The sequence below is a fragment of the Capra hircus genome, chromosome 11 (assembly GCF_001704415.2).
Source record: "Capra hircus breed San Clemente chromosome 11, ASM170441v1, whole genome shotgun sequence".
NCBI classification, from domain to species: Eukaryota; Metazoa; Chordata; class Mammalia; order Artiodactyla; family Bovidae; genus Capra; species Capra hircus.
The window spans coordinates 77518499-77579446 of NC_030818.1; the positions used below are offsets into that span (position 1 = coordinate 77518499).

Sequence of the window (60948 nt, forward strand, 5' to 3'; positions counted from 1 at the left end):
CCTGCATATAGCTTTCTCAAGAGGCAGGTCAGGTGGTCTGGTATTCCCATCTCTTTCAGAATTTTCTACAGTTTATTGTGATCCACACAGTTGAACGGTTCTATGAAGACCTACAAGACCTTTTAGAACTAACACCCAAAAAAGATGTCCTTTTCATTACAGGAGACTGGAATGCAAAGGTAGGAAGTCAAGAAACACCTGGAGTAACAGGCAAATTTGGCCTTGGAATGCAGAATGAAGCAGGGCAAAGACTAATAGAGTTTTGCCAAGAGAACTCACTGGTCATAGCAAACACCCTCTTCCAACAACACAAGAGAAGACTCTACACATGGACATCACCAGATGGTCAACACCAAAATCAGATTGATTCTATTCTTTGCAGCCAAAGATGGAGAAGCTCTAGACAGTCAGCAAAAACAAGACTGGGAGATGCCTATGGCTCAGATCATGAGCTCCTTATGCCAAATTCAGACTTAAATTGAAGACACTAGGGAAAACCACTAGACCATTCAGGTATGACCTAAATCAAATCCCTTATGATTATACAGCGGAAGTGAGAAACAGATTTAAGGGACTAGATCTGAAAGAATGCCTGATGAATTATGGACGGAGGTTCATGACACTGTACAGGAGACAGGGATCAAGACCATCCCCATGAAAAACAGGTTCTCACTAGATAGTAAATCAGTAAGAACCTTGATCTTGGACTTCTCAGCCTGCAAAACTATGAGAAATAGATTTCCATTGTTTATAGGCCATTCAGTTTAAGGTATTTTGTTATAGCAGTCCAAGCTAAGACAGACCCCAAAGAACATATACATGACTGTCAACATTTACCATATTATAAATAGTAAATTTTAAAATATTTAGTAATTCACTTTCAAATAACAATAAACCCATTAAATTTTGGTACTTTCATGAAAATTATTTTTCAGAACCAAAAAATTACAATGTTTGAAAACCTCAATGTCTGCTTAATGAAAATTGTTGTATTTTCACAGCTGCTTCTGCATTCAGTATGCAATAGGTTGTTCTGGGTAAAGTATATGAATAAAAACTGACCACATAGAGATAATGTAGTTAGAGAAGGGAGGAGCACTTTAACAGCTTTTGCATATAACTGAGGATTTATTTATATTCACAAAAGCTCTGTGAGAAGTCATTTCTTAGAAATTATTTACAAAATGGAATATCATATTAACAAATTTTTGTACTCTGTTACCTTAAACTTCCTTGGTCTATCATGCATCTTGAATGAGATTTTCAAACATGAATGATTTCAAAGATACACTGATTTGAAAATATTGATTCAGTTATACAAAACTTTCATACGTAGCACATTAACCAACATCAAGTTAAATTAATATCACCATCAACTTTATTAGAAAACCCAAATACTGAGAAAGCATCAAGCTTGCATTGACAGTCCACATATTTTTCAACTTTTCAATTGTGGCTTTAAATCTTAAATTTTATCATTGACAAATACCATCAGGTGTTTTCCTTAAAGCGTCAAGCTCACTTTACTCACTATCAGGAAAATGTGTGCAAAATACCCAAACCTGAATGATCAGTTTGTTCTTGAAGTAAAAATGGAATCATACAATGACTGTATGCCACACAATTAAAACTAAACAGCAATATAAAGGCGCAAAGTATTGGTACACACCACAACATAGATAGATCTCAAAAATAATTACCCTGAGTGAAAGAAACCTGAGACAATATACACTGTATTCTATTGTTTACATAAAATTTCTAGAATATGTAAACTATAGTGACAGAAAGTTGATCAGTGTTGAGGGGGGCAGAAGAAATTTCTGGGGGTGTCTGATGTATTTATTATCTTGATTATAATCATTTCATGGTCACACACATTCTGTCAAGTGTCACACTACACACTTTACATGCAAGTTTGTTGTACCTGAATTATACTTCAGCAAAGCTGTCAAACACACACACACCCTACAAACACACAACCTGAGAAGAGTAAAATTATGGCGTCTCTATTATTTTCGTTACTACTAAAAAACTAGTAAGTTCAATCTATTTTTATTGACTGGAACAGGTGTTAGGAATACTAAGTTGGGGGAGCTCAGAGTAACTTACAAAAAACAAAAATAATATCCTAAATATGTACAGGAATGTGTCTCTCTGCAAACAATAAAGGGAAGAAGGATAAATTAGGAGATGGGACTGGCAAAATGGGGTGGGGGTGGACGGAGGGCTGAACTTCTGTTTAGCTGCTATACTGCAAAAGGCTTGCACTTCTTTTTCTAAATTCCAAAAGGTGACACGTTATTTTTGAATGTATATTAAACTGTTACAATGAGGTGACTCAGCAAAGCTCAATCTCTTCAAAAGAGCAACGTCACACTCCGACTTGGTATCTTTTGACTTCCGCAGAAAAAAGCGCCTCAGCAATACTATCAACGATTCCTGAACCAAACCTGGAGGGTACACCTTCTCTGAAAATAGCATTTTTAAGGTCAAGGACACCAGCGTCCAAGCAGAGGCCTAGCAGCGAACACCTTTAGGAGGCCGGGAGGTCACAGAGCTGAGGGGATCCCGACCCGGATTGAAGGCTGTGAGCCAAAACCACAACAGTCAAGGAACAAAGGGGTAAGGGGGCTGCAGAGGCGTCACCTTCAAAAACAATACCGCCTACCACGAGCTGATCATTCTGTAGATAGCGACTTACGACTTACGGAGCCCTCAGAGGGGGTCCGTTTCTTTCTGACGCGGACCAGTTTCTTCCCGATGCTCTAGCCACAGCCCAAGATGGCGGTAAATTTGAAGCCGGTTCTCGCCCCTCGTGCGCCGCGGAGCGCAGGCGCAGGGCGTAGAGGCCGGGGCGGGGCGGGCTGGGGGGGTGCGCCACGGGAGGCTCGCAGGTGCAAGCTGTTCCCCCAGCCTGAGAACGCCAGCCACCGCTGTCCTGGGAAGCTCGCTGCTCAATTTGAGCTACCTACTCCAGGTGGGTACCCTCACAGCCTGGTCTTTTAGGGCCTGACTAACACCTGGGTTAGAGCCTTGTGGGAGGCCTCTGGGGAAGGGGGCAGGGCTAGGGTGCTGTAAAGGATGTTGCTTGCCTGGTGGATGTGGCACAGGGGGTGCAATCATCCCTCGTATCTGATTGTGTGAAGACTGCAGAGCACGCAGACAATCCCCGTTGTGATTGCCCAGGAAAGAAACCCGGGTGCCCCCGATCTGTAGACTTAACAGACCAGTGAAAATAACACCCACTTATTGAGCCCCAATGAATCAGGTATTTCTGTATGTCATTGCGTTTTCTTCTGTTTCTCTGAGTTGCAGAAACTTGAATCGGATCCCTGCAACAGATAGTGGTCATTTCTAAAATGTTATTAAAGATCTCATTGCTACCAGTGTCTTTATGTTAAAAAGCCATTGACCTGTACGCTTGAGTATGGTTTATGTTATACCTCAATGAAAAAAAGAAAAGCACAAACTTTGAAAAAGGAATGTAGGAATTAACAATATTTGTCTTGAGTTTATCTGTTAAGTGAGTCACATCTAAGAAAAAGAATAACACATATAATTTGGCAATTTTTGGTAAGGCCTTTTTATGGAACCTCCCAGACATTAAGAAAGATGATTCAGGTCAAGTGGTCTCTAATTGTAGCACTAAAAAAAAAGAGAAAAAAGTGAAGATTGAAGAATTTAGTCAATTCCTCAATCATTCAGTCATTAGAGATACAGGTGCATTAACAGCATGATAGCAAACAGGTTTAGGAACCACTGAACTATTTTATTTTCTCATAGCAAGCTGGACTTGTCCCCTTAATAATTATAGTGTGTAAATACATAGTTCAGTTCAGTTCAGTCGCTCAGCTGTGTCCAACTCTTTGCGAACCCATGAACCGCAGCACACCAGGCCTCTGTGTCCATCACCAACTCCAAGGATCTACCCAAACCCATATCCATTGAGTCAGTGATGCCATCCAGCCATCTCATCCTCTGTTGTCCCCTTCTCCTCCTGCCCCCAATCCCTCCCAGCATCAGGGTCTTTTCCAATGAGTCAGCTCTTCGCATGAGGTGGCCAAAGTATTGGAGTTTCAGCTTCAGCCTCAGTCCTTCCAATGAACACCCACCCAGGCCTGATCTTCTTTAGGATGAACTGGTTGGATCTCCTTGCAGTCCAAGGAACTCTCAAGAGTCTTCTCCAATACTATAGTTCAAAAGCATCAATTCTTCAGTGCTCAGCTTTCTTTATAGTCCAACTCTCACATCCACACATGACTACTGGAAAAACCATAGCCTTGACTAGATGGACCTTTGTTGACAAAGTAATGTCTCTGCTTTTTAATATGCTATCTAGGTTGGTCATAACTTTCCTTCCAAGGAGCAACTGTCTTTTAATTTCATGGCTGCAGTCACCATCTGCAGTGATTTTGGAGCCCAAAATATAAAGTCAGCCGCTGTTTCCCCATCTATTTGCCATGAGGTGATGGGACCAAATGCCATGATCTTAGTTTTCTGAATGTTGAGCTTTAAGCCAACTTCTTCACTCTCCTCTTTCACTTTCATCAAAAAGCTCTTTAGTTCTTCTTTACTTTCTGCCATAAAGGTGGTGTCATCTGCATAATTATATGATTATTAGTGTCTGTTTCTCCTGCAACATCAAGTCTTATAGAAATAATTCTGAACATATTATTTTTCCTCAGTGAATCTTTAAGTGAAAAGTTGAATGAACAAATACATTACTGTCTAGGTGGTATCTGCAGTCTGGGAGTTAGATGAGATTATCTGGAACATGTGAGCGAAGCAGAGGATGGAACCCTTGAAAAGAGCAGTGTATTAACAATTCCGATTAGGACCACAACTGTGTCATTTGTTTTTGCACCTCTTTTCCTTTGCTCTTTTGTCCTGAGTAAGGAGCACAGTGTCTTGCACACAGGAAATATACAAGAATAAAAATAACCCTGCTACACCAAACCAGTCTAAAATCTGAAATACCCAGCTGCTATTATGCTTGCATGCTAAGTTGTGTCCAACTCTATCCAACCCTATGAATTGCAGCCTGTCAGACTCCTTTGTCCATGGGATTCTCTGGGCAATTATACTTGAGTAGGTTGCTGTGCCCTCCTCCAAGGGATCTTCCTGACCCAGGGATTGAACCCACGTCTGTTACATCTCCTGTGTTGGCAGGCAGGTTCATTACCACTAGTGCCACCTGGGAAGCCAGGGTGTTCTTTTCAGTGAAACGTTTAACTCCAGAAGACTATAAACTGGGCACGTCTCTTAAATTTTTGTGCCTCGTGGCCTTTACCATCTTGTAGGAAAACAAATATAACATAAAGTCCTTTCCATCACCACTTTTCATGGAAGCTGCACATGATCCATCCTCAGAACGTGCCATATTTTTAATCATTCAGGAATCATTTATGAGTTTAGCATGCCATGTGTGATACTTGTGGGTAAGAATATTTTTCCTCTAGTTCCCATATCCTCCAATATCCTAAAGTTAGCTCCATTTTTTTTCTATACTTCTATTGCCCGTTTTCTAGAACTTTAGCATTAAATAAATTAACTTTGATGACATTGGGATAGTCTCCTTCCTGGTTAACTGCATTTTCTGTCTTGTTGGTTTCTTAGGTGCCACCAGGAGGCAGCACAAACTTGGTTTGTGATCTCACTCTGCTGCTGCTAAGTCGCTTCAGTCGTGTCCGACTCTGTGTGACCCCATAGACGGCAGCCCACTAGGCTTCCCTGTCCCTGGGATTCTCCAGGCAAGAACACTGGAGTGAGTTGCCATTTCCTTCTCCAATGCATGAAAGTGAAAAGTGAAAGTGAAGTCACTCAGTCGTGTCCGACCCTCAGCGACCCCATGCACTGCAGCCTTCCAGGCTCTTCCATCCATGGGATTTTCCGGGCAAGAGTACTGGAGTGAGGGATCTCACTCTATCACACCCTTGATGCCTATACATCTGTGGTAATTCTGTCACTTCCTTAAGGTGAGAAGTCTTTTCTACTTAAGATACAATTAAAACTGACCACTTTTTTCCCCAAAATATACAGTGTTAATGAGGATGTGGTGTAATAAGTACTATCATATACTTGTGGTAGAAGTGTTAATTGAAGCAATTTGAAAACTATCCATCCAAAGCCTTCAAAGGGTGTACACCTTTTCATAGTATTTCCTGAAACCCTCAATTCTGTTTCTTCTTCTAAATTCCAAGAGGTGACACTGAATTAAGCCTTTAAGGATGAGGAGGATTCGGCAAGGCAAAGACCAAGAACATAATGGCTTGTCAGAATAGTATAGACCAACACAGAGAGGAGAAAAATAGCATGAAATGCACAGAGCCTAAATTCAGGGCGGTGATACACGGGGATAAATTAAGAAGCTTGTTCAGAGACATAGCCTAAGGGTAGCAGAAACCCAACTACAGAGGACAGAGCATGATATTTTATAGACAGTGAACCTCATCCTAGAATTGATGGATGAGCCAATTAAGTTTAAGACATGATGAAATCAAATCACAGAGTGTTATGGAAAAATGAATTTGTGGGGAGAGGGGTTTTTTCAGTAACAGATATGAGACGTGATAAGGACTTGAGCCAGAGCAAAGGTAGGAAACAGAGATGATGGATCAGATTCAAGATTACTTAGAATGTCAAATTAACAGGACCTTGTGACTATGGACTCTAGACCTAAGGTGAGTTAGATAAGGACCAGAATCACATCTATCTTACTCACTGCTAATATCTCTTACACCTAGTACAGTGTATTGAACACAGATACTCAGTACTGTTTCTAATGAAGGATTAATGTGTGAGTGAGCTAAACTGGCATTACTGTATATGTAGCAAACCCCCTTCTAAGAAGCCATCAATTTTAAGGCACACCATTGATTTCATAGTAGTCTTTTCTGAGGGTGGGTAGATACCAGAAAGGTTAAAATGCAGAATGACTTTGCAGATCTTACAAACGAATAGATGAGTTTATTTTCCTTCCCTTGATGGGCTGGCCTTGTGGTTTGATTTGCTTTAGACACTAGAGTTTGTGATCAGAAGAGTTAAAATGAGAAGGAAATCTCTTCTAATTAAGCAGTTAGCAAAAATTTAAATAATTGTTGATGCTACATCTGTGAAGTAATTTAAGATTCCTCAAAATAAAAGTAGAAACTATTAAACAAATTTAATGATTATATAGAATTAAAACTCTTAGTGATGTAAACATAACTGAAAAGGAGAGGGGCATAGGTAAAAATAAAGTTGATATCCACTAAAAGAATTATTGCTTTTTCCATTTAAAAAAATTTTTTATCCATTTTTAAAGATTACTTCCCATTTACATAATTTACATAATATTAGACATATTCCCCATGCTGTACATCACTGAGCCCATCTTACCCCAATAGTTTGCGCTTCCCACTCTCTCACTCCTGTATTAATCCCCCTCCAAACTGATAACCACTAGTTTGTTCTATATATCAGTAAGTCTGCTCCTTTTTTGTAATATTCACTAGTTTGTTACATTTTTTAGAATCCACATATAGGTGATATCATTCAGTATTTGTCTTTTTGTCTGACATTTCATTTAGCATAATGACCTCTGAGTCCATCCATGTTACTGCAAATGGCAGAATTTTATTCTTTTTTATGACCAAGTTGTATTCCATTTTACAAATATGTATCTTCTTTACCCATTAATCTGTTGGTAGACACTTGGTTTGCTTCCATACCTTGGCAGTTTAAAATAATACTACTATGAACAAGAGAAGACTCTACACATGGACATCACCAGATGGTCAACACCGAAATCAGATTTCAGCCAAAGATGGAGAAGCTCTATACAATCAGCAAAACAAGACTGGGAGCAGACTGTGGCTCAGATCATGAACTCCTTATTGCCAAATTCAGACTGAAATTGAAGAAAGTAGGGAAAACCACTAGACCCTTCAGGACCTAAATCAAATCCCTTATGATTATACAGTGGAAGTGAGAAATTTATTTCAGGGACTAGATCTGATAGACAGAGTGCCTGATGAACTATGGACAGAGGTTCATGACACTGTACAGGAGACAGGGATCAAGACCATCTCCATGGAAAAGAAATGCAAAAAGCAAAATGGCTGTCTGAGGAGGCCTTACAAATAGCTGTGAAAAGAAGAGAAGCGAAAAGCAAAGGAGAAAAGGAAAGATGTAAGCATCTGAATGCAGAGTTTCAAAGAATAGCAAGGAGAGATAAGAAAGCCTTCTTCAGTGATCAATGCAAGGAAATAGAGGAAAACAATAGAATGGGAAAGAATAGAGATCTCTTCAATAAAATTAGAGATACCAAGGGAACATTTCATGCAAAGATGGGCTCGATAAAGGACAGAAATGGTATGGACCTAACAGAAGTAGAAGACATTAAGAAGAGGTGGCAAGAATACACAGAAGAACTATACAAAAAAGATCTCCATTACCCAGATAATCATGATGGTGTGATCACTCACCTAGCGCCAGACATGCTGGAATTTGAAGTCAAGGGACCCTTAGAAAGCATCACTACGAACAAAGCTAGTGGAGGTGATGGAATTCCAGTTGAGCTATTTCAAAACCTGAAAGATGATGCTGTGAAAGTGCTGCACTCAATATGCCAGCAAATTTGGAAAACTCAGGAGTGACCACAGGACTGGAAAACGTCAATTTTCATTCCAATCCCAAAGAAAGGCAATGCCAAAGAATGCTCACACACTAGTAAAGTAATGCTTAAAATTCTCCAAGCCAGGCTTCAGCAATACATGAACTGTGAACTTCCAGATGTTCAAGCTGGTTTTAGAAAAGGCAGAGGAGCCAGAGATCAAATTGCCAACATCCGCTGGATCATTCAAAAAGCAAGAGAGTTCCAGGAAAACATCTAGTTCTGCTTTATTGACTATGCCAAAGCCTTTGACTGTGTGGATCACAATAAACTGTGGAAAATTCTGAAAGAGATGGGAATACCAGACCACCTGACCTGCCTCTTGAGAAATCTATATGCAGGTCAGGAAGCAACAGTTAGAAATGGACATGGAACAGACTGGTTCCAAATGTGAAAAGGAGTACATCAAGGCTGCATATTGTCACCCTGCTTGTTTAACTTATGTGCAAAGTATATCATGAGAAACGCTGGGCTGGAAGAAGCACAAACTGGAATCAAGATTGCCAAGAGAAATATCAATAACCTCAGATATTCAGATGACACCATCCTTGGCAGAAAGTGAAGAAGAACTAAAAGCCTCTTGAAAGTGAAAGAGGAGAGTGGAAAAGTTGACGTAAAGCTCAACATTCAGAAAACAAAGATCATGGCATCTGGTCCCATCATTTCATGGCAAATAGATGGGGAAACAGTAGAAACAGTATCAGACTTTATTTTGGGGGGCTCCAAAATCACTGCAGATGGTGACTGCAGCCATGAAATTAAAAGATGCTTACTCCTTGGAAGAAAAGTTATGACCAACATAGATAGCATATTGAAAAGCAGAGACATTATTTTGCCAACAAACGTCCATCTAGTCAAGGCTATGGTTTTTCCTGTGGTCATGTATGGATGTGAGAATTGGCCTGTGAAGAAAGCTGAAGAATTGATGCTTTTGAACTGTGATGTTGGAGAAGACTCTTAAGAGTCCCTTGGACTGCAAGGAGATCCAACCATTCCATCCTAAAGGAAATCAGTCCTGGGTGTTCATTGGAAGGACTGATGCTGAAGCTGAAACTCCAATACTTTGGCCACCTCATGCGAAGAGTTGACTCACTGGAAAAGACCCTGATGCTGGGAGGGATTAGGGGCAGGAGGAGAAGGGGACAACAGAGGATGAGATGGCTGGATGGTGTCACTGACTCGATGGACATGAGTTTGGGTAAACTCCAGGAGTTGGTGATGGACAGGGAGGCCTGGCGTGCTGCAATTCATGGGGTTGCAAAGAGTCAGACATGACTGAGCGACTGAACTGGACTATGAACATCAGGGTGCATATATCTTTTGAATCAGCGTTTGTGTTTTTTTTTTTTTCAAATATATACCTTGGAGTGGAATTGCTAGGTCATGATAGTTCTACTTTTAGTTTTTTGAAACCTCAATTCTGTTTTTTACAATGGCTGCACTAATTTACATTCCCACCAATAGTGTAAGAGAGTTCCCTTTTCTCCATTTCATCACCAGCGTTCATTACTGGTGTGTTTTTTGTTGTTGTTGTTTGTTTGTTTGTTTGTTTTTATGATAGCCATTCTGATAGGTGTGAGGTGATATCTCCTTGTGGTTTTGATTGGCATTTCTTGATGGTTAGTGATGTTGAGCATTTCATGTGTTGTTGGCCATCTTCATTCCCTCTTTGGAAAAGATGTCTATTCAGTTTTTCTGCTCATTTTTTGATTGGGTTGTTTGGTTTTATTTCAATGTTGAATTGTATGAGCTGTTTACATATGTTAGATATGGTGGACCTAGCATGAGGTAAGGCCAGCAAACACTTATTGAATGAATGAAAATGCTTCTACTTTCTTGAAAATATTCCCAGATCTCTCCAGTCAGAATGATTTCTTCCTCTCAAATTTATATCCTCTCAAAATATTTAACATCTTTTTTCTTTCAGATACTTGTATTTATGTCTCATTTTCCACTACCACCTTTTAAGTTTTTTAAGAGCAAGAACTATTGCCTTTTTGTAATTTATTACAGAGTGATAGAAAATGGAAAAGGAAAAAATGTCTTAAAGCTAAAATTAATTCATATATACACTTTTTTAAGTTTAGAAGAATTGTATTGACCTTAAACTATGCAACTTCAAACCACTTAAAATGAATTCTGCTTCTATGTATTAAGTTAGTTGGTAGCAAAGGAATGGATATTAATATGTCATGCCATACTACCTACAGGGATGGTATGCTTGTTTGCTCAGCTATATCTCATCAAACACCAGTGAACAGAAGACAGCTGCCAGACTTTTTCTAGGTCATTTGTTCTGTTTGTAAACAGAAAGTATACAATAATTAATGAGATGTAATCATTTGCAAACTGGATTTACACAGAATAAAAAAATTTTTTTAAAGAGGAGAGACATTAATGCAACTCTTAAGTGCTTAATGACCCCATTAATTGAGAAATAAGTAATTGGAGCAATTAAACAGAAGAGGTAATGGCCTTGGAGCCATTAATCTATTCTGGGAGTACTGCTCATGTTTACCAGGTGATATTCCTCTGAATTAAGAGCTGAAAGTCAATTGCTTTCACATAATAGTTCTTGAATCTTCTCAGTCATTAGAATCTCTTGGAAAGTTTTTGAACAACACAGATTCCTGGATTATCTTCAGACTTCCTTAATCAGAATCTTAGGGATGGGACTCGGGTATATGAATTGTTATAAGAGGACTAGGTGATTCTTTTGATTTTTTGATAAAAAGCTACCCAGTTTTGGACATCCTTGCTTCAGGACAGAGTTTCTCAGTCCTGCAGCTATTGACATTTGGGGATGGCTAGTTGTTGTGGAGGCTGCCCTGTGCATTATAGGATGTTTGGCAGCATCCCTGGCCTCTACCCGCTAGGTACAGAAGCACCCTTCCTTCCCCAAGTTGAAAAAATCAAAACGTCTTCACACATTGCCAGATTTCTCTGCTGCTGCTAAGTTGCTTCAGTCGTGTCCGACTCTGTGCGACCCCATAGACGGCAGCCCACCATCCCTGGGATTCTCCAGGCAAGAACACCAGAGTGGGTTGCTATTTCCATCTCCAATGCATGAAAGTGAAAAGTGAAAGTTAAGTCGCTCAGTCGTATCCGACTCTTAGCGACTCCGTGGACTGCAGCCCACCAGGCTCCTCCATCCATGGGATTTTCCAGGCAAGAGTACTGGAGTGGGGTGCCATTGCCTTAATCACCACCATTTTAGGACCTCTGCTTCACAACAACCCTGTCTGCAACTTTATGCAATGAGGGAAATGCCCATCGTAGTAACCACAAGTCACTTGTGGGTATTGAGCACTTGCAGAGTGGCTAGTCCAACTGAGGACATGACTGTTAAATATTGTTTTATTTTTATTAACTTAATTGCCAAAGCCACATAGAACCAGTGGCCGTTATATTTCTCACACAACTTTATAGGAATCAGATATGACTCTAGGTCTACAGAGCTTCTCCTGAAGTACTTCTAAGACATGCCATGTAGAAATAATTTACAGGAATTGAAAATCTATCTACCTTCCTGTTTGAATCAAAAAAAAAAAAATCTTGGGATGTTAGGAATACTGGAAAGTTTATTTGCAGTTTTGCTTTCTGTGTTGCCCATGAAGTATTTTTTGTTACTGCCCTTGATATCCAGATGATATCAGACTTACAGCAGTCTGGCTTGAGGATAGCCTCTTTCAGTCCCAACCTTGATCTCCTTTTATGGCCAGTCTTTCACATTTTCTTAGGAAAAAAAGCCCATTGTTTTCTGGTTTTCTCAATTCCTAACAGGTTAAACATAGAATTACAATAGAGTCCCAGCAATTCTACTCATAGATGTATAACCAAGAGAGTTGAAAACATACATCCATGCAAATACTTGAGCATGAATGTTCATAGTGTTGGAGAAGACTCTTGAGAGTCCCTTGGACTGCAAGGAGATCCATCAGGTCAATCCTAAAGGAAATCAGTCCTGAATATTCATTGGAAGGACTGATGCTGAAGCTGAAACCCCAATACTTCGGCCACCTGATATAAGAAACTGACTCACTGGAAAAGACCCTAATGCTGCAAGGTTTGAATGCAGAAGGAGAAAGGGACGACAGAAGATGAGATGGTTGGATGGCATTACCAACTCGATGGACATGAATTTGAGCAAGCTCTGGGAGTTGGTGATTGACAGGGAAGCCTGGCGTGCTGCAGTCCATGGAGTCACAAAGAGTTGGACACAACTGAGCAACTAACCTGAACTGAGCTGAATTTTTTCCATTTTTATTGAGGTGTAATTAACGTGTATGTGTGTGTGTGTGTGTGTTAGTCACTCAGTCATGTCCAACTTTTTGTGCCCCCGTGGACTGTAGCCCACCAAACTCCTCTGTCCATGGAATTCTCCAGGCAAGAATACTGGAGTGGGTAGCCATTCCCTTCTCCAGGGGATATTCCTGACCCAGGGATTGAACCCAGGTCTGCTGTATTGCAGGCAGATTCTTTACCATCTGAACCACCAGGGAAGCCCATAATTAACATACTGCATTGTATACGTTTAAGGTACACAGCATAATGATCTGACTTACATGCATTGTGGAGTGATTACCACAATAGTTTAGTTAACATCCATTATCTCATACAGATACCAAAGACAAGAAAAAGAGGAAGAAAAAGTTTTTCCTTATGATGAGAACTCTTAGGAGTCATTCTCTTAACTTTCATACATATCATGTAGCAATGTAACTATCATCATCATGTTTTAAATCACATCCCTAATGAAAGTTTGTACCTTTTGACCACCTTCATCCAATCTCCCCCAACCCCACCTCTGGAAACCACAAATCTGACGTCTTTTTCTGTGAGTTTGTTTGTTTTTTAGGTCTACATGTAAGTTAGATCTTATGGTATTTGTCTTTTTCTGCCTTATTTCACTTAGCATAATGTTCTCAAAGTCCATTTACATTGTTACTATTGGTAGGATTTCCTCTTTTTTAAGGTTGAATGATATTCCACTGTGTATGTGTGTGTGTATATATATATAATCACATCTTCTTTATCTGTTGATAGATAGTCATCTGTTGATAGATACTTACATTGTCCCCATGTCTTAGCTATAGTGCTGCATAGCCACATTATTCATAGTAGCCAAACAGTGGAAATAATCCAAATGTCCAACCAATGATAACTCAATAAAACAAAGAGTATTATATTCATACAAAGGAAATTTTTTTGGCAATAATGAAGAATGAGCCCTTGTTAGATGCCACAACAGGATGAACCTTGAAAACACTGTGATATATTAAAGAAGCCAGTCACAAAATATCATAATATTATACAATTCTATTTATATGAAATGTCTGTAATAGGCAGATCAATCAAGACACAAAGTAGATTAGTGGTTTCTTAGGGCTGGGCATCAAATAGGGACATTGGATGGTGATGGCTAACAGATACAGGGTTTCCTTCTGGTGTGATGAAAATATTCTAAAATTAAATTGTGATGGCTATACAATTATGTGATTATGCTAAAAATCATTGAATCATATGCTTTAATTGAGTGAATTGTATAGTACGTGAATTACATCTCAACAGAGCTGTTAAAAACTGTTTAATTTACTACATTAGCAGGTCTGATGAGAGAATCTTCATGGTCCTATCAGTTGGTGCATATTTATTTATCTACAAACTGGAAGTGGCTTTAGATAATGTTTCTGTCTTATCTCCAAAAGAGTCTCTCCACTGGCTACCACCACTCTCATTTCCAAGATAATTGAAGTGATCCTGCATTGTATCCAAATCCAGGGTAAAATCCTAGAGTGTGGCCCTTACTGAACAACAAATCATGCCTCTCTTTAGAAACCCGCTATAAGATATCCAGAGGATATGCTTGGCATAACCTCAGCCTGCAGTTTGTCTTTCTGAGCTTATTTTCCCTCTTGAGTCCAGAGCAGTAATGGACCCATGAATATTTCCAATGAGAAAAGAAAGAAGGATAAGAAGTTTCTAATACACAACTGAGTTTTTTCATGATTAGGCTAGTCATATCCTGTCCTGGATATAAACTAACTAACCCATGAAAGATAAACAGCTTTACCAGGCAGTTAGAAGATGACATTCAAGAACTTCCCTGGTGGTCCAGTGGTTAAGACTCCATGCTCCCAATGCCAGGGGCCTGGGTTCAATCCCCGGTTAGGGAACCAGATCCCATGTGCCACAACTAACAGTTTACACGTGACAACTAAAGACTGAAAGATCCCATTAGCCACAACTAAGACTCAGCAAAGCCAAATAAATAAATAAATATATATTTTTAAAAATGACAGCACACACTTTTATGGCCTTGAGCTCTCCAAGCAGCCAGATAGAGTCCATTCTCCAACTTTCAGCTCACCCAACTCAGATCACTTTACAGGAAATGTAAACGTTTCTCTGTGCATGCATGCTTTCTTTCAGTCATGTCCAACTCTTTGAGACCCCATGGACTGTAGCTTGCCAGACTCCTCTACCATGGGATTCTCTAGGCAGGAGTACTGGAGTGGGTTGCCATGCCATGAAAAGAAATAGAGGAAAACAAAAGAACTGGAAAAACTAGAGATCTCTTTAGGAAAATTAGAGAGACCAAGGGAACACTTCATGCAAAGATGGGTACAACAAAGGTCAGAAAGGTATGGACCTAACAGAAGCAGAAGATACCAAGAAGAGGTGGCAAGAATACACAGAAGAACTATACAAAAAATATCTTAATGACTCAGATAACCACGATGGTGTGGTCACTCACCTAGAGCCAGACATCTTGGAGTGTGAGGTCAAGTGGGCCTTAGGAAGCATCACTACAAACAAAGCTAGTGGAGGTGATGGAATTCCAGTTGAGCTATTTCAAATCCTATAAGATGATGCTGTGAAAGTGCTGCCCTCAATAGGCCAGCAAATTTGGAAAACTCAGCAGTGGCCACAGGACTAGAAAGGTCAGCTTTCATTCCAATATCAAAGAAAGTGAATGCCAAAGAATGCTCCAACTATGGCACAATTGCACTCATCTCACACACTAGCAAAGTAATGTTCAAAATCCTCTGAGGTAGGCTTCAACAGTACGTGAACTGAGAACTTTCAAATGTTCAAGCTGCATTTAAAAAGGCAGAGGAACTAGAGATCAAATTATGAACATCCATTAGATCATAGAAAAAGCAAGAGGATTCCAGAAAAATATTTACTTCTGCTTCATTGACTACGCTAAAGCTTTTAACTGTGTGAATCACAACAGACGGTGAGAAATTCTTCAAGAGATGGAAATACCAGACTACGTTACCTGCCTCCTGAGAAATCTGTATGCCGGTCAAGAAGCAACAGTTAGAACCATACATGGAACAACAGACTGGTTCCAGATTGGGAAAGGAGTATGTCAAGGCTGTATATTGTCACCCTGCTTATTTAATTTATATGCAGAGTACATCATGTGAAATACTGGGCTGAATGAAACACAGGCTGGACTCAAGATTGCAAGGGAGAAATATCAACAACCTCAGATATGTAGATGACACCACCGTTACGGCAGAAAGTAAAGAGGAACTAAAGAGTTCCTCTCTTGATGAGGAGAGTGAAAAAGCTAGCTTAAAACTCAACATTCAAAAAACAAAGATCATGGCATCTGGTTCCATCATTTGATGGCAAATAGATGGAGAACCAGTGGAAACAGTGACAGACTTTGTACTCTTGGGCTCCAAAATCACTGCAGATGGTGACTGCATCCATGGAATTAAAAGATGCTTGCTCCTTGGAAGAAAAGCTATGACAAAGCTAGACAGTGTATTAAAGAACAGAGACATCACCTTGCCGACAAAGTTCTGTATAGTGAAAGCTGTGGTTTTTCCAGTAGTCATGTGTGGATGTGAGAGTTGAACCATAAAAAAAAGCTGAGCACTGAAGAACTGATGCTTTCAAACTGTGGTATTGGAGACAACTCTTGGGAGTCCCTTGGACAGCAAGGAGATCAAAGGAGATCAATCCTGAGTATTCATTGAAAGGACTGATGCTGAAGCTGAAGCTCCAGTACTTTGGCCACCTGATGCGAAAAGCCCACTAATTGGAAAAGATCCTGATGCTGGGAAAGATTGAAGGCAGGAGGAGAAGGGAGTGTCAGAGTACAAGATGGTTGGATGGTATTACAAACTCAATGCACGTGAGTTTGAGCAAGCGCTGGGAGTTGGTGAAGGACAGGGAAGCCCTACGTACTACAGTCCATCAGGTTGCAGAGTCAGACGCTACTGAACAACAACATTAAAAAAAAGTTGTGTTTTTTTTTTTTTTATTTGGCTGCACTGGGTCTGCCTTGCTATACACAGGCTTTTTCTACTTCGGATTCCTGGGCTTCTCCTTGCAGTAGCCTCTCTTGTTATGTAGCACAGGCTCTAGAAACACAGAGTTTAGTAGTTGTAACAGATGAGCTTAGTTCTCTTAAGACATGCGGAATCTTCCCAGAATATGGATTGAACCCATGTCCCCTGCATTGGCTGGCAGATTCTAGCAGGGAAGTCCCAAGCTTTTTATATTTTATCTCCTTTCCCCACTAGACAAGGAACTTCTCAAGAGCTATAGTATTGTTGCCGTTTTTGTGGTTTTCTGTTTTCGAGGGCCTCTTATCAGAGTTACTTAAGCAGACGTACTTTCCCACCTATGATGGGTAGTGTTTCATTTTCAGGAGTTCTATAGGCCAGTTGGCTCCTTCCCAAGATTGGGTAATCCAGAGGTTAACAGCATACCAGGACTCTGCCGTAAGACCTTGTGGTAGTCAGATTGTCATACTTATTTTTGAGTTTCACTCATATCTGGCCTGGGTTCCAAAATGGATGCCTTTTACAGGACTGCTCATTAGAGTGAGTTTAGTATCATTGCATTGGGTTCATGTCAGATGTTTTTCAGATAACATTGTCACATGGACTTTGGACGTTAGAAGTACATTCCTCCAGTTGGGCACCCGAGTGAGTTTTACTTGTTATTTCAGCCATATTCATGGGAGATGCTTAAGAAACAAACTGCTCAGTGACACCCATAGGACATGAAAAAATTTAAGTACCTCCCTATTGCCTGTCTTCATGGAAGAGGTGGATGGGAAAGTGTAATATAGCCTTTGAAGATTCTGATTTACATCCCACATCATGTACCCAGGTCACTGATATGGAATCAGAAGTTTTGTCTTCATCCTTGTGTGTTTAAGACCATCAAACCTAATCCCCTTATCTTGTCGTCTTTTGTTTGTTTGTTTGAACCCATTCTCTTTCTCTGAGTGAAACTCTTCAATTGAAACATTACCGTGGACTCTCTGGATAAGGAGCGTGTTTTCACCAATCATAGGGTTATGATCTTTTCATTTATAATAGACAAATTTTAGATCTTTCATTTACAATAGTTTCTTTTTTCTGGGCTATGTCGGTGTAGACACTATGTCAGTTTGAAAAAAGAACAATAGATTCCATGAACGCCCTTACACAGCATCAGCCTGTGTGAGCCATCTCTGTCTCCAGAGTTATAGGAACTCGTCCTGCCTCTGCTGCCGAGGCTCCTGGGATTAGAGACCAGCAGACAATCACGCACCGCTCTGTATTTCAGGCAATACACATAGATGGACTTTGGAGTGAAGAAATTGTATTTGTTGAAACCTTTGCCCAGAGTTATAAATCTGTGTGCTGCGTGGCAGGGATGTCTCTGAGTCTGGAACAAAGAACAAAGAGCATTTTAGTTAGTCACACTGAGGAAAACACAGAAGAACCAGAAATCACAGGAGTGTTATTAACAGTAAGGTACCCCAGCCTCCTCTCCTCCTAAAGGACCACCTGCCTTTTATTCAACTCCTCAAGTGGATTTCTGAAGTATTCCGGTTCCAGACCTGGACTTTCAAAACAAAACTAATGTTGGAATCATGCCCCAGGCCTTGGCAATCCATTTTTAATTATGAGCTTAGAGCTTTCAAGGAACCATAAAACATCAGGGTGGCCCCAAACCTTGAAGTCAGTGTTTCCTGTCATCGTTGGGTTCAGGGGGTGCCCTACAATCCAGTGTCACAAAGCCTCTCAGAGGCCCAGTAAGCCCCACAACATTCGGTGGGATCCTTTAAACACATGATTCAGAAATATAATTATTTTTTCTTTGTAGAAACATTCTAAATCATATAAAAATATTAAACCATTTTCATAATTCCATAACAGCACATTTTGTTCACCATCCTCTTTTGTGATTAAGCTTATAATTGATGTGTTAAATCTTATAGAATAAAAAAGAAAAATGTGTATTTCTACTTTTGATGCTTAAAGCCTGAATGCTGCCACTTATTCCAGTAAAACATCAAAGCATGCTTGGACAGGGACCTTGTTGGAGATAGCAGTATTTTACAATAGGGTGTAAAAAATTGCGAAATCAAGCCAGCTCCATGAGAATGTGCACAGCATGATGTTCTCTGTGAAGATCCTGACAGGGCCAGAAAATCCTGCACTCGTAATTGCCTAAATCCTACTGTCATCACTTGCCAGGCACAGTCCATAATCAGTGGAAGGATTCCGGAGGTGTGTGATATGACCCCTGAGTTCTTATCACAGACACTAAAATTCAGACAATTAAATGTGAAAGAAAGCAATCTAGAGTAAGTGAAAACAGAGTGATTGACATGTGTGGATTTGTGTTGATCGTGCGCCGATTAGAGCTGCCAATGGAAGCCTCCTGCTGCCCTGAAGAGGTAGACAGGCAGATCTTGGAGGGAAGATTCTAATGTTATGTGATGTTATCTGGGCTTAGCAGAGAGTTCTGCCAAGAACGGGGATCTATTAAGCGTGAAGCTAACTCTGTTGGCCTTAACCCTGTGTACTTACTGAGACAATACTTGGTATGGAGTGATCTTTCATTTTTCTGTAGACTCTGCAGACCTGGTGGGCTATCTGAAGGTACATCTGCTTGCAAGCAGTCACACCCTGAATGTGAGATACATGGGTACACCTTTGCCTTTTTCACCTTACTTTTCATTGCATTCTTCAATGAAGAATTTAACTCTGAAATTTAAAAGAGAAAAAAAAATGGATTATGTCTTGGCTTCAGTTTTGTTATCTGCACAGTAACAGGGTTGATGGAACAGCATCATCACTGAATACCCTCCCCAGCTCTGCATTCTCTTCTGTGGACTTCCAGAAGCTAAATGTCCCACATTAGGCAGGAGCAGTGTGATCACTACTCCAGGTTCACAGTGCGGGCCTGTTGGAAAAGCTGGGCTCTTTGCTAAAACAATCTTTTGGTGACTGCCCCTCTAAACCCAGTTCTTCACTTGTCAGATACAGTGTTGGAAGTCAGGGCCCCCCAATGAGGGGAGTTCAAAGACACAGGAAAGAAAGGATATGTGGGTGAGAAGCAGTAATTTTTTTAAAAAAATTATCTTCTTTTTTATCTTTTTGAGTTTCAGATGCACATTACTTATGAATTGATTACCATTTTTCTTTGCATATAATGCATTACCTTGATTTTTAGGAAGTATTTTGTTAGATGAGTTTTACAATAGTTTTTCCTTAATTTCAATATTCTCTTGAAAGGGTCTTTAAAGTGAAATGCATGATACCTTTCAGAAAGCTCCATTACTTAGCTTTCCAACACTGTGAGGTGGGAAGTTTTAATTCTTTCTTTTGAAGAAAGAAGAAACTAAAACACATAGATTTAAACACATCAGGGAAACAGAATTAGTTTCCTGGTGGCTCAGACAGTAACAAATATGCCTGCAATGCAGGAGACCTGGGTTTGAAGCCTGGGTCAGAAAAATCCACTGGAGAACAGAATGGCTACTCACTCCAGTGTTCTTGCCTAGAGAATTCCATAGACAGAGGAGCCTGATAGGCTACAGTCCATGGGGTCACAGAGATTCAGGCATGATTGAACAACTAACACTCATGCTACAGGGTCATCTGAGCACTAATGGTAAAGAGAATTCCAGAAAAAATATCTATTTCTGCTTTATTGACTATGCCAAAGCCTTTGACTATGTGGATCACAATAAACTGTGGAAAATTCGGAAATAGATGGGAATACCAGACCACCTGACCTGCCTCTTGAGAAATCGGTATGCAGGTCAGGAAGCAACAGTTAGAACTGGACATGGAACAACAGACTGGTTCCGAATACGAAAAGGAGTATGTCAAGGCTGTATATTGTCACCCTGCTTATTTAACTTATATGCAGAGTACATCATGAGAAATGCTGGGCTGGAAGAAGCACAAGCTGGACTCAAGATTGCCGGGAGAAATATCAATAACCTCAGATATGCAGATGACACCACCCTTATGGCAGAAAGTGAAGAACTAAAGAGCCTCTTGATGAAAGTGAAAGAGAAGAGTGAAAAAGTTGGCTTAAAGCTCAACATTCAGAAAACTAAGATCATGGCATCCAGTCCCATCACTTCATGGGAAATAGATGGGGAAACATTGGAAACAGTGGCTGACTTTATTTGGGGGACTCCAAAATCACTGCAGGTGGTGACTGCAGCCATGAAATTAAAAGAAGCTTCTTATTCCTTGGAGGAAAGTTATGACCAACCTAGACAGCATATTAAAAAGCAGAGACATTACTTGGCCAACAAACGTCCATCTAGTCAGGCTATGGTTTTTCCAGTGGTCATGTATGGATGTGAGAGTTGGACTATAAAGAAAGCTGAGCTCTGAGGAATTGATGCTTTTGAACTGTGGTGTTGGAGAAGACTCTTGAGAGTCCCTTGGACTGCAAGGAGATCCAACCAGTCCATCCTAAAGGAGATCAGTCCTGAGTGTTTATTGGAAGGACTAATGTTGAAGCTGAATACTTTGGCCACCTGATGCGAAGAGCTGACTCATTTCAAAAGACCCTGATGCTGGGAAAGATTGAAGGCAGGAGGAGAAGGCAACGACAGAGGATGATTTGGTTGGATGGCATTACTGACTCAATGGACATGAGTTTGAGTAAACTCTGGGAGTTGGTGGTGGACAGGGAGGCCTGACATGCACAGTCCATGGGGTCGCAAAGAGTTGGACGTGACTGAACTGAACTGAACTGAAATGAATGGTAAGGAAGCTCACCTGGCAATGCAGGAGGCATAAAAGGTGTGGCTTTGATCCTCAGGTTGGGAATATCCCCTGGAGGAGGGCATGGAAACCCATTCGAGTATTCTTGCCTGGAGAGTCCCGTGGACAGAGGAGTCTGGCGGGCTACAGTCCATGGGGTCACAAAGAGTCAAACATGACTGAAGCAACTTAACATGCACAGGATCAATTTAAGATATACAGATGACACTTCTGTTGAGGAGAGAAGGGACTTTCCAGCATGAGTGAAATCACATGGGTTTAATACCCTACAGATGCTGCTCTAAGGCAGGTATCTGATTGTGACAGCATCTGGATAAATACCCAGATAATTTTATTTTCCCCACTAGGTGTCTTTCTTTTAGGTTTACTGTCTTAAGCCAGCTACCTGTCCTTTCTTTATGCTTCAGCACTGACATCCCATCTCTTCAGTTCAGTTCAGTTCAGTCTCTCAGTCGTGTCCAACTCTTTGCAACCCCATGAATCACAGCACACCAGGCCTCCCTGTCCATCACCAACTCCCGGAGCCTACCCAAACTCATGTCCATTGAGTCGGTGATGCCATCCAACCATCTCATCCTCTGTCCTCCTCTTCTCCTCCTGCCCTCAACCTTTCCCAGCATCAGGGTCTTTTCAAGTGAGTCAGCTCTTCACATCAGGTGGCCAAAGTACTGGAGTTTCAGCTTCAGCATCAGTCCTTCCAATGAACACCCAGGACTGATCTCCTTTAGGATGGACTGGTTGGATCTCCTTGCAGGCCAAGGGACTCTCAAGGGTCTTCTCCAACACCACAGTTCAAAAACATCAATTCTTCAGCACTCAGCTTTCTTCACAGTCCAACTCTCACATCCATACATGACCACTGGAAAAACCATAACCTTGTCTAGACAGATCTTTGTTGACAAAGTAATGTCTCTGCTTTTTAATATGCTGTCTAGATTGGTCATAACTTTCCTTCCAAGGAGTAAGCGTCTTTTAATTTCATGGCTGCAATCACCATCCGCAGTGATTTTGGAGCCCCAAAATATAAAGTCTCTCACTGTTTCCACTGTTTCCCCATGTATTTGCCATGAAGTGGTGGGACCAGATGCCATGATCCTACATGATCTGACATCCCATAAAGGTTGGAAATTGAACGACACTCAGACCAAAATTGTATATCCTTAAAATTTCCCTGGGGTGCAGAGTGAAATCAAATCAACAGTGGATGGAAAGCTAACTGCCCAGGAAGCAGCTCAGGACCCCAGGTAAGTTAGATCATCTCTGACCTCTTCCCTGAGGCCTTAACCCTGAGGGTATGAAATGAAATTGAATAGGAGATCTGCATTTTCCAGAGATCACAGATGAAGGGGTCAAGAAAACAAGACCCATCCCCATACACCAGAGAGCAACTTTCAGTAGTATAAATCCATTCGGTAGAATATTTGTTACAGAATCAGAGAACTCGAAAAAACTCCATTAAATCATCCAATTTATAAACTGCTTTCAATTAATTCACAAGGATTCATTGAATTACTTCTTGCACCCCCAGGCATGTACTGGAATGGAATCCAACCCATACTGTTTTTTCAAGACAGATTATCTCAAAGTATCCTTCGGTCATCTTTTCCAGTCTCATCAGCATCAGCCACCCAGTTAATATCTAACCTAAATCACTCTTGCTTCTTAATTTAAGCCTTTATTTTCTTTGACACCTATGAGATATGGGAAAACAGCAAATATCCTTTCCTGGAAACTTCTCAATGCTGTGATTCAGAGTGAATAGAGCATATAGGGAAGAATCTCAAAGAACATAGATTGTTTAATTCTCCCGTTAAGAATTGGGAGTAAAGTAATGTATTTTACTTTCCCATTGATTAGCTTTGTGGTCTTGGACAAGTGATATACCACCCTTAAGCTTCAATTTTTTCTCTCATAATAAAAATATAACTTTTAAGCTGAAGATTATTATAATGGATTAAAGGGGTAATTTATGCAAAAAAATGTATCAACTGTGAAGTGTAATCCAGATGCCAGATAGAGTAAAAATTGTTCATTTGTCTTCTTTGGAGAAATGTCTATTTAGGTCTTATGATAATTTTTTGATTAAGTTGTGTTTTTTGTTGGTTTTTTTTTTTTTTTGATGCTGAGTTTTATGAACTTTGTGTGTTTTGGAAATTAAACCTTTGTTTGTTGCATCATTTAAAAGCATTTTCTCCCATTTCATAGAATGTACTTTCATTTTGTTGATGGTTTCCTTTGCTGTGCAAAACCTTCTAAGTTTGATTAGGTCCCATTTGTTTATTTTTGCTTTTATTTATTTCACCTTAAGAGACTGATCTAAGAAAATGTTGGTATGATTTATGTCCAGGAATGTTTTGCCTCTCTTCTCTTCCAGATACTTATGGTAATGTCTTATATTTAGGTCTTTAAACCATTTTGAGTTTATTCTTATATGTGGTATATAGGAGTGTTCTAATCTCATTGATTTACATGTAGCTGTCCAGCTTTCCCAGCACCATTTATTGAAGAGACTGTCTTTTCTCTCGTGTATTTTTGCTGCCTTTGTTGAAGATTAATTGACCTTAGGTGTGTGGGTTTATTTCTGGACTCTATTCTGTTCCACTCATCTGTATGTCTGTGTTTATGTCAGAACTGTGCTGTTTTGATTACAGTAGCCTTTTAGTGTTGTCTCAGTAGACAGCATCCTTAACCACCTATTTGAAACTGGAAGCTGAGAGGCATGGCATAGAGAAAACTAAAAGACTGAGTATTGATTGGCACATTATCTGGGGTAAGCTAAAAGAAGCAGAAATAAATCATTAATGTCATCAGATACCAAGAGTTTAATGTCAGTACAGAGGTGTACACTGCTGGATAATTATTTTCAGTATTCCAAAAGAAATACTAACTGCTCTGCTCTGGTGATGGCAGAAAGAGGTGACTGTGGTGGGTTTTACAGAGAGACGTAGCAGCAGGCTGAGTAATGTAATGAAAAGAGCATGACTTTGGTGTCAGACAGACCTGGGTTCAATTCCCAATTCTGCCTTTTACTGCTTTGTGAATTTGAACAGTTATTTCATGTTTCTTAGTTTTTCTTACAGAGTGTAATGATACCTATATCACGAGGTTTAGAATAAGATTATGATAATTTGTAGAATGTTCCTTAACATAAAGGACACTCTCGTAATGAGAAGAAAATCAGCAAAAGATTTTCAGAGAGGTGCCTGTGATTTCTCCTAGACTATAATAAAAATCAGTTCAATTCAGTTGCTCAGTCATGTCCAACTATTTGAGACCCTATGGACTACAGCATTCCAGGCCTCCCTGTCCATGACAAACTCCCAGAGTTTACCCAGACTCATCTCCATTGAGTCAGTGATGCCATCCAAACATCACATCCTCTGTCGTCCCCTTCTCCTCCCACCTTCAACCTTTCTCAGCATTTTTTTTTTTTATTTACTCTTCACAGTAGTCATATTTTCCCCAGGAATGTTCTAGTAACTTTCATTTTTAATTCCTAACCCTTGGAAAAATCGTATCAGGCAGGTAGCATATTTATCCTCACTTTACATTTGAGGGAGCTGAAATACAGAGAGGTTAAGATGCTTGCCAAATGTCACAGAGCTAGGCCAAAGTCCATATTCTGAACTGTATTGAGATAGACCAGAGATGATATTAGATAGCCTCCTAATGAATGAATTCACTTTACACATAAAATACACAATACACATAAAAATATGTAACTTCGGTTTTAATAATGAGATGATTAGGGAAAAAAAAAGAAAATGCATCTTTAAATACCTAAAGCAAGTCATATAAAGGTTACTCTAAGGTCATATCAAGTTTCAATTTGGCAGCTAATTCCAAAAATACAGATAATCAAGAAGTGTAAACCACCATGTCATTTTAATAAGACACTTCATTTTCACATATAGCTACAAAGGATGAGATGTTGAATAGCACCAGTGACTCAATGGACATGAGTTTCAGCAAACTTCAGGAGATAGTGAAGGACAGGGAAGCCTGACGCGCTACTGTCCAGTCTGATAGAGTCAGACTTAGTGACTAAACAATAACAAAATTAAAATATTTAAAGCCAGAAGTTTTCCAGTTTCTATTAGTTAAGCTCTCATATTTGTGATAATTTTAGAATCCAGAAGTTTTAACATGGATAAGTTCAATATGTACATTTTTCCAATTAGTTAAAAAAAAAAAATGTAGATTATCTATAAGAACCCAAGTTCCTTTTTATCCACAGTAAGACTTAAGTTCTAAAACACTTAAATAGGTAAAATTGTACATCAAGAACACCAAACATATTGTGCAGGAATACAGGTATGCTTTCAGTTGCTTGCTCATTAACTCGATATAAGTTGGAAAAACTATGGCCCAGAAAACTCCAAAGTAGAAAGGTGTTTCACTTGTAAGTAACTGAGTCGACCAATAACCATAGAAAAAATTAGAACTATAGTTTAAAAAAAATGTATTTCCCAAAAAGACAGTCCCCAGTGACTCATGACCTCAGTTGTTCAAGACCAAAGAAAAATCTGAAAAGTGTCTCAGTTTGTATCTGGCATAAACTCAATGTGGAAAGTGGACAAAGATAGAATAAAACAAGAAAACCATAAACCAGTGAAGTATTTGGAGAGTTTTAACAAATTATAAGCTAAGTTATTTCCAGAACTGCTCTTTAAAGAATACTATGCCATGAAATTTTTAAATATAATTCTGTTTTAAGGACTATTGGGGCTTCCCCCATAACTGAATGGGTAAAGAATCTGTCTTCAGTGTAGAAGACACAGGAGATGTGAGTTTGATCCCTGGCTTGGGAAGTCCCTTGGAGGAGGAAATGGCAACCCACTCCAGTATTTTTGCCTGAAAAATCCCAGGGACAGAGAAGCCTGGTGGACTACAATCCAAACGGTTGCAGAGAGTTGGCCATGACTAAGCACAGTACTCTCACTGTGGTACAGTCCAATTCATCAAATACTTCAGATTAAGTATGTGGTTCTTTATGGTTTGGTGACCAATGAACTAAAAATATTAACAAATGTTTACAACTCCTGCATACCCACCCACCAATACAAGGTAGCAGAGTGGAAGGGGACAACAGCAATAAAAGGCTCTATTTGGAAAAGGGATACACACGAAATCTCAGACAAAGTTAAAATCCTGATGGATATGTATCAACATGAAATATCTAATCACAAAAGACTGAACTATTGAATATTAAAAGTCACTGTATAGTAAAATAGGTTTCAGTTTGGATTAGGAAGGCCTCTTGAGCGTGACACAACACCCAGAAATCTTGAAGTAAAACAATGGACAGATTTGTCCTCAAAAAAATGTAAAATTGCAGTATCTCAGGCAGTACCTTAGACATATGTAATAAGTATTTACAGCATAACTAACAATTGGTTAATATCACTGAAATAAGAAAAAGACAACCCACCCAAAATACAATTGGGGGTTTTTGCCTTTCTGTTGGGAAACTAACTGTACGCAGGAATGTTTTCTCCTTCCCCAACCTTCTCTGTCCTTCTGTTCTAAGCCTTGGCTTTCTTTTTGTGAGTGTGGGAATATATACCCCATTCTGTAAATTCAAAGGGAAAATTTTGGCTAATGAAAATTATGAGAATTTATGAGAGTCTAAGAAAACAAAGGATAAGTTTGAAGAGGGTAATTGTAGTCTGGAATTTGTGCTGGACCATTTTGGAAAGTACTGCGGCCGCGCATGGGGGCTTCATCAGGAATTCCCCCTGCCTGCAGGGAGAAGAGCTGCCCAGGTGGCTCAGTGGTAAAGAATCCAGCCACCAATGCAGAGATGCAGGAGACGCAGTATTGATCCCTGGGTCTGGAAGGTCCCCTGGAGAGGGAAATGGCAACCCACTCCAGGGCCCTTGCCTGGAAACTTCTGTGGACAGAGGAACCTGGTGGGCTAGAGTCCATAGGGTGGCAAAGAGTGGGACAGGACTGAGCACACATGCCTGCAGGTAGAAGCCAGGAGCAGAGAAGAGGGATTCAATGCAAAGGACAGGAAATGCGTTGGGATCCCCACAGTGGCTGTGCCATGCATGCATCCTACTCTCCTCTCCACTCGTTCAGATTTGTCTTTGAGCAGGAGCCATGCTGAAGGAGAGGCAGAACCTGACAGTACCCAGAGAGAATGACTCAGCCCAGAATACCAGCCTCTAAGGAATCCCATCCAGCATGCATCCCACCTTTTCCCCATTTCAACTGAAAACAGTGGGGAGCACGAACCTCAATAGCTGTTTCTCCAGCTTCCACAAGGAAGGCTGAGGACCTGGCAGTGTAAAGGATCTGGCAAAGGCTCCAAAGCACAGAGATGAGCTACAATTAGAAATCACCAACATCTGGCATGCAGCCACTGTGAAAAAATAGATAACAACACAACAGAGATACAACTATGCGAAAGTTAATAGAATGATAAGAAAAGGACTTTAATACAAGTTTAATCAGTGTCTTCAGATATAGGATGGAGTCACAATAATGAATCAGGAACTGTCTGTCATAAAACAAACCAAAGACAGACCTTGGAAGTAAAAAATTATTGAAATTGAAAATTCAGTAGATATAAATAGAAGCTATAAAAGAAATTGGATATCTGGAAGACAGTCTGGGAATGAAGGACAAGGTGAGAAAAAGATGAAAACTTAAGACATGGAAGAGAGTTCTCAAGCCATAGTATCTACCCAATAGAAAATAATTAAAACACAGGAAAGGTAAAATATGAAGAAATAATAGGATTAAATTTCTTATACTTGAAGAAACATATAAATCCTCAGATTCAAATGGTGCCTACTGTAGAGGAGGATTAAAAATAAACACACAACAAAGATAAAAGGCAATGTACAAAAGTAATGAAAGTTAAGAGCATGAGGTATATAGTCAATGTGCTAAAAACTACAAGAGAAAAGACAAACTGCTGAAGCCTCCAGAGAGGGTTAGAAAAAGTTTTTAATCTCTTCCATCTCCAGGTTGTTCAAAATAAGTGGCATTACATGTGTCATCAACAGTATTGGATGAAAGAAGATACGGAATGACGTCTTTAGTTTGCTGAAAGAAAGGAACTTGAAATTAAAATGATTAAGATGGAGTCAAAAATCTGAATAAATAAATCTCTGTTTAAATACATTTTAAAAAGTTTCTCAGCTGTGCTATGGAGAGTCAAGAAAGTGATCTGTATACCTGCTTAAGTGAAAAGAAAGTGAAGTCGCTTAGTCATGTTCGACTCTTTGCGACCCCGTGGTCTGTAGCCTACCAGGCCCCTCTGTCCATGGGATTCCCCAGGCAAGAATACTGGAGTGGGTTGCCATTTCCTTCTCCAGGGGATCTTGCTGACCCAGGGATCAAACCCAGGTCTCCCGCATTGTGGACAGACGCTTTTCCCTCTGAGCCACCAGGGAAGCTTATGCTAAGTTGCTTCAGTCGTGTCCGACTCTGTGTGACCCCATAGATGGCAGCCCACCAGGCTCCACCATCCCTGGGATTCTCCAGGCATGAACGCTGGAATGGGGTGCCATTTCCTTCTCCAATGCATGAAAGTGAAAAGTGAAAATGAAGTCACTCAGTCATGTCTGACTCTTCACGACCACATGGACTGCAGCCTACCAGTCTCCTCCCTCCATGGGATTTTCCAGGCAAGAGTACTGCTTGGGCCAGCGTAAAAAACCACTTAGGAGGCAAGTGGCTCCCAAGGATGAAAGTGAGAGTTCTGTGATCCAGCTTCCCAACCTGCGTAGAGACCTGCCATTTTATTTTTTGAAGGAAGCTGACGAGTTTCATTATAGATGTATTCCTTTTTACCATATTTCCATTCCTATTCACAACTACTAATTCTTCTCCTATTTTGTACAAAGATTAGGCAAAATAATCAGAGAAACCAAGGAGTCAGGCTATGAGTTGGAAGACAAATGTATCCTCACTCCAACCAGCTCCATATTGCAGGATCCAGGCAAGTGCTTAGCCTTAGGGCCTGCATTTCTTTTTCACCCACCAGATGGGAAGGATACCATTTACCCATCTATCTTGTAGATTTGTATTTGAGGATTAAAAGAGGGTGAACATCTGGTAATGGATAAAAAAGAGGTATACATGGGAGATTTAGTGTTAGTTTGAAGGGTATGTGTGGAACGAAAATGAAAAAATATGAAGACACACCAGTTATGATACATTTTTAACCTTTTCCATCTCCAGGCCAGCAATCACTTGTGTCCTACTGCCCCAAATATGCCCTGAGCATATCTCCTTGTACTTAGGCCCTGCACGGATTTAGTGTAGTAGCTTCTCTAGCAATTTGTTCAATGTATGCTTAATAAATGATTCTGAAGTAAAAGGTTAAGGTTAAGGATAATCTTCAATCATAAAAAAAATACTGAGCTCTGTTCATTATTCTCTGAGGAGGATGCTCTGATTATGGAAAATTTTTCTTTAAAATGACAAAATGAATAAAAATGTTGGTGTTAAAAAGAATAGCTATAGAGAAACAGCTATCTAGGGTAACACCATTTATATGGGGCTAGGAGAGTTTAGAATTTGATATAATTTTCATTAAGTCTGGCAATAACTGACTTTATTCCAATATTTCAAATGGTTACAAAAAAAGAAAAAATGAAGTAATTAAGATTGTAAAAAAGTTAAATTAAGTGATAAACTCCCATCATAAGTGTAGTGTGCTATATGAAAGATCTTTGAAATAAAAGAAAATGGAGATAAGGTGATTCTAATGCAATTTTAAATCTCTAGAGACATATATCATCAAACTCCTCCAGTAGAAATGCTTTTTATTATACTCGCATGTCTTACTCATTTGTATGTATTCAGAGTATTTTATTCTAAGATTACATATATGGCTGAATAAATTTCTTAGTGTCCACAGACTATTTATTTTAGTGGAATATTTGTATATAAATGTTTTCAGCAAATTACCAGATCAGTGACAATTTATGGAACATAAACTGAATTAATAAATTCATTTGAAAAGAAGAAAAATGTTTCATTGCTCCTGAACTCTTAAGTATTGAATTTTACTTTTTATGAAGTGATATAATAAAAATGTATTTCTAATGGTAAAAATATATGAATATATGAAAAAATTAGGTTTATATTGAGTTAGAGAAGATGAGGCTTAGAAGATTATTTAAAACCAAACAGTGTAAGAGTCTGTTGAAGCTGAAACTCCAATACTTTGGCCACCTGATGTGAAGAGCTGACTCATTTGAAAAGACCCTGATGCTGGGAAAGATTGAAAGCAGGAGGAGAAGGGGATGACAGAGGATGAGATGGTTGCATGGCATCACCAACTCAATGGACATGAGTTTGGGTAAACTTCAGGAGTTGGTGATGGACAGGGAGGCCTGGTGTGCTGTGGACCTCACTGGTGTGCTGCAGTGCATGGGGTTACAAAGAGTCAGACATGACTGAGTGACTGAACTGAACTGAGTGTAAAAGTCTTGAAACGTTTGGCTTGGGTGGGATATCAGAGATCATCCAGTATTTAATTAACCTGTTAACTTTATGTTCAGAAAAATTAGGTCCCAAGAGTCCCTCCAATTTCTTTTTTATTGAAGTACAGTTGATTTACAGTACTGTGTTATATTAGTTTCATGTATACAGCAAAGAGATATATATATTCTTTTTCAGATTCTTTTCTATTATAGATTTTTGCATTATCCTTGAATATAGTTCACTGTGCTATGCAGTAGTCTTTGTTGTTTATCTGTTTTATAAATTGTGGTTTTCATTCTGTCTACCCTTTGATGGATAAGGATAAGAAGCTTGTGGAAGCTTCCTGATGGAAGGGACTGGCTGTGGGGAAATCTGGGTCTTGTTCTGATGGATGGGATATATTTTTTTAAGCTGAAGATGGAGAAGCTCTATACAGTCAGCAAAAGCAAGATCAGGAGCTCACTGTGGCTCAGATCATGAATTCCTTATTGCAAAAATTCAGACTTAAATTGAAGAGAGTAGGGAAAAGCACTATACCATTCAGAAAGTGTGTGAAAGAAAGTATGAAGTCACTCAGTCATATCCAACTCTTGCAACCCCATGGACTGCAGCCTACCAGGCTCTTCCCTCCATGGGATTTTCCAGGCAAGAGTACTGGAGTGGGTTGGCATTTCCTTCTCCAGGGGATCTTCCTGACCCAGGGATTGAACCTGGGTCTCCAGCATCGCAGGCAGATGCTTTACCATCTGAGCAACCAGGGAATAGACCATTCAGGTATGACCTAAATCAAATCCCTTGATTATACAGTTCAGTTCAGTTCAGTCTCTCAGTCATGTCTGACTCTTTGCAACCCCATGAATCACAGCACACCAGGCCTCCTTGTCTATCACCAACTCCCAGAGTTTACTCAAACTCATGTCCATTGAGTCGATGATGCCATCCAGCCATCTCATCTTCTGTTGTCCCCTTCTCCTCCTGTCCCCAATCCCTCCCAGCATCAGGGTCTTTTCCAGTGAGTCAACTCTTTGCATGAAGTGGCCAAAGTATTGGAGTTTCAGCTTTAGCATCAGTCCTTCCAATGAACACCCAGGACTGATCTCCTTTAGGATGGACTGGTTGGATCTCCTTGCAATCCAAGGGACTCTCAAGAGTCTTCTCCAACACCACAGTTCAAAAGCATCAATTCTTCAGCACTCAGCTTTCTTCACAGTCCAACTCTCACATCCATACATGACCACTAGAAAAACCATAGCCTTGACTAGATGGACCGTTGTTGGCAAAGTAATGTCTCTGCTTTTGAATATGCTATCTAGGTTGGTCATAACTTTCCTTCTGAGGAGTAAGCATCTTTTAATTTAATGGCTGCAATCATCATCTGCAGTGATTTTGGAGCCCCAAAAAATAAAGTCTGACACTGTTTACACTGTTTCCCCATCTATTTCCCATGAAGTGATGGGACCAGATGCCATGATCTTAGTTTTCTGAATGTTGAGCTTTAAGCCAACTTTTTCACTCTCCTCTTTCACTTTCATCGAGGGGCTTTTTAGTTCCTCTTCACTTACAGTAGAAGTGACAAATAGATTCAAGGGATTATATATGATAGACAGAATGCCTGAAGAACTATGGACAGAAGTTCATAACATTGTCCAGGAGGCAGTGATCAAAACCATCCCCAAGAAGAAGGAATGCAAAAAGGCAAAATGGTTGTCTGAGGAGGACTTACAAATAGCTGAGAAAAGAAGGGAAGGGAAAGCCAAAGGAGAAAAGGAAAGATATATCTATCTGAATGCAGAGTTCCAAAGAATAGCAAGGAGAGATAAGAAAGCCTTCCTTGGTGATCAGTGCAAAGAAATAGAGGAAAACAATAGAATGGGAAAGACTAGAGATCTCGTCAAGAAAATTAGAGATACCAAGGGAATATTTCATGCAAAGATGGGCACAATAAAGGACAGAAACTGTATGGACCTCACAGAAGCAGAAGATATTAAGAAGATGTGGCAAGAATACATAGAAGAACTATCCAAAAAATATCGTAATGACCCAGATGACCACAATGGTATGATCACTCACCTAGAGCCATATATCCTGGAGTGCAAAGACAAGTGGGCCTTAGAAAGTATCACTATGAACAAAGCTAGTGGAGATGATGGAATTCCAGTTGAGCTATTTCAAATCCTAAAAGATGATGCTGTGAAAGTGCTGCACTCAATATGCCAATAAATTTGGAAAACTCAGCCATGACCATAGGACTGGAAAAGGTCAGTTTTCATTCCAATCACAAAGACAGCTGATGCCAAAGAATGCTCAAACTACCACACAATTGTGCTCATCTCATGCACTAGCAAAGTAAGGTTCAAAATTCTCCAAGCTAGGCTTCAACAGTACATGAACTGAGAACTTCCAGATGTTCAAGCTGGATATAGAAAAGGCAGAGAAACCAGAGATCAAATTGCAAACATATGTTGGATCATAGAAAAAGCAAGAGAATCCAGAAAAACATCTGTTTCATTGACTACACTAAAGCCTTAAACTGTGTTGATCAAAACAAACTGTGGGAAATTCTTAATGACATGGGGATACCAGACCACCTCACCTGCCTCCCAAGAAACCTACACGCAGGTCAAGAAGCAACAGTTTGAACTGGACATGAAACAACAGACTGGTTCAAAATTGGGAAAGGAGTATGTCAAGACTGTATATTGTCACCTTGCTTATTTAACTTATATGCAGAGTACATCACGCAAAATGCCAGGCTGGATGAAGCACAAGCTGGACTCAAGATTGCTGGGAGAAATATCAGTAACCTCAGATACGCAGATGACTTCACCATTATGGTAGAGAATGAAGAGGAACTAAAGAGCCTCTTGATGAAAGTGAAAGAGGAGAGTGGAAAACATGGATTAAAACTCAACTTTCAAAAAACTAAGATCATGGCATCCGGTCCCATCATTTCATGGCCAATAGATGGGGAAACAATGGAAACAGTGACAGAATTTATTTTCTTAGGCTCCAAAATCACTGCAGGTGGTGACTGCAGCTATGAAATTAAAAGATTCTTGGTCTTTGGAAGAAAAGCTATGGCAAACCTAGGCAGCATATTAAAAAGCAGAAACATTACCAACAAAGGTCTGTATAGTCAAAGCTATGGTTTATCCTGTGGTCCTGTATGCATGTGAGAGTTGGACTATAAAGAAAGTTGAGCGCTGAAGATCTGATGCTTTTGAACTGTGGTGTTGGAGAAGACCCTTGAAAGATAAGCAGGGCAATCAAACCAGTCCATCCTACAGTAAATCAGCCATGAATATTCATTGGAGGGACTGATGCTGAAGCTGAAGCTCCAATACTTTGGCCACCTGATGCCAAGAACTGAGTCACTGAAAAAGACCCTGATGCTGGAAAAGAGTGAAGGCAGGAGGAGAAGGGGATGACAGAAGATGAGATGGTTGTATGGCATCACCAACTCAATGGACATGAGTTTGAGTAAGCTCCAAGAGTTGTTGATGGACAGGGAAACCTGGAGTGCTGCAGTCCATGGAGTCGCAGAGTCAGACAAGACTGAGCAACTGAACTGATGTTTTCAATTAAAAGATTTTAACTAAACAATGCTTGATATACTAGACAATATTGTTTTCTGGCCATCTTGGAGGAGCATGTGCTATCAGAGAAATGTTGCCCACTGGTTGTGTCTCTTTCTCTCTGTTGCATGCATACACACACTTCCAACAGTCTGTAATCAGATTGCTGAACTTTTCTCTCACTTGTCAGCAAAGCACATTTATCCAGAAGAGTGAAAATATCAAGCAATAAGGCAACAAAAGCAAAACTTAAAAAGTGGGATTACTGAAAAGCTTTGGCACAGCAAAGGAAACAGTCCATGAAATGAAAAGGCAACATATGAAATGGGAGGAAATATTTGTTAATCATATATCTGATAAAGGGTTAATATCTAAAATATATAAAGAACTCATACAACTCAAAAGCAAAAACAGACAAGCTGAATTAAAAATGGGACAGAGGAACTGAATAGACATTTCTTCAAAGAAGTTATACAGGGAGCCAACAGATATATGAAAAGGTGCTCAACATCTGTCATCATCAGTGAAATGAAAATCAGAACCACAATAAATCATCTCACACTTGTTAGAATGGCTGTCCTCATAAAGACAAGAGTTAAGGTTGATGAGGATGTGGAAAAATAGAAATCCTTGTGTACTTTTGATAGGAATGTAAATTGAGTTGACACTATGGAAAACAGTATGGAGGTTCTTCAAAAATTAAATAAAATTAGAAATGAAAATGGAGAGATCACAACAGACAACACAGAAATACAAAGGATCCTAAGAGACTACTATCAGCAATTATGTGCCAATCAAATGGACAACATGGAAGAAATGAACAAATTCTTAGAAAAGTACAACTTTCCTAAACTGAACCAGGAAGAAATAGAAAAACTTAGCAGACCCATCACAAGCACGGAAATTGAAACTGTAATCAGAAATCTTCCAGCAAACAAAAGCCCAGGTCCAGATGGCTTCACAGCTGGATTCTACCAAAAATTTAGAGAAGAGCTAACACCTATCCTACTCAAACTCTTCAAGAAAATTGCAGAGGAAGGTAAACTTCCAAGCTCATTCTATGAGGCCACCATCACCCTAATACCAAAACCTGACAAAGATGCCACAAAAAAAGAAAACTACAGGCCAATATCAGTGATGAACATAGATGCAAAAATGCATAACAAAATTCTAGCAATCAGAATCCAACAACACATTAAAAAGATCATACACCATGACCAAGTGGGCTTTATCCCAGGGATGCAAGGATTCTTCAATATCCTCAAATCAATCAATGTAATACACCACATTAACAAATTGAAAAAAAAGCCATATGATTATCTCAATAGATACAGAGAAAGCCTTTGACAAAATTCAACATCCATTTGTGATAAAAACTCTCTAGAAAGCAGGAATAGAAGGAACATACCTCAACATAATAATAGCTATATGTGACAAACCCACCACAAACATTATCCTCAATGGTGAAAAATTGAAAGCATTTCCCCTAAAGTCAGGAACAAGACAAGGGTGCCCACTTTCACCACTACTATTCAACATAGTTCTGGAAGTTTTGGCCACAGCAATCAGAGCAGAAAAAGAAAGAAAAGGAATCCAAATTGGAAAAGAAGAAGTAAAACTCTCACTGTTTGCAGATGACATGATCCTCTACATAGAAAACCCTAAAGACTCCACCAAAAAATTACTAGGGCTAATCAATGAATATAGTAAAGTTGCAGGACATAAAATCAACACACAGAAATCCCTTGCATTCCTATACACTAATAATGAGAAAATAGAAAAAGAAATTAAGGAAACTATTCCATTCACCATTGCAATGAAAAGAATAAAATACTTAGGAATATATCTACCTAAAGAAACTAAAGACCTATATACAGAAAATATAAAACACTGGTGAAAGAAATCAAGAGGACACTGATAGATGGAGAAATATACCATGTTCATGGATTGGAAGAATCAATATAGTAAAAATGAGTATTCTACACAAAGCAATCTATAGATTCAGTGCAATCCCTATCAAGCTACCAATGGTATTTTTCACAGAGCTAGAACAAATAATTTCACAATTTGTATGGAAATACAAAAAAAAAAAAACCTCGAATAGCCAAAGCATTCTTGAGAAAGAAGAATGGAACTGGAGGAATCAACCTGCCTGACTTCAGGCTCTACTACAAAGCCACAGTCATCAAGACAATATGGTAGTGGTACAAAGACAGAAATATAGATCAATGGAACAAAATAGAAAGCCCAGAGATAAATCCACACACCTATGGACACCTTATCTTTGACAAAGGAGGCAAGAATATACAATGGAGTAAAGATAATCTCTTTAACAAGTGGTGCTGGGAAAACTGGTCAACCACTTGTAAAAGAATGAAACTAGATCACTTTCTAACACCATACACAAAAATAAACTCAAAATGGATTAAAGATCTAAACGTAAGACCAGAAACTATAAAACTCCTAGAGGAGAACTTAGGCAAAACACTCTCCGACATAAATCACAGCTGGATCCTCTATGACCCATCTCCCAGAATACTGGAAATAAAACCAAGAATCAACAAGTGGGACCTAATTAAAATTAAAAGCTTCTGCACAACAAAGAAAACTATAAGCAAAGTGAAAAGACAGCCTTCGGAATGGGAGAAAATAATAGCAAATGAAGCAACTGACAAACAACTAAGCTCAAAAATATACAAGCAACTCCTGCAGCTCAATTCCAGAAAAATAACCCAATCAAAAATTGGGCCAAAGAACTAAATAGACATTTCTCCAAAGAAGACATACGGATGGCTAACAAACACATGAAAAAATGCTCAACATCACTCATTATCAGAGAAATGCAAATCAAAACCACAATGGGGTACCATTTCACACCAATTAGAATGGCTGCGATCCAAAAGTCTACAAGCAATAAATGCTGGAGAGGGTGTGGAGAAAAGGAAACCCTCTTACACTGTTGGTGGAAATACAAACTAGTACAGCCACTATGGAGAACAGTCTGGAGATTCCTTAAGAAACTGGAAATAAAACTGCCTTATGACCCAGCAATCCCTTCTGCTGGGCATACACACCAAGGAAACCAGAATTGAAAGAGACACGTGTACCCCAGTGTTTATCACAGCACTGTTTATAATAGCCAGAACATGGAAGCAACCTAGATGTCTATCCGCAGATGAATGGATAAGAAAAATGTGGTACATATACACAATGGAGTATTACTCAGCTATTAAAAAGAATACATGTGAATCAGTTCTAATGAGGTGGATTAAACTGGAGCCAATTATACAAAGTGAAGTAATCCATAAAGAAAAACAGTTATACAGTATACTAATGCATATGTATGGAATTTAGAAAGATGGTAACGATAACCTTGTATGCAAGACAGCAAAAGAGACACAGATGTATAGAAAAATCTTTTGGACTCTGTGGGAGAGGGAGAGGGTAGGATGATTTGGGAGAATGGCATTGAAACATGTATAATATCATATAAGAAATGAATCACCAGTCTAGGTTTGATGCAGGATACAGGATGCTTGAGGTTGGTGTACTAGGATGAGCCAGAGGGATGGTATGGGGAGGGAGGTGGGAGGGGGGTTCAGGATTGGGAACACATGTACACCCGTGGTGGATTCATGTTGATGTATGGCAAAACCAATACAATATTATAAAGTAAAATAATAATAATAAAATAAAATTTAAAAAAATTAAAAATAGAATTACCATATAATCTAGCAATCCTACTTCTGAGTATATATCCAAAGAAAATGAAGAGAGGATAACAAAGAAATATCTGTACCCCCATATTCTTAGCAGTGTATTCACAACAGCAGATATATGAAACAACCTGAGAGTCCATCAACAGAAGTTGAATTCAGGAAGGGGGTGGTGTTGGGGACACAAAGCCAAGTGGACTTTGGCCACAGGATAATTTCTGCAATGTGTAATTAAAGTGTCTTAGGCTTTCTTGGCAAATTCTATCCAGGAGCAGGGAAACACACCACAGTTCTTTTACATATCTGCCTTCTTTTGATCTGAATTCAGTCACCTTTGTAATAATGAGAATTTTCTATTAGAATGACTTGTTTTAATACCCAGGTTCTAACTTTAAGCCTCATTATGTGGAGCAAAAGAAGCCAGACACAAAAGAGTACCAACTATGTTTCCATTAAAATGTAGCCCTAAAATAACAAAACTCAGCCCTGTGGTTGCCTCAAGGAGGGCAGGAATTGAATGGGAAGGGTCATCAGGGAACTTTCTAGAGTATTCTGTAGCCTGATATCGGTGAGAACTTAGGCATTCGTCAAAGCTCACCAAACTGTGCATTTAAAATCTGTTCATTTCACTGTAAATAACACCTGTTATTAAAATGAATCCATGTATTTATAGTATTTCATATCAAATTAAACATAATTATGAAAAAATATATGTGTTTTTCCTTGGGAAGGTCTGTCAGAAATCTAAATTCAAGTCTGTATGTAATTGTCAGTAGGAAGCGCAAGAGTATGAATAGGACAGAAGCCATATGCCCCTCAGGAATTCTCCCTGGATTTCTGTAGTCATGCCTAAAACAGCAATTCTCACTGGGAAGAGAAAAACAGTGGACAATAACACCTCCTGATGGTTAAATCAGAACAACCAGGCTGAGTTTTCAAACGCAGAGATGGGCTAACTCTCTGGTTCACCCCCAAAGATTCTCTCAGGATGCTTCCCCACCTTAAGAACCATCTCAGAAGGAGCCTCTGTGATTTTGATCCCATGAGGTTAGGTCATTCAGGTTTACCAACCTCTACCTCACTTTATTACTGTCATCTACCAACTTCCTAGGATATCCCCTCTCATTAACTGGCAAATATAGGACCTGAATCTTTCTTTCTACCCCAGTTCCTATCATAATTCTGGTGATATCAAGGTCTTGTGTCAATAGATGAGCCATCCAGAAAACAAACCCAGACTTTCATGATTCCAGGGTCTTTCACATCCACTCTGCTTTAGCCAAATCACACCTAGAATCTTGTCATCACCTGGAACGCATCACATCTGAAACTCTGAAGTGCACTATCCCATTATGAGTCTCAACATCTTATCCTTCTACTTCTCTCATGGCTTCACTCACACCATACTTCACTTCACTTTCAACACTAGAGAGACCTCCAGTTCTTTAACCCCTATGTTTCCCTGTCTGCAAGGACTCGCTAAGGCTTCCATGCCAACTTAGACTGTTATAACATGATAGGTTGTCTCAATTTTTTTTATGTCTTTGACACTTTTTTAACATACTTTCACAACAACACCTGGACAGTAAATCTCCAGCCAAACATGAGAACAGTATTACTGCTTACTGTTATTTTTATTCTTGTGCACACATGACTAAAGAATGGTTCTAATTAACAAATTGTATGGTTCTAGTTGATAAGTTTTATGGGCATTTTTAATCCCAATTTCACTGAATTGTAGAGAAGTTATAACTGATCATCCTAAAAGAAACACTCCACAATTATAAGAACTAGTAAACAAAATCAGGAAGTTTGCAGGATATGAAGTCAACATACAAAAATCAATTACTTTATGTTAGTATCCTAGCAGTGAACAATCCATAAATGAAACTTAGAAAAAACTATTCCAGTTGTAGTAGCACTAAAAGAATAAAACATTCAGGAATAAATATAACAAAAGTGTAGTACTTGTACACCTAAAATTTTAAAACATCATTGAAAGAAAAAAGGCCTACATAAATGGAAAGACATCCCACATCTAAGAATTGGAAGACTTAATATTTTTAAGATAAGCAAAACTTTCTGAATTGATCTAAAGATTCAGTGCGATTTATTTCAAAATTCCAGCTGGCTTCTTTGCACAAGATGACAAGCTAATTCTAAAAATCATAGGAAATGCAAGGGAACTAGAATAACCAAAACAATCTTGGGAAAAAATAATGGATTTGAGAGACTCATGCTTCCCAATTTCAAAATTTACTACAAAGCTACTGTCATCAAGACAGTGTCATACTGGCATAAAAGTAGACATATGGATCATTTGAGAATAGAATTGAAAGTCCAGAAATAAACTCCCATATTTATGGTCGAATGATTTTTGATGAGGATGCCAAAACATTCAGTGGGGAGAGAAGTCTTTGCAACAAATGGTGCTGGTATAACTGCAGATCCAAATGTGAAAAATGAAGCTGGAGCTTTAAGCTTCAGCCCTGCATGTAAAAACCACAATCTTATCCCCCAAAAAAGTGAAAAAAAAAACCCACTGAAAATCAGGGACTTTCCTTGGCCTCATGAAGCTTAGGTAGCAGGGCAAGCGACCACCTCAAAATCTGAATGGATGGAAAGGTCACTGAGGTCCAGTTCCCTGCAATGGGAATCACTGGAGCCAGACACTGATAGCAACACTTTTGTGGTAATTCTGACAAATTGCAGGAGCTGAGTGTGCACTAGTAAGAGAGTGAGAGACTCCTGGAATCTCTGATCTTAGGGGATCACTCACACTTTACTTCTAGGAAACCCACCAGGTTCTCACAGTGAAGAACCAAGAAAGATCACCTCGTGGCTCTGACAGGTGGTGGAAAAGTTTTCCTAATTTGAAATAAATCCAGAGTGATTTCCATAATGAAGCCCTGCCCTTCAGGGGAGAGATTCTACCCAAGTCTTTGTCCATGTGGGAGAAGTGCTCTCCCTTGCCTCCAGGCCTCAATGTGTTTCCTGTCCTGCCTAACAGAGAAGGGGTCCTAGAGACTCTTGTGAAGGTCACCTACCAGGGACCAAAGCACACTCAAACACTGAGATTCAACTATAAAACTATAGAATGCTTTCCCTCCCAGACACCTCACCACCACACAAACAGGGCTGTGATATAACAGTGGGCTGTGGTTTAAAATGTAGATTCTGTCTAAGAAAGACTTAGGGAATCATCCCTGGGCAGCAGGGGAGATGAACAGAAAGGCACTGCAGAAACTTGACACCTCCCGCACCTACACCTACAGCTACATTAAACAGTAACCACAGCCCAGCTCATAGTAGACCTGCTTAGTTTCATTTATCCTAGTCATTTTATAAAGGTACTGACCTTATCATAAGTTCTTTTACCAAACTTCTGATTGGTTGTATAGCAAAAGATGACTAACCTTTCTAATACTTTCCATATTGTTAAGTGTTTGTATTATTGTATTATTTTATTTCTGCCTATTTTTTTGCTCCAATTTCAGCCAAAGTCCTTTAAAGACAAAGACTGCCTTTTACTTTTCTGTACCTTTCATTGATAGCCTAACTCAGTGATGGGTGAGTGGGTGAGTGAGGGAATGTGTAAGTGAGTGAATGAATGAACAAATGAGCAAACCAGCTTAAGATTATCATTGGGGTGACAAGAGAGCCCCTGGAGGAGGTATGGCAGTTCTGGTTGTTGTTATTGCTCTGATGGAACTCTCTTGGTCCTGGACATCCTCCCCCAGGGGAAAAGTGTCCAGTGGAGAATGGTCTGAAGTCAGCAGTCTGGTTTCTAGTCCTGAGTGTACCGCTAGGTATCTGTGTGACCTTGAAGAGCTCAATGCTCTGGGCTTTTTACATCTCTGTAAGATAAACATTCCTTTCAGATCTATTATTCCAAGATTCTTAAAACCACTGGTCCTTATAAAAATGCAGGGAAAAAGCCTACCAAAATAAACCACAAATTTAGCAAATAATATTTATTTTTTATATCCTATTCATATCCAGGATTTAATGAATGCCTGCTGTATTCAGGCACTGTTTTAAACAAGTGCATCACCTGTATCATTCGTATGAACCATTTCATTCACTTTCACATAGGAGGCATAGAAAAGTTGTGTCACTTACATAGCCGGTGGTGGAACCAGTTTCAGATCCAGGCTGTCTGACTTCCATAGCTGTGCTCTCGATCTTAATGTTTCTCCCAGCACAAGGGTAGAACCAGCCTTCCCTTCTGCCCTCAGAACCACTGGCCTCTTCTGAGATTGTATACTTCATTTGAAAGATTAAAACTGCTGCCTCAATACAAAGTGATAATTCAGAAAGATGTTGTGAGAGAACAGAACTCCCAGCAGAGCAAAGAGATATTTGCTAACGACTTCATTTGGGACCAAGGCCTTTGTTTTATTTGGTATTACAGATCCTGGGTTGAGAAATCAGTGTGTGGATAAGCTTTTGACCTGACTTTTGAACAGAATGTCATTCTTTCCTCCAAACCTTATCAGTCATGAGGTTGAAAGGTGAGTCTTGTCCTTGCAACATCACCTATTTTTCTCCTACTGAGAGGGTTCCATTTGATGTAATATTAGGATAGGTTTCTTTCACATGAACTAGATGGAGGACGCCATCTTAGTCTGCTTCCTCCCACTCCTTACCTCAGCTCACAGGTATATCAGCTACAGGAAACATATTGAGATGGTCAAATAGCCTTTAAAGCTGGGTCAGGAAGAGTAAGTAAACAGGGAAACTTTCTACCATATGAAATGTGTACTTTGAGTCCAACAAAGTATACAGAGTAACAAATAAGATAAAGATGATTTTAGAACTAACAAAGATGTGATCAGCACTCACTGTTGCTGGGCCTTCTTCCTGCAATTTCAGCCACATTTTCCTCTCATTCTTGTTTTCCCATTCCTCCCTTCACTTTTCTCCATTCGGCTATTCTTTCCCCAATCCTTTCCTTTCCAAGTACCCCCAGGACTGGTATTGTCACACTTCCTGCTCCTAGAACATTGAGGAAAACAGGCCTGTATGAGGACATACAAAAATGCTGAATATCCACATATGTATAACATATATTCACACTTTGAGTTTTCACATCCATGCTCTCAATCAACAGGTGAGTATTTAGTGCCTATTCAGTCTTTACAAGTTCTTACCTACCCCCACATACATATGTGGGTATACCTTAGGACAGATGTATGTATGTGTTTCCCTAAGGACTTTGCATTTTAGCTGGAGAGCCCCAAAGGAACTGAAATGGGGGCTTAACCTTGATGGTTTACCATTGATCATGGGTTCAGAGTCTGCCAGATCTGCAAATTACAGCCTGAGGAAAGCCATTTGGGAAAACTAGCAGAAATAAAGACTTTCCTGTCTGGTCCTTTTATTGGCCTTTCTGGAACTTTCTCTTTGAGTTCTGGGGAAAGCTCAAGTACAGGTAGGAACCAGTGTCCCTTTCTCATGACCTCCTATCTGTGCACTCAAAAGGTCCTACAAGCTTGGGAAACATTGACACATAGGGTATCACAAATATGATACAATCTATGAAACATAATCATTCCTTTTAGGAGGTTTGACTCTAAAGCATTATAAAAAAGTTTTGGCACAAAAATGCCCAAAATACAATATCAAAACCAGAACATGGCTTTTGACCAACCTTATAATACCTTTCTGTTTACCATTGAGCACAGCGCTCCTGGGGCACCCAGCACGGTGTTAGGAGTATTCATGGTCTTTTGGGCACTTACAACCAAGTTTTGGAGGCTAGACCGACACTAATCAGATCATGAATGCAGCATGATAAAGTGGAAGTAGCGGCTCAGATGGTAAAGCGTCTGTCTACAATGAGGGAGATACGGGTTCAATCCCTGGGTCGGGAATATCCACTGGAGAAGGAAATGGCAATCCACTCCAGTACAATTGCCTGGAAAATCCCATGGACAGAGGAGCCTGGTAGGCTACAGTCCATGGGGTCGCAAAGAGTCGGACACGACTGAGCAACTTCACTTACTTACTTCACTTAGCCTTTGATTTGGAAACTTAAGATTGGCTGTGGCTCTAAATTCCACTACTTCCTGGATGTGAAACCCAGTTAAGAAATGTTGTAAAGCTTAGCTTATGTAAATTATGTATGAATAGGAAATATTTTAATGGTTTTTAGAGAAGAGGGCAAAGCAGAATAGGATTCCTTGCCAGGTTTAATATAGTCCAATGAAGTAAGCCAGTATTTTGCAAACAAATTGCCACCCATTGGTAGATCAGGAAATCAATTTAATGGGTGGTGACCAGCTCTTTTCTTCTTTTTTTTTTTTTTTTTTTTTTTGATGAAACAGAATTTAAAACATCAGTGTATCACATGTAGTAAGGATAAGAGTAAGTTTTGTTTCAGGTAACTTTTATCCCGTGTGTGTGTGTGTACTCTGTTGGAATGGTAAAGTAACTATAAGTCACTTTCAAGAAGTTTGAAAAATGCTGATAGAGATTGCATGCCCTCTCTACTTGAATATTTATAAAATTATCTGGACTAAGCCTGGTCTCTTCGTTAATAATTCAATAGTTAGATTCTTAACTCACGCAAGCCAGTATTTCTTGATTTCTACACCTGCTCAGTTCCGTGAGGTGTTGCCTACAGACATCTCGCTCCCAAGGATGTAACCAGGAAAGGAGAATGACCAAAAATAATAGAGAATATTAGGAATATTTAAATGTCACACCAGGTAATCATTACAGTTCAGTTAACAGAATGGCACTGAAGCGGAGGGGAACTGAGATATCCAAGAATATTTCTAATAAGTCCACCGAGAGCGAATCCTAGGGGCAGCACCGTGTAAATGGGGTTGACATCTTGCCAGTCCTCTGTGCCCACAAGCTCCTGCCTGGCTGGCTGACCCCAGCTACCAGTTCTCAGCAAGCATAGCCCGGGTTTCCCTCCCTTGCATCATCTTCTTTCAGCCCTAACCCCGGCCAATCACCATGCACAGTAACTACAGGCCAGGAGAGGGCAAGAGACAGGCAGCAGAACAACATGTCATCTGAGATTTACATTTGTATTCTTGAGCTACTGCACTTGAGAGGAACCTTTGCCAGTGGGGTGTTCTCACAGAAACCTGATCTCTGCACTGAGGCACTGTATCGGCACATGACTGTCCTACACAACTCAGTGTGGCTCCAGTATTGAGGTGCTGTCCAGGTACAGTGGGTCTTTGGGTCAGCGCCAAAGGCTTTGGCTCAGAAGTTAAAGTGATGTCACAGGTCACATGTACTTTAGGAAGGTGAGCCTCAAAACATCCCTGGAAGCATGGATTGAGTCTCAGCTTTGGAACTTCCTTCTCTGCCCCCTGTCTCCATCTCTCTCTCTTTCACACACACACACACACACACACACACGGCAACACCCAGAGGAAAACCTGATTCTAAGGCTTCATGGACTCCATCTGAAGCCTTTCTCTGCATTCTTCCCATAGCGTACATTTTCCCTGTCAAGACCATCATTTCTGGACCCGTGACTCAGCACATTCATTGGCTCAAACCAGGATTTCTTGATGACACAAGAGCACTTAACTGTACCATTTATTGAAGGATGGTGTTATTCTAGCATCTAATATCACGGGCCAAAGCACCAAAAACCACAGTCATCCTGACAGCAGTGACCTCACTCATGACTTGCCCAGTGTGCTCAGGCTGGGGTTGCTGGTGCCAGCATGTGGGTGTCCCTGACAGCCAGCACTCACCCAGAACTACCCAGGCTTCCCAGTTCTCCTGAAACCCTCTGTCCTGAATGCACAGACAACAGGCTGCAGTGGGGAGCACTCGACCTCTGGAGATGCAGGCACTGGTGCACTGAGATTCTCAGAGCCTTCCTCCTGGTGCTCTGGGACTCCCTGTGGCTGAGAGCACCAACTCCAACCCCTGGTAAATTATTTATTGCCAGTAAATCTGAAATCCTGCTCTAGGCTAGTCACTGCATGAGGAAGTCTAAAGATACAGGGACAAATTAAGTCTGAACCTGATCCTCTAGTTGTCACAGTAAGCAGCTTAGGCATTGTTGGGGTCTGGATGGGTTCCAGGGACTTCACAACCTCTTGAAGTTCTGTGCAAAACTTGCTGGCCATTTGTAGCTATTTATAGTCAGAGGATACTAGCTAGGATCAGATCATCAAAGAGCAGGGTTCTTTGGCCCCCAAATGTTTAAGAACAATCAGTTTTCTCACATATAATCTTTATGCGTTCTCATAGTAAGAAGAGTAGTTTTGTAACCCTGGGTAAAATGGAGACAAAAATCTTTTGAGTAACAGAAGATGGTGTCCGTATGATTTACTGCCCCAGCATCTACTTAGTAAGTGGTCAGTTAACAGATTCTAGTGGCCAGGGTGTTACTGCCTCAGTGGGAATGTGTACCCTGTGGAAGACTAGCTAGAAGCGCTTTGACCAAATCTAAGGGCCGATTTCCTCAAAACGCAGTGTGTAAGCATCGGTTTCTGATCCTACTGTAACAGCATGTTCAAAAACAAGTAAATAGGAGATAGTCCATTTGTTATGCAATACAGCAGTCCCCCAGTTTCTGTCATCAGTGTGAAGAGTGTAGATTTCCCCACAGTGGATTCTGTTCCTCCAATTGCTGCTATTAAAAATACTGAGAGAGCAGGCTATGTTGACTCTACTGTATCCAGCTAGGCCATGATGTTTCTTACTGAATTGGCTTATTGCAACTCAGAGTCCCATTTGGCTAACTGTTATCTGATCACATTGTGTATTTATAGTCTGATTTTTAAAAATCTGAATCTAGGAAAATCTAAAAATGTATCCTTTGAAACTAGGATATTTATCTTTTGTCCCAGAAGAGACATTCTTTTCTTTATTGCTGAGTAGCTGAGAAAAAAGTTTACCTGATGTCCTCTAAATGACTAAATAACTTTTACACAATTGTATAATCTAAATCAAGGTGTTTTTATCAGAAGATTAACTATGGCCTAATTTCACAGCTTGTAGTTTTCCTGAGCTCCAAGAAGGTTAATCCCATGCCTAAACTGGGATTGTTTCTTTCTCTTTGTATGAAAATACCTAATTATTTAAGTATTAAGTTTCTTACAAATAATTAATGTCAGCAAAATTAATTCATTCACTTTTAAAAGCAGGGATCTGACAACAAGAGAAAAATCTGGGCTATAAAAATGTTGCTATCCTCTATTCATTCTTTCCAGCGTTCTAAATCAATAACTATCTCTATCATGACTGAGTCATTACTGATAGAATAATGAAAAAATGGAAAAAATTAACTATTCCATGTTACTTTAGTTATATAATGTTGATTTTGGAGAGTTGTATAAAATAAGTTCTAGTTGGCTGCTAAAATAATAGAAAAATAATATCAAGCAGCTTTATGACCAGTGAAAATCTAACATGACAATTTAAAAATATCCATTTAGTTTATGATGCTGCATTTCAAATATACATTTAGATGGTAATGGGAAAGATGATTAAAGTTGGCCCAGTGACATTTTTCAGATAGCTGAGAAATGAGAAATATATTCTTCCCTTCACAGCTTTATGTTTCATTGGTGTGAATTGATAGGTTCTTTTGCTGAAGAAGTGAACCAGTGGTCCATGTACCAGAGCGTTTATATTTCCAATTCTAAACTACTTCATTTTTCTAAACCCCAAAGAATTTTACTAGAGTGAAAATTATATCTCATTACTGAATCATAAAAAAAATAAAAGTAGGCTCTGTTCTTTTGCTCAGAGTAGAACATTTCATAAAGTGTGGAAGTAGAAGGAATTTCACATGACACAACGGAAGAACATTTTCTAACTCTGACCAAACAGATAGTAGAAATTGCTAAAAATCATCAATTCCTCTAAGACAATGTGAATTATTTTTCCTTTTTTATTCATTAATTGTTTTGAGGTTTGTGAATGAAGTGTGTGTATGTTTGTACACAAACATAACTTTTGCAAATGATTCTGCAAAAGAAATTATCTTTCTTGATCTTTTTTAATGCAAGCCAGATAAAAAGGAAGCTACACTCTTGAAATACCATTGCCCTGGTCAAATCCAACTGTGCATCCAGGAAGCATTCCTATTAACGCTGTGCTTTAATTCAAATGATGATCTTTCTGTGAAACAATGGAAACTTCATTGGAGTTTAAAGAAAAAAAAGTCTGTATTACACTTTACAGGAAACTGCCGCTTGAGAAGGGAACAGGTTGTGAATGACCAATGAGAACCAGTCTGTGAATCTCCATCACTTAAGACATAGGATTAAATATTTGCCACCAAAGACGATGAAGATACTCACACTTAAAGTACAGGAGGTAAAAAGAAGTATATTCAACAAATTTCATACTTTCAAAAAAGTCATGTCTGAGATATTTGTGGGATATCCAAGTGGAGACGTTTTGGTGTGCCTGGCAATGAGCTGACAAAGTGAAAAGGCAGAACCTCTGCCCTTAAAATGCTCAGAGTAATGAAAAATGGATGGACAAACAGATGATTACAGTACAACCAGATATATGTCCAAAGCACAGAAGTGGCATTAAAAGCAACTACTAAATTTGTTGGGGACATCACAGATAGCTACAGAAAGGATTTTAAGTTTGTTTGACAAACTGATGGGAGGAGAGCATTCCAGGCAGAGAGTGGCATCTTCAAGGACTCCAAGAAGTGAAAGATGTTGAAATATTCAGCCATACACATTGAATTGTATGGCTATAGATGGGGTGCAGGATGGCTCTTGCAGTGATATAGGAGAGACATGTCCAGATCAGTGGCAGTAGAGAACTGGAGGAAAAAAGTAATGGAGATATTTAGAAAGTAGACTAGACTTGTTTTTGTGATTGACAGGGCTCAGAAATAAAGAGGGAAGAGGCCCTACTGACTCCTAGGGTTCTGGTTTGGGTATGTGGAGAAAACTGTTTCCTATTAATAAAATAGGGAATGCACATGGTGAAGAGATTTAGATTCAAGGATGGGTAAGATGATATATTCAGTTTCAAATGTGTTGTGTTTGAGATGCCTACAGGCAAGTATATATGTTGGTGAGGATCCCAAATAAGAAACCCAGGCTGAAAATATAAATGGGAAGCCATCAGCATGTCAATAGAGGTGGAAGCCACAAGATAGGTGAGATAGAGAGTGACGAGAACAGAGCCTGAGAGAAGAGTGACATTTAAAGAACAGATAAAGCAATAGTTGGGTAAAGTAGATTGCTCTATGGAGGATGGGAGGAGAAGTAGTAGACTGTAATGACATGAAACTCACCAGGAGAGTGGGACTTCACAAACCAGGCAACACATATCAGTGTCAAAAGCTGAAGTTAAAGTCAAGCAGCATAGAGACTGAGATGCTGACATGGGATGTGTTAAATAAGTCTTGGCACCCTTAACAAAGCAGTTGCCATGGGTTTTAGTGGCTGAGAGGGTCTACACCAGAATGCATTGTGCTGAGACGTGAATTGGAAGTGAGAAAATGGAAGCAGTGTTTATGTGAACTGCATTTAGGAAAAGCTGTGGGAAAATCAAGGAGGAATAGAGAAAGGGAGGTAGTGATTCAGTATCAAAAACATTTTTTAAGTTAGTAGGGATTTGACAGGTTTTATATATGCAAGCAGCATAGCATGTTTTATATGCAATTTTAATCATTTTAGATATGCACTCTTGGTTAATTCTCAGAATAATTCTGAGATGATAACAATCATATTTAACATTTATTGAGTGCTTCCTACATTCTAATAGAGGAAACGGACACTTTACATATATTACCTCATTTAATCCTCATGACAACTCTTATGGGGTAACTGGTGTTTTCATTTCACTTTCATTTTGCAGATGAGAAAATTTGAAGGACAGAGAAGTAAAGTATATCTCCAGGCATACAGTTATAAAACAGCCAGGTCAAAATTGAACCAGAAGTCTAATGCCAAAGTCCGTGAAATGATAAAATTGTTCCTGTCACTCTTTTAAAGATGAGAAGCAGAGTCTAAGAGGTTAAACAGTTTGCCTACTGTGAGGTCAGTCAATGAGTTTCAGAGCAGAGGGGCACAGAACGCCTTACTCCAAAGCTTGAAACAACTGTGCTGCTGACGGAGCAGAGTCTAGAGATAAGAGAGAGAGGGCACAACATGTGGAATAAGAACCTCCAGAAGCAGAAGAGGATAACAACGCAGGTGAAGCAATTCATCTGTTATCTGCAACATGTGAGCAAATCCAGGAATGTACAGATCACAGGATCGGAAAGAAACTCTTCAAGGCCAACCCTGCTGCTTTCTTAATACACCACAAACAAAAACAGATGGTAAATATATTTCCTGCCCAGGGAAGGAGGTCAGAGTCCAGGGGGAGGTGTGAAGAGGGATGGAAGTAACTCTCTATCATTCACAATTCTCTTTGCTGTCACTTAGCACTGGTGACCACCAAGAATTCTTAGTCCAAGCAGAACGGCTTTCTGTCTCCACATGCAGACAGCTCTCTGCAGGTTCTCAAAGCCTCAGGATAATGTTTACCCAAGCATCCTTTCTGACATTTATCTCAGAAAAACGAAAGCTTATGTTCCCACAAAAACCCATACACAATGCTTATAGCAGTTGTTGTCTTAATAATCAAAAATGTGGAAACCAGCCAGAGGTCCTTCAAAGGGTGAATGGTTAAACATACTCTGATAAATCTGCATCACCCGATTCTACTGAGCAATAAAAAGGAACCGTTATTGATACACATTGCTATAGATTTCTGGCAATTGTGAGTGGGAAAAAATCTCAAAAGTATGTATACTGTATAATTCTATTTATATAACATTCTTGAAATGACAAAATTATAGAAATGGAGAACAGGTTAGAGGTTGCCAAGGGTTAAGGAGGAGCACTGAAGAGGAAAGTAGTTGCAGTGATGAGAAGGTAAAAAGGTGTTTGTGAGGGAATAGGTTCGTGTCTTGACTGTGGGGGTGGCCACACAAATCTGCGTATGCAGTGAAACTGCACAGAACTATGTACACACACATCACACACAAATGCATGCAAAACTGGTGAAAATTACAGTCACCGGATTGTATCAGTGTCATTTTCCTGGTTGTAATACTGTGTCATTCTTCTACAAAATGTTCCTCTTGTGGGAATCTAGGTGAAGGGTAAACAAAACCTCTCTGTATTATTTCTTACCACTGCATATGAACATGTAGTCATCTCAAAAAGTATTTAAAACCTTGTAAATAAAAGCCTTTAAAGATTGCTACATAGGCTGTCACTTTTTATACTTGAATCACTCCAGAATAGATTCTGGACAAAAACTGATACAGTCAAGTTATTTGAATGTTCTTAAGACTAAGACCAGAGAAGGCAATGGCACCCCACTCCAGTACTCTTGCCTGGAGAATCCCAGAGACTGGGGAGCCTGGTGGGCTGCCATCTATGGGGTCACACAGAGTCAGACACGACTGAAGTGACTTAGCAGCAGCAGCAGCAAGACTAAGACAAATACATACTGATCAGTGTTTGTTGAATAAATCCAGGATGAATGAACAAACAGAACAAATTATTTTTTCCTTTCCTGCCAACTTTTTAATAATGTTAGTTTCTAAATCAGTGATTTACCTGTACTCTAGAATCAAAGGTCTCTAAATCACCTCAACTCCAGTGACCTTCACCTGTATTCCAGCAACCCACATCCATAGTCACATTCCAAATTATCTCTTTGTCCAGAATCCCAGAGTTATTCTTCTGAAAGCTAAAGTTCAGAAAACCAACACCTGACCCTAACATCCACTAAGCTTTCTTTTCACCTTCACAAAGAGCCTCAGTCCCTTCACCCCTTCTAATCTGTCTACACTTCATGACCTCTGTGCCCTCTCATCTCTAGATTACATAGTGAATCCCTCTGAAGACTACCACCCTTGGTTACCTGACTCCTTTATTCTTCTTCACATCCCTCAGTTCAGTTCAGTTCAGTTCAGTTCAGTCGCTCAGTCGTGTCCGACTCTTTGCGACCCCATGATTCACAGCAGTCAGTCCCAAATCCATGCTTACTTTGACCATGCAGTATCTACAAGGGATATACAAGGCCGTATAGAGAAAAAATTCCCACTGAGTTCTCAGGATCATCTTAAACATTATTTCCAACATCAATCAGACACTGAACTCACCTTGAGAGAGAGTTTGTTATCCTAGTCTCAGTTTCTTTTCCCCAATGAGTTATCTATTTTCAATCTTTACCACATCCTCTTCCCCCTTGTTTCCCAACTCCTCCTTCAGTCACTCTTTTTATACCATCAGGCTTCTCCTTCATAACCTCAAGACATATCCATGTTTCCATCTTGCCAAATAAAGGCTTTTCTATCCTCTTCTCTTCAGATCACCTTTTTTTTTCCTTATAAGCTAGCTTTTCTAAAGAGTCTCTTCCTTTTTATCTCCCATTTACAATTCCAGCTTATTGTGATCTGGCTTTTGGCCTCACACCTTTAACAGAAACAAGACTTCAAATAATTTCCTAATTTCCAAAGCCAGTGGACATTTTCCATCCCTTGATTCCATTGGACCCTTCTTAAAATCTTCACTTCTCTTAGCTTCTGTGAGGCGACTTGTTATACCATATGATAAACTCTTTCAGTTTGGGGATGTGATATAAAGAAGATCATTAGAGACTCAGAGACTTGCTCAAGGTCTGAAAGTCCTTTTGCCTTATTTCTTTCCTTTTAATGGTTGTATCAGAAAGAGTCACAGCTCTAAAAAACTTTGGAAAAACTGGTTGAATTACTGGAGAGCTGGATGCATTTTACCCACTGGTATTAGTCTTTCATGAAACTAAAATTTTAGAAAATACCTCTCCATGTAACAAATCACAAAATCATGAGTCCCGATTCTGAGTTCTTCAACAGAAGAATATTCCTTATCAGATTTCACTATGAGGCTTTACTTTACTCCCCTGACCAGAGATCAGACGTGGGCAGTCCATTCACTCCTACCCTGTTCAGAAGGTTCTAAGGTAACTCAGCTTTCAGCCCAACCATGGGTATTGTAATTGTATTGCAAACTTTATAATCATACTTATGAAAATATTTTTATAAATTGCATGAGAAAAGAATTACTTGCTTTTCATAAATGTTAAAGCTAGATGAAGAAACAGCCTACCAGACAAATAATTTGAGAGTTTCCAGATTTCTGAGAATCTCCACTAAACATGTAAAGATACCAAGTAAGAAATGGAAACTCATTTTACAAAATGAGACGTTAGTGTTTTTACTTCAAATGAAAATCGCACCTAATAAAGAAAATGCCAGGAATATATTTAGTAAAACATAAATATCACAAAAAAGTCAGTTGGCCATTCAGCTAGCATGCAAAGTAACTTATTGCAAAACCCTTCAAAGGTTTGGATCTTTCATCACAGCACATTGTCTCCCTCCACCCCCTCTGGTGACCCCAGCTGCACTTCTTCTAGAGCGATAACGTCTGGTCTTACAGTCTGGCTATTCTTGTAGGTCTCACTTCCTCTTTAAGAATGTAAACAGAAAAAACTTTGTATTCACCTTGGGAAGATATCTGAAGTAGACATTATGTGTGCACATCAGTAGACCACAGACATCGGCAAGAAGGAAGGAAGCTGAATGTGAAAGGATATATTGACAGACCAATGATAGTAACTAATATTTAAGGACTGTTTACCATGCATAAGAACTATGTGCAATACCTTAAATTTTCTTATGTAGGAACAATCTATTATGAGCCCCTTTTTACAGATAAGGAAACAGAGCCACAAGAGATTAAATAACATGCCCCCAGTCACATTGCCTATAAGTGACAGAGCTGTAGTGCTGACTTCAAAGTGTGGGCTCTAACCATTCTGCAAATGCATTTCCTGAAAAGAAACACATGAGCAAGGGAAGTATTGGTACCCAGCTCTGAAAAAAAAAAATGGATTTCTGGGTCTCCTGGGATCAGCTTGTTTTGCAAGAATAAGTTGCTCAATAGATTGTCCAGTCGGAAAGCCCACCTTCATTGTTGGGCCATAGAGTTGCCCAGGTGCAGCTAGTGGTAAAGAACTCACCTGCCAGTGCAGGAGATGTAAGAGACATGGGTTTGATCCCTGAGTCAGGAAGATCCCCTGGAGGAGGGCATGGCAACCCATTCCAGTATTCTTGCCTGGAGAATCCCATGAACAGAGGAGCCTGGTGGCTACAGTCCATGGGGTTGCAAAGAGTTGAACACGACTGAAGCAGCTTAGCATGCACACACATGGTTACTTCAAACACAGTTTGGCTGACCAAAGGAATTAATGGACACATAAAAATCTCTAGAAAGGGAAGTTATAAATATTTCAGCATATCATCATGAGCCCATACACACTGATTTCATACATGACATAAACTCCCAGTTTTATTAACTAAATCCATATCTTCTTTCTTTCACCACCCAGTGTAAGGACTAAAGAATGCTGAAAATAATAAATGCTCTTTTGCTGATTAATTGACTTATGGACTGACTGATATGAGGAAGCCTTATTCTTTTTGTGTCCCAGCTACAGTTATAGTCAGCTAGTTCAACACTCCACTCTCAGCATCTCGTAGAATCAATAGACAAAATCAGCAAGAATATAAAAGAACTCAACAACACCATCAACCAACAGCATCTAATGGACATGCGTATAAGTCTATACCCAACTCAGTAGAATACACATTTTTTTCAAATGACTATTGAAACAGTCACCAACATAGGCCATATTCTGGGCCATAAACAAACCTCAACAAATTTGAAATAATTAAAATCATACAGAGTAAATTCTCTGACCACAATGAAATCACTTTTGGTTTCAGTGAAACTACTCAACTAAATAATATAACTGTTATTGTTGCCTTATTTTTGTGATTTTACCCAAATGTGTTATTACCATGCCTTTCTCATAGGCTGGTTGATGTTAATGGTGTCACTTAAAAAAAAATTTCGTAAATGATTTCTCACATTTCCTTGAGAAGCCTAGTATTTAATGTAAATGAGTCTTTTCTAAACTGTAGATTTTTGCACCTATTTTTTTCTTGCAGGAGACACTTTTATTTCCCTGTTCTCCACCCAAAGCATTCACAGTATCAAAGTATTAATCTGCCCTTCCTAATAAGGTTAGGGCCACTGCTGCACTGCTCCTGAGCTAAGAAGACTGCTGGCCCACAGGTACAAGGGAATCCATAATTTCCCAGGAATCTATCTTTAATTCTCTTAGAGATGAGTTTATTCTGCTAGAAGAAAAAGGAGAAAAGTAGTCCTTTAAGAGCAAAAGTCAGGACTACCTTAGTGGTCCAATGGCTAAGACTCTGAGCTCCCAACTCCAGAGACCCAGGTTCAAACCCTGGTCAGGAAACTAGAGCCCAAATTATGCAACTAAAGACCCTGCATGCCAAAGCTAAGACCCAGCACAGCCAAATAAATCAATAAATATTTTTAAATAATAAAGAGCAAAATAATGCACTCAATTATTATTATGGGTTATTTTGTCATTGCTGATAGGCTGTCTTAGTGTCCCAGGCCAGTTGTTTTCTGGACTTATCCTACCATTGAAATTACCACAGGATCTCCTGGCTACCCAGGACTTTCAAAGTGGCACTAGTGGTAAAGAACCCGCCTACCAATATGTGTAGGTTTGATCCCTGGGTAGGGAAGATCCCCCTGGAGAAGGGAATGGTGACCTGCTCCAGTATTCTTGCCTGTAAAATTCCATGGACAGAGGAGACTGATGGGCTACAATCCATGGGGTCACAAAGAGTAGGACATGAATGTGCAACTAAGCACAGCTCCTGGCTGCCCAGAAGTATGCTCTAGAGGCACTCTTCTCCCATAGTGTCCTTCCACTGAAGAAATCACATGGCCAAAGCCCGTCTCAGGACTCTGAGGAAGCCATTTAACTCAGTGAGGCAGTTCCAAGCCCATTTGGACCCTAGTCAGCTACTCTACTAACAGGGTCTTTTTGCAGCTTTCCAGAGCCCTTCTCAGGAAAGAAGTCTGCATAACTGCCAGTTGTAAGGAAGTCATGTACTTCTGTTTATAAAGCCCTTCTGACTATATTGTATAGTCACTGAGTATAGGGCTCAAGTGTATCCCCCCAAAATTCGTATGTTGCTATGAACAGGATTGTGTTCCTTCAAATATGTATGTTGAAGCCCTAATCCCCAGTGTGATAGTGTTTGGAAATAGAGCTGTTGGAGGTAATTAGGTTTAGACAAGATCAGGAGGACAGGGCTTTGATGGTGAGATTGGTTCCCTTATAAGAAGGAACATCAGAGCTCCCTAATTCTCTCTCTGTCTCTCTCTCTGCTTCCTACCCCTGCTCCCACTCACCCCCTACCATGTGGGGACACAGGTAGTAGGTAGCCATCTGCAGTCCTGGAAGAGAGCTCTCACCAGAACCTGACCATGCTGGCATGCTCATCTCAAACTTCTAGCTTCCAGACTGTGAGAAGATAAATTTCTGTTGTTTAAGGCCCCAGTCTATGGTTTTTGCTATAGCAGTCTGAGCAGACGAAGGCATACTTTGAAATCTTAGGCTCCAGTATCTCAGAATGTGACTGTATTTGGAGATGGGGCTTTTAGCCCAGTGATTAAAATGAAACCATTAGGGTGAGCATGATCCAATAAGACTGCTGTCTTTGTAAGAAAGACAGACAGGCAGGCAGAGAGGGAAAACCATGTGAAAACCGAGGGAAGAGGAGATAGCCGTCCACAAGCCAAAGAAACCAGCCTTGCCAACACCTTGATCTTGAACTTCCGGCCCCCAGAGTTTTGAGAAAAGAAATTGCTGTTGTTTAAGTCACCCATTCTGTGGTACTTTGCTATGGTGACCTGAGCAAACTAATACACAGGCTATATTGGGAGTCATGGCAACATATTCACTTATATGGCAGCCTCTTGGTCCATAAAATAACTCAAAATATCAATTAATTCAGAGAGAACAAGGTGCTAAATCGGTGGTAATGATAAAGCAAATGTGAAAAAGGACGAAGAATGTGATAGACAATCTTAATAAGAAAATGGAATTTGGGGCTGGGATTCGGTCACCAGGGCAAGAGAGTGAATTTGCTGAGGCAAGAGTGAGAAAGAAATTGAGGAGAGTGGAGGAGAGGGAAGTTGCTCCCAAGAGAGCTTCCCCTCCCTCCACAGAAGGATTTCAGGGAGGGGACGATCAGAGAGGTGGAAGCAGGGCAGCTAAAGATGGTGGCGTTCTCATCCATGGGATGGCGCTGGAAGCTAAGTTGTCTCATTGCCCACCCCTCAACCTCCCTCTTTTCAGGAAGGTTCTAGCTTCTCTGAGCAGTAAGGAGGCACACAGCACATCTGCCCTCTAACAAGGAGACACAGTTCTGTTGTTAATGAAGTGAGGATGAAGTAATTATCTGGGTAATTCAGACATCTATCACCATATTTAACTAAGAAGTCCAGGTAAAAATGGTATAAGAGTCAGAGGAATATATTGATTTGAGTTAATTGCCTCAAGGCCTCCCCAGTGGCTCAAACAGTAAAGAATCTGTCTGCAGTGTAGGAGACTTTGGAGACATGTATTCGATCCCTGGGTCAGGAAGATCCCCTGGAGGAAATGGCTACCCACTCCAGTATTCTTGCCTGGAGAATCCCATGGACAGAGGAGCCTGGTGGGCTATGGTCCATAGGGTCACAAAAGAGTTAGATACAACTGAGCACCAGCACTTGGACCATTTTATATTGGACTTCTCCAAATTAAGTTATTTCAATGACCATTAGCTTTGCCTATGGGTTGGCCAGTGATGGAGAATGTTGTTAAGTCAGTGTTCTGCCAAGGGACTCTCCAGTCCCAAGACCTGGTCTGGAATAAGCGGACCGACACATCATGTCATACTGACTCATTCTCAGATTTTCTGAGTATGAGACAGTGTCTCACATTCTCATTCATAAGAGTAACCATGTGAGGTCATCGTGTGCAAGATAAATATGAAAAAAGAACTGAGGTGTCTGAGCCAGCTTCTTGTTTACCTACTTAGAGGAAATGCATGAAGGCATTGAGAAGGGGAAAATTGCAAGAAACAGCATTTACATTAAGAACACATCAAAGGAGCGATGACCACAGGTGTTTCAGCACATTGTTGCTTCTCACCTAAGTGAGTTTCAACAGAAAGCTGGATGTTATCAAAGGCGGCCCCTCGGAAGTACCACCAAAACCCCTCTCCTCCTGCAGCAGTGGATTGCTCGTGTATTTTCATGTTGTCTCTCTCAGCATCTCAGAGGCTCGGAACCTCTGTGCCTTATTCCTCTATCACATTCCATAAAAAGTCCTGGATTCCCTAATTCTCTCATTAAGATTCAAGATGGTGAAATAAGTATGAATTCCTGGGGATGTGAAGTCAGAACACCTAATCTTGAGTTTTCGCTCAGCTGGTGACATGCCAGGTGCGCTCAGAAAGTCATTTAACTCCAGGGAGCCTCCAAAGCCTCACCTGTAATATCTAAAATAAAACTCACAGGGTTAGAAATCCCATGGCAGTACAGTGGGTAAGACTCTGTGCTGCCTCTGCAAGAGGCGCAGGTTCAATCCCTGGTTGAGGAACTAAGATCATGTATGCCAGGCAGCACAGCAAAAAAAAAAAAAAGGTCAAAAGATTATTAGAAAAAAGAAATGACGGACACCAAAGACTTTAGCAAAACTTAAAGCAAGATGCAATTGCAGCTCTTGGTAATAAGACAGTAGCTTACTCCATAGATAAAGAGCCACTTGAGTATATGTACCCAGGTGGCTTGAGATGAACCTTGGTGTTCATTTGATCCTATTGTGCATCCATGGTTGCCTCTTCTAGGGATCATGAGGAAGATTTGCATAAGGAAGACAGTGAAATTTGTAACTTCCCTGGTGGCTCCCACAGCCTGCATTGCAGGAGACCTGGGTTCAGTCCCTGAGTCAGCAAGGTCTGCTGGAGAAGGGAATGGCTTCCCACTGCAATATTCTTGCCTAGAGAATCCCGTGGACAGAGGAGCTTGGCAGGCTACCATCCATGGGGTCACCAAGAGTCAGACATAACTGAGCGACTAATACTTTCACTTTTATGTAGAATTTAGCCCTTGCTTCCTTATTGTTAGGAACAGGGGTTAAAAATACCTGTTTGGCAGCTTTTCTTCTTTTGAATGTTGAATGATTTATGAAAGTTAACTCTCACAGTGATTAGTACATTTTGGGTACTTGAGAAATACTTTTTTTTTTTTAACATTTTTAGTTAGGAGTGTTGTTCTGTTATCACTCAGGAGGAGACATGACTGTTCCCCCTCCCAATCTCTGACACACAGTTATTGGTCTGCAGAGATCCTTGTCTCATTCTCTTGGTTTATTTATTTCCCATCCTAATTCCCCATTCCCACCTACAACTGCTGCTCTTTTCCCCTTTACCCCCTAAGCAATCATTCTGATGTGTTTGATGTCACTTCATTTAATTTGTTTGTTTGTCTCTAGTTTTGTATATTTCCTTGTAGAACATGTTGAGCCATCTTGGGTGCAGAAACGCCTCATTTCTCTAACCACTGGATACTTTTGGAAGGAAAAAAGAAGCATGGTTATCAAAGAGCCTCATGGACTTGAAAAGGAGATTGGAAGTTCAGCTTCAGAGACCAAAAACATCTTTTTTCCTTTTGAGAAGACAAGGGCTCAAGGCCTGTCCCCTCAGAGACTGTGGCTCTCAGGCACTGGTGACTGGTCACTGCCTGGAAAGCACCAGGGAGGAGCAGTGCCCGATAAGGGACTGACCCTGCGCATTGAGCAAGGGGCCTGATGTCATTCTCATCGGGAACAAGCCACACCCTGTTAGCAGGGAGGAGGGAGAGGTTATGCAGAGTCATGTGCAGGCTCACAGAACTCAGTTCAGTCAGTTCAGTTCAATCGCTCAGTTGTGTCCGACTCTTTGAGACCCCATGAATCACACCACGCCAGGCCTCCCTGTCCATCACCAACTCCGGGAGTTCACTCAGACTCATGTCCATTGAGTCTGTGACGCCATCCAGCCATCTCATCCTCTGTTGTCCCCTTCTCCTCCTGCCCCCAATCCCTCCCAGCATCAGTCTTTTCCAATGAGTCAACTCTTCACATGAGGTGGCCAAAGTACTGGAGTTTCAGCTTTAGCATCATTCCTTCCAAAGAAATCCCAGGGCTGATCTCCTTCAGAATGGACTGGTTGGATCTCCTTGCAGTCCAAGGGACTCTCAAGAGTCTTCTCCAACACCACAGTTCGAAAGAATCAGTTCTTGGGCACTCAGCCTTCTTCACAGTCCAACTCTCACATCCATACATGACCACAGAAAAGACCATAGCCTTGACTAGACGGACCTTAGTCAGCAAAGTAATGTCTCTGCTTTTGAATATGCTATCTAGGTTGGTCATAACTTTTCTATTTTCACAGAACTCAGATATTTCCAAAAGCAAGGCTTGAAAGGTGACCTCTGTGTACAAAATTTAATTCTAAATAGATTGAACACACAAATATAATACCTAATACTATAAATCTCCTTGAAGAAAATATAGGA

General features: G+C 40.0%; 1 long non-coding RNA gene across 1 annotated transcript; it reads right to left on the reverse strand.

The window, feature by feature from the left end:
• Positions 16932-42691, reverse strand: LOC106502644. Its single transcript, XR_001296278.2, has 3 exons — positions 42572-42691; positions 19489-19665; positions 16932-18337 (listed from the first exon to the last, which is right to left on the reverse strand). It is a non-coding gene; the product is annotated as an uncharacterized LOC106502644 (long non-coding RNA).